This window comes from Monodelphis domestica, chromosome 1 (assembly GCF_027887165.1).
Source record: "Monodelphis domestica isolate mMonDom1 chromosome 1, mMonDom1.pri, whole genome shotgun sequence".
Lineage (NCBI taxonomy): Eukaryota > Metazoa > Chordata > Mammalia > Didelphimorphia > Didelphidae > Monodelphis > Monodelphis domestica.
This window is the reverse complement of record NC_077227.1, coordinates 568,865,144-568,937,232: the sequence shown is the minus strand read 5'-3', so window position 1 is coordinate 568,937,232 and position 72,089 is coordinate 568,865,144. Positions and strand designations below refer to the sequence as shown.

At 39.1% G+C, this 72,089-nt stretch overlaps 1 protein-coding gene across 1 annotated transcript; it reads left to right on the top strand.

The window, feature by feature from the left end:
• Positions 1–33,412: 33,412 nt before the first annotated feature.
• On the top strand, positions 33,413–71,235 carry BLK (BLK proto-oncogene, Src family tyrosine kinase). Its single transcript, XM_007476245.2, has 12 exons — positions 33,413–33,526; positions 37,087–37,138; positions 38,233–38,326; positions 40,233–40,331; positions 42,146–42,249; positions 43,723–43,869; positions 47,221–47,373; positions 48,888–49,067; positions 50,829–50,905; positions 60,868–61,018; positions 66,978–67,109; positions 69,863–71,235. The coding sequence occupies exons 1-12, from the start codon at positions 33,413–33,415 to the stop codon at positions 70,063–70,065; spliced, it is 1,506 nt and encodes a 501-aa protein (XP_007476307.1). The 3' UTR covers positions 70,066–71,235.
• The last annotated feature ends 854 nt before the right edge of the window (positions 71,236–72,089 follow it).

The window sequence follows — 72,089 nt, the reverse complement described above, 5'->3', positions numbered from 1 at the left end:
ACCCTTCCCACTCTTTTGCCTTGGAATTAATTACTTAGCATCTATTCTAAGACAAATGGTAAGGATTTTAGTTTTTATTTTTAGAATAATTTCTAAAAGCCTGCCTATTCTATTTTTTTTTTCATCAAGGATATCTTTGTTGTGTGTTTAGATCATTCTCGTAACATTTTATAGAGGTAAGAAAGTAGGCATACTAGATACTGATTTTCTTTTTTCCCTTTTGGGAGGTGAATCATTTGTAATTTTTTCCAATTGCTCAGTAACTTCTTCCTCTTTCAGATATTCTGAAAAAATTTTCACGATTGATTTCAAATTTGTGCCATGTCCACGGAGGATGGTTTTCTTGTCTTTGCTTTCCATTTGGTTTTGGCTTTATTTTATTAAGTCTTATTTTCCCCTCCTCACATTTCTCAAAGAAAACTGAGATGCTAGATTCTCAAAGTAGCATTTCCATTGTCATCAGTGATGAAGACAAATCTGGAACTCTGGCAGATTTATTCATTTGGGGATTGATTTTTTTCTCCTGTCAGTTTTAACTATAAATGGTCTTCGGATGATCATCTGTCTTAATTGAGCCTCACACTAAGCATTATATAAACTTATTTTCACCAATAGCATGAATGAATAAAGCATATATTTAATCCTTCTTCCCTCCCTCTCAGACAGAAAAGGAGAGAAAAAAAAAGGAAGAAAACAAATATTTATTGACTACTTTGTACCAGACTCTGTCCTAAGGGTTAAGACTACAACTAAAAACACAAAGAAAAACAGTCCCTGACCTCAAGGAGCTTACATTCTAATGGGGAAGATAACACACAGAAAAGATCTGAAAAGGGGAGGGAGAAGATGAAGACAAGATATAGTACTAAGTGTACTTTAAGGAAAAAAGAATCAAAGATCAAAAAAATAAGGGTGGGGATTTTAATTTTTTTTAATTAAAAAATAAAATTTTGCAAATTTAAAGTTCTCTCAGTTTGTTTTTGTAGAGGAATAGAGAGAAAAGGAAAATATTGTGGCCTTGTGACAAAATTACAATGTTGCTGGCTTCATAGTCTCCCAGAATCAGAATCTCAGAATAGGAAGGGACCTCAAAAACCCTCTAGTTTGACCCATATCTAAACAAAAATTACTTTTCAATATGCCTGGCAAGTGGTTATTCAGCCTCCACCTGAAGGCTTCCAGTGATAGGAAGGATCCACTTTCTAATGCATGGATTGCATTTTTGGACCATAGTAATTGTTGGGATGTCATTCTATAAAGACAAAATCTATTTTCCCACAAATTCTTTTCATTGCTCCTATTTCTATACTTTTGGAACTATACTGAGCATTACTTAGAGATCTCATCAGTGCTTTATGTCAATGGCTCCAAACTTTTTTGATGATATCTCCCATAAGTAAAAACTTTTTGATCCCCCATATATTTATATTCATTTATAAATGATATACATGAATAACTATATTAACATATTAGGTAGCTTATAAAACATGTGCAAAAACAAACATTTAAAAATATGAAAGACAAAAAAGATAATTTGTAACTTTTAACTTTTGTATTTATTAATGGCACAAAATTGTTTTGCTTCTGCTAAAATATTAATATAATCATAAGATAATATTTTAGTGAGAATGATACCTCATTTAAAAAAACCCAAGGCATCAGACAAACTTGTAAGTAATTATTTGTTCACAATTAATTATTCAGCTAATTTGATCAATCTAGATAGCCAGATAAGTAAATTTCCTTTATAGGATAATTTTTTTAATGAAACACACACAATACATCATTCAAATAATGGGACATGGCAATCAGTTTTCATAACAGTTTTTCACTGGGAGTCATGTCTATGCTGGTATTCACCACACACAATGAAAAAAACATCAGTTAAAAAGGAATTGTTTTTTAATTCAATTCAGCAAAAAAAAATTTTTTATAATAAATCCATTTCTACTTTTTTACATGGCTTGCGTAAAAAAATCTAACATCAGACATTTACTAGCTGTGTGACTATAGGTAAGTCACACAGTCTCTGTCAGCCTCAGTTTCCTCTAAAAGAAATTACAAATAAGTTTATATTCTAAACCAGTCTTATGAGTTTAACTGTTGTGGGATGGGTGAGAAGTGACCCATTTTCCCTCCCTCCTGTTGACTGATCATATACCCTATTGGGTTGAGAAATAACGCCCTCTTCCCCCAGGAGACTGGGGCTTGCCTTTAGAGGTCATAGCTTTTAGATAACATTATAGGACCACGGAGTGTCTCAGGCTCATTATCTGGAACATTGATTTGCATTATAATATCTAGCTTTTAGACCCAGATCATTCCAGTGGATCATTTCTGTAACTATAGTAGCCTTCTACTGGCTCCCCTTTTAGAAGGGTCCTTAATTTGGGGTCCAGGAACTTAAAATTTTAAATAACCATTTCAGTATAAACGCTTTCTTTGATAATGGTGTGTATTTTATTTTATTTAAATACTTTATTCTTAAAAAATGGTCTATAGGCTTCACCAATCTCCCAAAGAAGTTCATGGCACAACAAAAGTTAAGAACCATTGCTTTAGAATTTACAAAGGAAGTATCAATTTTCTGTAGTCATTGAATTTTATTGCATCTCTGCACTTGATTAGACTGATTATGTGCTGCTGGTCTGATACCAAGAAATGGGTAGGATCACTCAGTGGTCAATTTCCTGCAATCACTAAGAAAAGAACTCAGCCATGATTTGTCGCTTCCCTGATCTCATCCAGAGCTCAGAAATCAATGATAAAAGCTATTCAGAACACAGAAGAAACTGACCAGTTTGGGGTTGATTTATTCATATCTTAGAAACCCAAGTATAGTTAGAAAATTGTTCAGCATAGGTGGGAGCATCCCGGTATTCTACAACAAAAGCACTTGTCTGCCAAAAGCATTTGTTTTCTGTCTGGTGCCAGGACTGATGCACCTGTTGCCTTCCATTGTTAATTCTGAGATCCCGTCCTACCCCATCATGTTTCTGCTTGCAAACTTCCTATGAGGTTATAATTGGACCCACTGACACTGATGGCTCTTAAGTTTTTTGAGGAAGGGAAATGAATATATCAGAGGTAGGACTTCAGTCTATATATTCACTTGCCTCCACGACTCTCCATCTCCTTTTCTCCCTGACCCCAGCAGCTCTTCATCATAATCAAAGCCCAGTCTGAATTTCTTTGCCAAAGGACAATGCTATCCGGGCCTTCTCCCAAGACTGAAGTCAGAATGTGGTTCTTTGTTATGGCTGAGAAACAGAAATTAGAAGGCTGTTTGGAAGGGAGAGGGGAATAAATATTTATTAAGCAACGGTCATGTATCAGGGATTGTTCTAAGTACTTTACAAATATCTCATTTGATCCCCACAATAAATCTTCTGAGGTAGATCCTATTATTATCCCCATTTTATAGTTCAGGATACTGAGGTAGACAGGGATCTGCCCAGGGTCACACAGTTAGAAAGTACATAAAGTCACATTTGAACTCAGATCTCCAAGTACAGTTCTATCTACTGCACTACTTAGAGTGCCTCTAAAAAGGAAACAAACTATTACTTTATAATGGTTCTCTTTCATCTATTCTTAGAGGAAGGGAAAAACATTTTTAAAGTACCTAATATGTTTTAGGTGCTATGCTAAGTGCTTTATAAATATTATCTCATTTAATAATCATAAGAACCCTGGAGAGTAGGTGCTATTATTATCTCCATTTTATAGTTGGAAAAAAAAAACAAGGCAGACAAAAGCTAGCTGATTTGCCCACAGTTACACAGTTAGTAAGTGTTGAAGGACAAAATGGAATTCAGGTCTTTCATGACCAATCACTCTAACCATTGTGACAACTAGCTGTATGAGTCAATTGACATTCCAATACTGCAATGCTCAATGTGGGTGTTTTTTCCAATAGGTTGCAATCCCTTTAAGACTGCCCACCTCATCTGATTTTTATGTATATTCTCCCATAAATTTAATCCACTTTATTTTTTTTTGAAAATTTTATTTAGTCAATTTAGAGCATTATTCCTTGGTTGCAAAAATTTAATCCACTTTAAAAGGGAATGTCTTTGTGTGATGAAGGAAATGGGACAGAAATGCTACAAATCTGATTTTCTAGACTACCTATAAATATTAACATATCTCTTGTTACACTGTGAGATTCTTATCCAGTAACCAATGAGTGAGCATACATTCTAGAGGAGGCAACTGAAAAATTTGTCAATCCAAGAATTCTTCTTATAAATGAGACTTGAAGGCCAAGGGAAATTGAAACTAAATATAGGGGTGGCTCTCAGATTTTTCTATGGAGAGGCAAATAAAGAAATTGGTGATGTTGCTTTTCAAGATCTATCAAAGGCAGCAAGAAACATGATTTGGTAACCATATATTACAGTGCTCATGATAAGTATTTGTCAAAAGACCACCATGAAAATAATTGCAGTTTATGAATCAACATTGGTTGTAGGGGTACAGAGATAGAGAAGCTCTATAAACAGCTTGATAATTGACTCCAAATGAAATCGACATATATTTTGATAATCAGTGACCAATGAAAAGGAGGGCATAGGATAGTATAAATACATTGAGAAAATATGGTTTAGGAATGAAAGATGAGAGAGAGATGAGAGAAACCAAAGATTTATAGATTACACAGAAGTCTCACACCTATATGTTACAACTATTATCTTCAAGAAAAGAATTGATATCTCTCCAGGCATTATAAACATCAAATAACATGTAAAAAATAAAATTCACAAAAATAAAATGAATTCTATTTTAAGAACAGGAAAAAACTTGTTATTGGGAGTCATTCCTGAGTTGGATGTCTAGAGACAGTGAAACTCTTGACTTGTTCTAGCAAAGAAAAAAAACAATAAAAAAAACTAGGATAAATAATAAAAATGAGAAAAGATATGGTATGCCATCAAAGAAACCCCATCTTGAACTATTTAAATATTATTGATACCAATAAATGGGAAGTGAATGGAGGTATAAGCATCAACACTAATTACAATTCCATATAGAAGCTTAACAGATATAAACTAATTGCTGAGGAGACGAAAAGTGCCTGGAAAATTCTTCAGTCAGCAAACTCATAGGATACTTGTCAGCAGGGATACATGGCAGCCAAGAGCAACAGCAGTTTAGAATATCAACTTGTTTTTACATTTTTATGGAGAAAAGTTGGAAATTTTTGAATACCATTATCTAATAGAACAGCCAGAAATAGTGGAGGAAAAAGAATTAAAGACATCTTGGTGAAACTAAGCAAAGTCATCATGAGGAAATTTAAAGATGAAACTGAAAAATCACCAAATAGACAAAAAAAATGGAAAAGATCTAAAGAGATTTTTTTTTCTTCTTATAACGAGCTTTTTCCAGTGTGAACTAACTAGAGTAGAGATATCACATTTGGACTCTAATTTAGCTAACCTTAGTGTGTTGCTCAAAGGAGAAGAAATGTCATTGATGAAAATAAAGATGGGAAAAGCAACAAGACTAGATCAAATATAAATAGGAAAGTTCTGTGCTGCAGGGGATTTAATTTTGAAGGAATTGAGGGATTGATTTTTTTCTATATATATGAAAGAGATGATAATAAGAGGACATCTATAACTATGACTTTATATTGTATAAATGGAGATTTTGAACCTGCGGACAGGGGAGAGATTATAGGGAATTTTGGGAAATACTAAGGACTTCTGAGGAATTAAGTCAAAAGTTCAAAATCTCTATACATTATGCATATGCATATTTCCCCATCTACACTAAATAAAGTATTTATTAAGTACTTACTATGTGCTAGGCATTGTGCTAAATTATAAATTGTGCTATATTGATATGAAAATAATCTCTACATATATTAAGGGAATTCTTGATGAGGGTAACAGAAAAGGACAGGCAGGCTTTCCAAGCAACGTTTTACAATGGACCATATATTTATGACCACACAGATGATTGAAAGGTCATATAAGATCCCACCATGCTTATTATTTGTCGACGATCATAAATATATACATAAATATTTTAAAGTATTTGATTAATTAGAGCAAAATGGTAGCTTTCCTGCCAACAAGATTTCTCCCATATATAGATCAAAATCAGACAAGATATCATGAAAGATACAGACTGCTTGTTCAATGAAGGCTGTCCAGTTCAGGGTCCAAATTGAAAAAGAATTCCCTCTAGATGATGAAGCTCTTAAAAGCTTTGTCTTTCCAGAAGAGGAATGGCTAGGACTGAAGACCATTTTGTAATTTCTTTGTTTCGTGGATTGTTATTGTCAAAGATCTCCTCACTGAGAGCAGCCTGCTGGGCATTTGGCCTTCCCATACCTGGCAGGGTTGCCACTTAAAAAGCTGGCAGCATATGCTATAGGAACCTTACTCAAAGCCTTTCCAGGATGACAGGACCTGTCAGTCCTAGGGCTTAGACCTTGAGAAATTAAGTTGACTCCCATACTGCAATAAAGCAGTGTAGAAGGAGGAAAGAAAGAAGAAAAGAAAGTAGGATGGAAGAAAGGAAATGAACATTTATTGTGTCTACTATTTATCAGGCACTGTGCTGAATGCTTACCAGATATTGTTTCATTTTATCCTTACAACTCTGAGAAGTAGGAGCTATAATTATCTCTGTTTCACAGGTGTGGAAACTGATAGAATTTAAGTGACTTGCCCAGGGTTACACAGCTAGTTAGTAAGTAGCTGAGGCTGTATTTGAAATGAGTTTTTCCTTCTGGCTCCAGGCCCAGTTGGAGCCACATAGTTGCCTAAAGAAAGACAAGGAGTAGGAGTTTATGGAAGATCAACACAGTGAAAACTATTCGTAAGGAGAATAGAATTCCTGGCTTGGAAAGGTCACAATAGGATCATCTGCCTCATTCCCTATTGCTCTTGTTTTCTATACAGAAACCAAAATCATAACAACTCAATTTTATGTAGCACAAGTAGTCCTCTAGGTTTTACTTGAATATTTTCAATGGCTCTACCTCCTAATCTGTCTCATTATGTTTATGGATAACCCTAACTGTTAAGACTTTTTTTTTTTTTTAGTTCAGCAAAAATTTTTTAGCCCATGAAATTCAGCTCCTTTTTTGTTGTTGTTGAGACATTTTAGTCATGTCCAATTCTTCATTTCTCCACTTGGGGTTTTATTGGTGAGAATATTGGAATGATTTGAGGAAACTGAGGCAAACAGGGTTAAGTAACTTGCTCAGTCACACAGCTAGCAAATGTCTGAGGCTGCATTTGAACTCATGAAGATGAGTCTTTCTGATCCTAAGCTCAATGCTCTATCCACTGCACCATTTAGCCTCCCTAGCTCCTTTAACCAGACAGAAACATGTTAAAGAAACAATAGGAGTACTGGATTTGGAGTCAGAAAACCAGAGTTCAAATTCTAGCTCTACTACTTATAGATTTCTAGAAAAATTATTTCATCTCTTTAGGGATTCAATTTCCCCATGTCTAAAGTGAGGGATTTGAACTACATAAAGGCTTGAATTTCCTCAACCTAATATTGGTCCAGTAGCCTTAGTTTTATCTTTTGGGGTCTAGTAGAAAAAAATCTATGTATCTTCTATGTAGGATTAGACTTGTGGGATATCATTGATTTATAGAGAACTCCAGTAAATATTTTTATAGACTATAATCTAATAAAAATACTAATCAACTCAGGGAGCACAAGTAGAAGCCACAGACCTAAATAAAGACAACAACAAAATTCTAAATTATAAGTGGGTCAAAGGACAAGCATCTAAACAATTAATAATTATGTAAAAGAAAACTATAACAATGAAACAACATAGCAACATTTCTGGGCTATGGCTAAAGAGTTCATAGGAGAAAATTATATCCCTAAAAATTGTATATTAACAAAACAGAAAAGGAAATTTGTATTGTTTAATTTAATGCCTTAAAATTAGAAATCCAACAAATTAACAAACTTAAAATAAGCATAAAAGAGGAGCTATTAAAAAATTATAGGAGAAATAGACAAACTACAACCCTCTTTCATGCCCTCAAATAAAAACTCCAAACTATTGAAGTGGCGTATGAAATTTCACACGAAAAAAGTCCCTCTTTCACAGCTAATCTAACACCTCCTTGACGGTGTATGGTCTAGGTCTTTCTAGGTCTTTCTAACTCCACAAGACCAGAAATGATAACAGACCCAATGAGAATGATGTCACAAAAAATTACAAGCCTATACCTGGGGGAAGAGTATTACTAGCTTGAAAACCTGGAGTTCCAAATGCTAGTCCCACCTCTGACATTAATCACTTTCCTTTGTGAGCCTCCATTCTCCAATCTATAAAAATAAAGATAATATTTGCTCAACCTAATTCACGAGGTTGTTTTGAGGAAAAATGTTTCATATCTTACAAGCAAGGTTTAAAATAATATTAATAATTACTGGTCTTGTTTTTGTTCTTCTTTACCATTTTGAGTTAAGTTTCAGCACTTACAAAATGAGAATGGTTGGACTAGATATTATAGGCAGCATAGTGTCGTGGAGAGAACACAGCATTTAGAGGCAGAAGATCATAGGAAAATCCCTTGACTTCTTCCTCTGTAAAATTAGAGGATTAGACTAATTAAATAATGACATATATAAATTCCAAATATTTATTTATTTAATTTCTTCATTCAAATATTTATTATTTATTTAAATATTATTAAATATTTATTTAAATTAAATTTATTCAATGAGATAATATAAATAAATAGATTAATATATTAAATACACAAAATATATACATTTTATATATAAAATATTAAAAATAAAATCAGTAAATATCATATAGAAATAAATAATTAAAGCCCCATATTTAGCTCCTATCATTTCTTTTTTTTTTTTAACCCTTACCTTCTGTCTTGGAGTCAATACTGTGTATTGGCTCCAAGGCAGAAGAGTGGTAAGCTCCTATCATTTCTAAGATAACTTTCAGCTCTGATATTCTATAATCCTGTGGCTAGATAGGTGACTTATGATGGACCAATCATTCATAATTCACCTCTTGGGGGACCTTGACCTACTAGGTTTTCACTTATAATAATGATGCTAACCTCTTCCTATGTCCCAAACTTAGAATGCAATCCCCTTCAGGGAAAAGACTATTTCTTTTTTTTTTTCCTACTCCTAGGACCTAGAAGAATGATGGCAAATATAGGTGCTTAACACCTGTTTGTTGATTAATTATAATCCTGGGATCTTGAAGGTTATTGTAGGCTCCAACATATCCTATTAAGCTAGAAGGACTTTTAGTCCTGGTAGCAGACTATGTGCTTCTCTCCCAAGGACCAACCTAGAGAAATGCAGAAAAATGTTAATAAGAGTTTTGGCCACAGCAGTTCATAAAGACTGTTTACTAATGCGGGGATGGAATCGGAACAGCATCAGCAATAGTTGCACCAGTGCTGATGCAATTCAAATTATTTTGTAGCAAGATTCCATTCCATCACCTGGGATCATCTCTTTTCTGAGCTAAAATGTAATTGACAAATAGATTAAGCTTAAGTTTTCTGATCATTTTGTTGGGTTTCAAGGTCTCTGACCTTGATTGTTGTAGCTGATTTGTGGACACCGTCATTGAAGATGGTTTTCAGTTGGTTCTTAGCAATCTACTCCACTGGGCTAGGAAGGTTCTTTGATTATATTGGCATGTTGTAGTATCAAACATTGCTCATGGACATCAACATTAGCTAGACCTCAGAATATTTTTGCTATATGGAGATTTTTAATTATACTAGTCTTTGTTATAGTCAAATTTGGCCAAAATTAGTTAAAGCAATCTCTAATCAGGACAAAATTGCCAGGTAAGGGAGAAAGAGTTATAGGCATTGGCTGAAACCCTTCCCATATGAGAATGGTTGTCATAGTTATTGAAACTAAAATAGAAAATGCTGATTTGAAAATTTTAAAAATACTACTTTTAACAAAATGCGTAATAGACCCCGAGTTGTCTGTGGCAAAGCCTATCAAACTTTGCCTATATCAGAACATCTTGCTCTTGAGGTCTACTGATTGTTGGAGTGATAATTCTGAGAATTTCAATTGCAGCTTTCACTGTTGCCTCACCACCCACTCACCCATCTCCAAATGTATTGGCAAAAGCACTGATCTAGGGAGCAGGAGACTTGGGTTCTAGTCCTGAATCTGCCAGAAAAATCTTATGTGACTTTGTCAAAATAATTTGTCTTTGCCCAGCCTCAGTTTCCTCACCCACGAATTGAAGGCAATGGACAAGATACTCTCTTGTACTCTCAAAGTAGAGGAGAAGACTCTCTAAGGTCCCCTCCATGTCAAAAATTCTATGATCTGATGCAGCAACTCATTGGGGGCTACAGAGTGAGATTTGAATGAAAATTCTCAGTAAATCCTCCCTTTCCTCCCGGCCAGGGAAATTTGAGTTGTTTCTTTCTGAGGTATTTCAGAAGCCCACCAATGTGTTTGTTTCCACACCCACCCGGAAGGAAGCTACAGTGACCAAGAATGAAATGGGGGAGAGATTGTTTACAGGGTAGGGTTTTTTAGTTGCATGTACAACAAGCCACAGTTCTCTTATCCATCTTCCACAACCCTTGGCTCTCACACGCAGTCAGCTGCTTCTCTGAATCTTATGGGGGTCATGAACAATCTCTAACTCCCAGATCTGGCTTTAAGGAATGAAGAAGAATATTGTCCTTGTAGAATATAATTCATAGGATTTGAGACTTGAACTTCCATCTATTTTCCAAGATCAAGTGCAACTGGACTCAGCACGTCCGAGAGGTAGGAAAATGAGGGACTCTTTCTGAGACACTGGCTTATTATAAATATTCATATAAGGCATAGGGCCAGTTTAAGATTTTTGGCACTCCTGGTTCCTAGGGTCTTTGTTGTTGTTCAGTAATTCAGTTGTGTCCAATTCTTCATAGCTCCATGGACCAGAGATATCCATGTGATTTTCTTGCAAGGATATTGGAGTGGTTTGCCATTTCCTTTTCCATTTGGATCCTTTTGTCAGGCACTCAGAAATTAAGTAACTTGCCCAGAGTTATATAACTAGGAAGTGTCTGAGGATTTGAACTCAGATAATGCTGAATCCAGGCTGAGCATTCTATCCACTAAGCCACCTAGTTGCCTTTGGTGGTTGCCTTTTTATAAGTGTATCAGTTTCCATGGATAATCAGAATTATGTTGAATTTTTAAAAATTTCATTTTGAAAAAAGTATAAGTGGGAAATTTTAATAATAGTTAGCTTTCATATAATGCTTTAAGATTTGCCAAACACTTTATGACTATCTTCTTTGATCCTTGGGACAACCTTGGGAAGTAGGTGCTATTAGTATCCCCATTTTAGAGATGAAGAAACTGAGACTGAAAGGGGGTAAGTGAATTGCCCAAGATTGCGTAGCTAGTGAGTGTCTGAGGCAAGCTTTGAACACAGGTCTTCCTAGCCCTCTACTATTCCACCTAGCACATTTATCAACAAACACTATTATATGTTAGTCACTCACATGTTCAGTAATGATTTCATAGTCCAAGATCTACTGGAGGATAATATAGCCCCAGTGAGAGCCTTTTCCATTTCAGTTGTTTTCTAGCACTCATGTACAAGCCAGGACTCTCTTATCTGTCCTTTGCTGCCTTTTGCCTCTCACATCTCTTAAATTGTTTCCCTGAATCTTACAGGGTCAAAGATAATCTCTAAGCCTCAAAATTGGCTTTGAAGAATAAAGAATGTTTTCCTTTTACTACACTAATTAAGATTCTGGTTAAATATATCCTTTTTTCTCAAAAATGTTGGGAAATGCTGGGTTTCAGCATATTCAGTATATAATTAATTTTTTGAAACTTACCTATGACCTCCACACTGTCATCTGGGCGATCTTTCCATATGTCTACTGGTGTATTTGGTTTCTCTGTCATGCCTAAGAATGAAGTCTTCTATACTGGGAAGAAGAAGATGCCTCCAGGGTAAGAAATATCCAACCAAATAGTAATGACTTACCCAAAGGTGGCACTAAGATTGTATGAGGATGTGGTGTCTTCCAGGTCCCAGATAGAATGGTTCTGTTCTCTTACATAGAGTCTTCTAGCATTGAGGAACTCGGCACGTCAGCTAATACGAATCCATTAGAGCAAGAGACACAAGGACTTCAGGAGTCACTGACCTGACTAACTCAGATATCCAGGGAAATGTGCAAAGTTTAAATAAGACCTATCGTAACTCAAGCTCTTGGGTCCTGAACACAGGACTACATGTCTAGAAAATAGAACCTCGTTCCATCCCTCTCTATCCTCTAAAAGATGGTCTAAGCCTGATGGGCATTAGGAGTGGTACCAGGTGGTCTACAACATTCCAAGAGAGCGTCCATTCCAAGTCCATCATATACATATTTTCTTATTTGCTCTTTAGATTCACCCAGATTGGTACGGGTAAGGGCTGGAGGGGGGATCTGTTTTAACTTTGCAAGCAGTTATGTTGGGCTGTTTTTAGACTAGACCTAGATCTGTCTGATGATGGATCAACTTATAGAGTACTTTACTATTCCAAATTGTTTCATATCATCTCATTTGATTCTCACAAACATACTGCAAGATAGGGAGAAACGAGCATTTCTTCACCCACAATTCTTCATTTTTCTTCTTGCAAAAAATGAGGTAGGTATAGGTAAGGAAGGTGACTTGCCCAGGTGTAGGGGACTGTGGGAACCAAGGGGTTAATTCCTCCCAAATGCTTTCCCCTCTTCTGCTGACATTCTTGTAAAAGGGTCATGAAAAGGGCACAGCTGCGAGAAAGAGTAACCTTGAGTATAATGATGTGAAAGCAGAGAGAAATGTCCTCCCTAGCTCCAGAGGCCAGGCTCTAGTCAAAACTACGTTTGTTGACCGTTTGCTTCCCTTAATGAGCTACCTTGGTAGAGAGTAGATAAATATGCACATTGCTTCTAGCTGAGAGGCTGGAACAGCAGAAGTCTGGTAGAGGAACATGGTGGAATAAAGCTAGATTGTTAGGAGCATGCTGGTGACAAGTGTCATCCTTTTAACTCTTCATTAACCCTCAGCCCCGTCTTGTTCAGAAACCCCTTGCGACACTCCAGCCCACGAGATATTGTAATAAATAGAGACACTCAGGGAGGTACACATAGTAGCAGTATAGTCAATATTTTAATCTGAGCCTCCTAACTCTCAATTCGATTGACCCAAACTCCCAAATGGAATTGACCTTGAGAATTAGGATATTAGTAACTACTTCCCAAGTTTGTTCTTCAGCTAAATCTTGTGCCTCAAATGAAAATGATGGATATATTCAACTTAAATATGAGGGGAAAACCTGAAAGCGTTAAGTTTTCTGAACTGAAGAAGTTATCTTTATAACTTATAACATAGATCTTCCAAGTATAAACAATCTCTTCCTGTGTCCCTATGAAAAAATGAGGACAAATAAATTTCTAACCTCTGTCCTTTCAGCAGAGGTTCAAAAGAGCAAGATCTATATCTGCATTTATAGCAATCCAATTACCCCAGAAATGTCAGGGGTCTGTCAACTTTTTCCTTTTCTGTCTTTTCCACTTTAAAAAAACTTGATATGGTTCAAAAGGCAAAGTAGAGTTAATATTTTCAGCCTAAATTTCCATCTGGGTTCCTCTAACTTAATGTAGGTCACTAAATGTCTCAGAATCTGTCTTTCCTTTTATAAACTCTGCCTGTAGGATGTAGAGAATAATCAATGGATAGATAGTCTGAAGGCTCTCAAGAGATATGGCATATTTGGGAGGCATAAATTTGAGGCCCATTCAGGAATTTTATTTGCAGAGCAATGAGATGGTATTTATGATGATATTGTCACATATCCCCCACAATTGTATGCAGAAGAATATGCACATATAATGAATGCCTCACACAGTGCAAAGAAATGTCAGTTAATCCAGAGGAAGAAGAATCATAATCAAATCTGAAAGAATAATTTATCAGCTTTTCACATGAAGAGACACAAAAGGTGATTCACAGTTATACATTTTTAACTGCTTATAGGCTTAGAGAATTGCATTCATAGGAGACGTTGGCTCCAGGAAATCATAATGGCTCAGAGGGGTAAAGATTAGTAGCATTGTGTATGCAAATGATACAGAATGATCTTATTCCTGGGCATACACTCTCAAAGAAGGCAAAGACTTCATATAGATATATAAAAATATATATGTGTGTATTATATATATAGCATATATGGCAAAATACCCAGAGCAGCAAATTACTGGAAATAAAGTAGATGCCAAATGATTCAGTAGTAGCTGAATAAATGATGGCCCAACAGCATATTATGTTCCAGAAGATACAATAAATGAGGAATTCAGAGAAACATAAAAGATTTGTAAGAACCAATCTGAAGGCTCAGTGGCCTGGGAGCCAGACTCGGAACTGGGAGGTCCTGGATTCAAATCTGAGCTCAGATACTTCCTAACTGTGTGACTTTCAGCAAGTCACTTAATCCTATAAGGATGATATTAGAACTTGGGTTTTGTTATATTAGTTTAGAGATAAGAAGTAGAGAAGTTGGCTTGAGAGAAGAGTTTCAAACAGAGCTGAATAAGTGTCAGTTTTAAGTCTGATGGTATTTTCTGTGTGGCAGTTGGTCTCTGGCAGTGGGCAGAGTCACACAGAGACTCTTGCTCCGAGGGCTTTGAGGAGGTAATATATTTGCCTTTCTCTCTCTCTCTCTCTGTCTCTCTCTCTCTCTCTCTGTCTCTCTCTCTCTCTCTCTCTCTGTCTCTCTCTCTCTCTCTCCTCTCTCTCTCTCTCTCTCTCTCTGTCTCTCTCTCTCTCTGTCTCTCTGTCTCTCTGTCTCTGTCTCTGTCTCTGTCTCTGTCTCTGTCTCTCTCTTTCTCTCTCTCTCACTGTCTGAGGTAAAGACCTAAAGGAGTTAAGTGTTTTCTTTTTCCAACTTGGGAAATACTATTGACTATTTATTACTGTCTTTATAGATTGCTTAACTCTGAGAAGACAAAAGAAAGACCTGGTCTTTGGTTTGGACTCTGAGTCTGCTAAGGCTCAGAATCCTAACTTGATTCTTGCTGAGAATCAGCCAGCTAGTCTTTGCTATTTTTAAAACTTGGAGACAACGTTAAGAATTATAAGGATAAGAGTGTTTAGTTTATTGTAGAATAGTGAAAATTTGGGTTAGTCAGATCAGGAAGGATCAGTGTAGCCTGTGAAAACAGGAGAAGTGGTTCCTTGCAGAAGTAGGGAGTTTTATTTGGATAGAGTTAGAATCTCTTAGAGTTAGACTTTTTTTATCCTTATATTTTCAATAAATAGTTTCTTTTTATATAACAAGTGTCTCCTTAGCATCCTTGAGTCTGGCCCTGAAGAGAAGTTCACTTATGAGCTTCATTTCATTAATATAAATTGAAGATACTTTGTAAGCACAGCAAGCAGAGTATCTAATCAGTTTATAATCAACAATCAAATCCATTGTTTTATTGGTTTTTGTAGTCTCCCTTTTATTTTTACAATCCCCTTTGCTTAGCCCTTATAGAAATTCTGCCTTGGAACCAATACACAGTATTGATTCTAAGACAGAAATTAAGAGTTTAAAAAAAAATAAAAACTGTGAAGTGAAGCAATCAAAATTATAATAATATATGCAATGACTACAAGAATGGCAAATGGAAGCCAATGTTTCAGTAACTAATAATTAATCTTGATCTCAGAGAATAGTTGATAAAATTCACCTTTCCTTTCAGTGGAGAGGTGGAGGACCCAGGGTAGAGAGTTGATTGTTAAACATTTACCAACATACCCCTGACCTTCACTGTGCTTTTTTGCCAAAAACAACTTTTTCCAAATAAAATTCTAATTCATTGTGATTTTCCAGATATTATAAAATTTAAATATCCACAGAGGTCCTGCTCTAGGAACATTTCATCTATCATGGAGGTAACTTGAACTTTGAAAGGCTTTGTCGGTGGAATGATGTTTCTCAACAGATTCTATCATGCATGCAGGAATAGTTTTGAGTACATCTCATGCAACAGACTATCTACTTTCTAAGCGCCAGCCTAATTAAGTATAAAGAGTCTCATGACTCTTGTTTCTTCTATAGTGCCTGATGATCATGAGATATTTTTAAAACCTATTTGCTTGTCCACCATCAAGAAGGAACACTGTGGTAGATTCACCAGTGGACACAAAGTCAGAAGATATTGTGTCTGATTTCTGACCAACTTTCAAAAATTGCATTGAATTCATCGAACCTGATTCTGAAATAGCCAATGCTGGTATAAAACTTGAAATCCATTTTCAGAAAATGTGATACTGCTACCCATTATTTTTACAAAAGGCATGTAACTTGACATTATAAGTTGATAATATCAAATATTCTTGGATACTAACTAGTGGGATAGAAATACCTTATTGTCTGACCTATAACATTGTGATTATGTTTTTGGCCATAGAAATATCCTCCAAACAGTAAAATTACAAAATGACAATTGGGACTATACAGAAATCATTTCACTTCTGCAATGAAAGTGTGAGATAATTGAGACAGGAGAGAAGATACTAAAGACCATCATTTTTTTAGACATGGTATACATTATTAACTTAATGAATAAAATTTTAAGCAAGATATTTGTCCAGTGATAACTGTCTATATTAGGCAAAGGCACCGCCAGGTTTTTTTTTCTAGACTCCCAGGATAATAACCTAGGCTTGGGGTTCAAACTCAACTTGTTACTGACTCACTTACCATATTTAATCATTTGCCAGATCTTGCTCATTTTTACTCCCCAGAATCTTTTGAATCCATCTGCTTCTCTCCACAACAAACTAATGTAGGAACTTAAAATATGTGACATTCTTACAATAAATGAAAGCAGGAGCTTTAAGGAAGCTATAACTAAATGGAAAAGATGAAATACAAACTCTCCTTGGAAAGGAAAACAAAGAAGTTTGTGGACTGGTTTTTCTTGGGTTTCCAAAGGCAATAAGAAACTTTTTTTCATGGAACACCTAGTCTTCTTGGCTTGTCGTATTCATGATAAACACGAAAAAAAAAGGTCACCATGATCATAATTGTGGCTCAAGCATGTGCATTTTTTGCAAAAGATGAAGATACAGGGAAATTCTATGAAGCATCAGAAAAGATCATCTAAATTAGAGCAACCTATATTTTAATAACAGAAAATTTCAGCCCAAAGAGGACAGTGAAAAATATTTTTGAAAGTGTGGTTCAATAAATAATCAACAAGTAATGGGAACCAAAGGCTCATAGACTCCCTAGATACTTCATGCCTGTGTATTAAGAATTCTTTCTTTTAAAAGATTGAGAGGCGATTGTAAACCATAAAGACCAGTTATCAATGTGGAAACCATTTCCAAATTAGCCATCTGTATGAAGACAGACCACCAATTTATTAAAGAAAAAGCACAACACCAAATTAGAACAAACAAAAATCACATACATTTCAAACCATTCCAAACAAGCTGATTAAACAAGCTATTGATGCTAGGGGGAAAAAAAGAAATGGATAAAGGAACAGACAGCAACACGAACAATCACAGTTTCTAATTGAAAATTAACTGATTTAAGAAAATCCAATAATTAAGGAGTAGAAGAGTCTAGAAAATATCTCATAGAATAAAGACTTAATATATTTGCCAAACAGAGAGATATGGCAGCCAAGAAGGAAAGAAGCATTTGTTAAGTGACTATTATGTGTCATACACTGTGCTAAGCACTTTATAAATGTAATATAACTGGATCCTCATAATAACTCTAGAGTGTAGGGTACTACTATTATTATTATCCTCATTTTATAGCTGATGAAAATGAGGCAGACAGCCGTTAAGTGACCATGTCCAGAGTCACATAGCTAATACATGTCTGGGCCATAGATCTTTTTAACTCCAGGTCCAGCATACTATCTGCTGTGCCATCCAGTTGCTAAAGTATTAACTATAAACTATTTATACTATCCACTCACTGAAAAGTCTGATAGAAGACGGTGAAAATTATGAATGGTATAATCTTATAAAAGAGCAAAAAGTGATGTGGGAAAAACAAGTTTATAGAAAGTTGTGGATAAAACTAGAAACAAGACAGCAAACAGATGAAAAGTAGAAGAGATTTTCAAAGATTTCTATAACACTTTTTTCCCCCACGGTCATTGTGGTCACTAACTTCACAGTAACTGGACCAACATACCATATGAAGTAAATATGGCACTAAGAAGTATTGTAAGGAAAGTGGTGACATTTTTTAGAGAAGTGGCATGAGACCTTCAGGAAGATTCTAGAACTTTGGAAGGGGTTTAGCCTGGGAGAAAGACAGTTGACGTCTCTGGATCATCTCTGGAGGTGTCAGCTGCAGTTTTCTTGGTGTCTATCCTTTTCCTAATTTCCTATTTTCTGTTTATCATTGAGTCTATCCCTGGTGAACCTGATCCAGCTACCAAGTCTATGAGATCAAGTCTGGATCCTTTTGGATCTAAGACCTTCCTTGGCCTTAGCAAATCCTTATATGGACCCTTTCCTTAATTCTAACAAAGGGGGCTACAGTTGAGGGTTTAGTTAAGATTAGGGATTGTAGATTTGGGTTAGGGAGAAGTAGAGTAGAAGTTCTCTAAGAAGAAATCCCTTTGCGGAGATTATTAGATCTGGTGGGGATTGATAGATTAAAATTATATTAGATAATCCCAAATCCCCTTTCCACCTTTCCCTTATGTATTAAATCCAAACTGTCCAGTGTTTATATATTTTTTCTGTGTTTATTAGCTCAGGGTCTGGCTCTGCTGGCCCAGGGCTTGGATACCATTCCCAAACCAGATTACTGGACCTAAATATCATAACTAAAACTAAAAGTTAACTCAGTTAGATCAGATAATATATATACAAAAACACATCTATATCTATATCTATATAAGTATAGAAGTAGTTATATGAGAAGACAAAGATGGAAAATAGATGGATTAGATCAAATTTATTTTTAGAGTATTTCACTGAAAGCAATATACTTTTAAAGATATTGAGGGATTGATTCTCAAGATATCTAAAAAAGGGGAAATATACTGAATGATTTGAGAAAATCATTGATATTATCACTACCAGAAAATCAATAAACAAAAGGCCAATAACTACCTACATTTGAATCTTCAGGAATTCTTTGGACTTCCACATATACTTTATAATTATGCCAAGTTGCTTAATGGAGATAACACCAGAGATAGCTTTGCTTCTTGGCTCTCTGGCTATTAACCCCAAATGAGGTAAAGAACAGAGAGACATATGCCTTCTTAAGTGGTTTGTCACTGACATGAAGAATGTCCAGCATAGTCCCAGTGATGGAGCGATTCCCTCTAAGTGGTCTTATTTGTGAATGTGAGAAATAGTGTGACTCTTATCCTATTTGAGGAGACATCTGCCCAACCTAAATCACTGATTTTATCTCTATGTTAATTTCCAATCAGGATTATTCAGTTTAATGTGATTCCATACAATTATGAGTGATTGTCTTGTATTAACAGACCTTGTTATACATCTAGTGAGTTAAGGATAGACAACTTACTTTAATTTCACAATACAATTATGAGTAATTAGATTAGGTTAAACAGCTAAATAAATTCTCTTCATGTTAGATAATGGAGCTTCTTAGGACATGCCTCTGCTTGACTGCAGTTAAAGGTTCCCACCCTAGTTCTGACCATACAAATTCCACGTAGCACAAGATGTCAAGTTTTTCCTTATGGTACAGGAGGTTATTAGGTTTGGTGGAAAGTCCCTGGCTAATTGGGGGAGGCCTCTAGCCCTAGACCCTCAACCTGATTATCTAACCTTAGGAAGAAAATGACCTCTCAACTCTTTGACAAGGGTCTTTTGCTACAAATTTCAACCCAGAGAATGTTTCCAGAGAAATGAGCTGATAGCAGTCACTCCTGCTCCTGTCTAATTTTAATCCACCAATGAAAATATATATTTTGAGTTATAACAATCCAGAAATGACTGCACTAGTGGGCTATTGTTTGAACTTAAAGAATCTAAATATTATACCTTTGAATGAGGTGGAAGGGTCTCAGACAGCAAGGGAGGGTCTCAGACAACAAATCCTATTTGTTGAAAGGGACTAGTTCCTTTAATAAATAGTTATTATCTCAGAGACTTCATTTTTAGATTTGAGAATTTGAGGATTACATGAAAGACATTATACTTTTAGCATTACTGAGCTTTCTAAATGAGATTTACTAATGAGAGTTTGGCTATCGAGGCCAAAAACCAAGGGGTCAAAGAATGCCTATTATCAGGATGACAATGTGGAGTTATATGAACGTGCCATAGATTTGGTCTATCAAATCAAGGATCTAAGACAAACATTGCTGATGGGCAATGAACTGGGTCCAGAACTGAAAAGGAGGAAGAAAGCAGACTTGTTTGCATTCATGTCAGATTTTCAGTGACGCCAAGATTCTTCTGGAAAGTTTTTAACCTGAACATACTTCTTAAGATATAATATGGCTACAAATCATCACTATCATGAACCAAAACCAACCAACTTGGAACCAGAAATTTAGGTTACCCAAAGAGCAGCATAGAAATTGTAGACATAAATAAACTGCAGCAATGATGATGACAATGCAAAAAAAAGTAACAAAAAAGATAACAGCAAAGAGATGTTTGACCAGAAAAAGAAGTGTTTTGGTTATGAAGCAAAATCAAGGATTAATATTAGATTAATACCACCAGGCTACTATCTTTCCTAAGACCCTGAACCAAAGAGCTCTAGAAATAATAGTGTCCCCAGATCACTGGCCAATGTAGCCCCTGAAGCTATCTTCCAAAGAAATTAAATTTGTGAGCTGATAATTTTCAGAGGAAGAAATCCAAGCTACAAATAGTCATGATAAAAATAATGCTCCAAATTACTAATAATCAAAGAAGTATAAACTAAAGCAACTCCAAGTTTCTGCCTTGTACTCATCAGATTAATAATTACAAAAAGGAAAATGATAAATGTAGGGGCACATGAAAGTATTGTTGATTGAACTGTGAAATGATCCAACCATGTTGGTGACCAATTTTGAACTATGCCTAAAAAGTGACTAAACAGTTCATATCTTTTGACCAGTAATATTATACTGCAAAGAGATCAAAAGCAGGGGGGAAACACTCATATGTACGAAATACCATCAGCAGCTTTTTGGAGTAGCAAAGAAGTATAAACTAAGGGTTTGGCCATCATTCAGGTATTGACTGAAGAAATTATACTAATGGAATACTATCATGTCACATGTGTTGATGAAACAGGTGGTTTCAGTGAAACCCAGGAAGACTTTCATGAAGTGATGTAGAAATGAGCAGAGCCAGAACAGTTTCTACAATAGCAAAAAATCTTATAGAGACAAACGAATTTGAGACATTTCAGAATTCTGATCAAGGCAATGACCAACTGCTATCCCATAAGCTCAGTGCTGAAGAATAGTATCCACTTTCTGATAGAGTTAATTATTGAGCCATGATGTAGAATGAAATCTATATTGTAAAACATGGGTAATGTGGGAATTGTTTTGCTTGACTATTTTTTTTAAACCCTTATTAGTTCCAAGGCAAAAAAGCAGTAAGGTCTAGGCAATGAGGATTAAGTAACTTGCCCAGGGTCACACAGCTAGGAAGTGTCTGAAGTCAAATTTGAACCCACAACCTCCCATCTCTAGACCTGGCTCTCAATCCACAGAGGCACCTAGCTGCCCACAACTATAAATTTGTTACAAGAGTTTCTTTCTTTTTTTTTCTTTTGTCTCCCAATGAGGTGGGGAGGGAGAAGAAAGTAAGTACATGTTAGTTGAATAGAATATACATTTTTTTTTTATTAAAAGAAGAAGACAGACAAAAAGGGACCAGAGAGGAAGTCTCCTGGCAATCTATAGAATCAAATTTGCATTTGATATACTCCAGCTGTGTCAAATTCAAATAGAAAAAACAGGGCCTCTAATCCATACATAAGGATCCCGTATGGGCTCCATAGTGACTTCATTTTAATGTTATCCATGTTTCATTTTTAAAATTTATTTTGTTAATGTTTCTCAATTAAATTTTTTGTTGATGTTTTAGTGTCTCCTGTATGGCTGTCCCTCTCCCCCCCACCCCAAGAGACATTCTAATTATATTTTAATCTGATTTGGCCTCAGAGTATTGTGGAAGCATATGACCCAAGGACTGGGTGTTTTGACAGCTCTGAAAATAGTCACATAAGCAGAGCACTTTGATACAAACCTCATTATGAAAATTAATGACTGCTTGCAGAATGAGGTGCGAATTCACAAGAATAAGTTGATTCAATTCAATTCCATAGGCACTGATTAAGCATGGTAGTAGGCAGGGACGGTCCTGTAGTAGGCAATGGGGAAAATGGAGTTCACCGTCTAACAGGGAGTGAGGCATTCTTACAGTTCTTCAGCTAGTCATGGCGCTAATTCTCACCTGCGGTGACAGCAAGGAATCCAGTCTGTATGGACCGTCGTAGAGTAGATAGTGGAAAGGAAAAGGGATATCATATCCTGGGAGGTTCCTTAGTCAGGTAATAACCAATTTTCTGGCTTTATTGATGACTTCTATTCAAACCCTCATTTGATTATTCTTTAGTCCTAGTGCTTTGGACCAATTTTAAATTTCTCTGACAAGTAGCCTTTTGCTAGGACGAGATCTAGAATAATCATGATGGAGGCCACTTGCCTGTGGAACGAGAGGGAAACTGAACAAATCAAGAATTTCTTCCTCCCTTCTAATTTAGAAGAGTTTGACTTATCTTAATGCAACATAATTCCTCAGGGAACGAAATTCACTAATTTCCTGTACAACTTGGGAACTCCTTTTCAGTTTCAATTTCCTCTTCTATAAAAAGAGGTTATCATAGATTAGAACTAAAAGTTATATTAGAGGCCATCTAATGCCCTCACTTTATTTTACATATGAGAACAGTGAAATCTCCTGAGGTTAAGTGGCTTGTCCAAGGCAGGATTTGGACCAGGTCCTTTTGCTCCTAAACCAGTGACCTTCCCACTCTGTCATACTGTTTCTACTAGACTTTGAACTCAATGAACTCTGGGGTCCCTTCCAGTTCTAAAACACCACTACAGGGACAGGTTTCAAAATACACACACATTGCCTACGTGCCTAATAGGGCATCCAAAGAACAACCCACTAATACTTTGGTTACTGTGCTTTCATTTAACCAAGCGTAATGTTTTCCAAGGGGCCCCAAGCTACTGATTGACTTTTCTGTTGTCTGAGAGAACCGGAACCTCTCAGGTTTAAGAGTAGTCTTGGCACATGGTCAGTAATCTTTCACTGTCTTTCCTGCATCTCTCCCAGTGGAGAGGGTGGAACCAGGAGCAGCAGGTAAAAAAGGAAAAATACAAGTTTATGCTTGATTTAAAAAAATACAATTGAGAGTATTCAAAAGAAAATGAGCTACCTCAAGTGGTGGGACGTTCCCTATCCTTGGAGGTCTCCAAGCAGGAGCTAGATGATCTTTGGTGAGGTATATAATCATAGAGATTTTTGTGAGTTAGACTGAGGTCCCTGAACAGTTTGTGATTCTGCAGTCAGTACAAAAAAGAATGCTAATTTAACCGGGTTCCCAAGGTGCTCAGTTGTATTGTAGATAATATTGCAAGTACCGAGTCCCATTCTGATTCACATTTTAGGCTAAACCCCATGCATACTCTCCATTATACCTGGTTCCGACCCATTTAAAACTTGTCATTAAACAGAGAGAATAAGAACAGAGCTAGAAATTACATTTCCAAAATGAACAAAAATTGGGGTTCATAAAACTGTATCTCTTGCCATACTATATCTTCTCCCACCATTAACACTCTTCGTGAAAAATATAAGATGTTCAGAATTTCTTTCCTCTAGACACAGAAAGAATGGTAGTATGATGAGGGAGAGGGTACAGTCGTATAATAGGATCATAGATTTATAGGGACTTTGTTCAGTTGTTTTTCGGTCTAGTCAAACTCTCCACAATGCCATTTGGGATTTTCTTGAAAGAGATACTTTAATGATTTGCCATTTCCTTCTCCAGATCATTTTACAGATGGGGAAACTGAGGCAAAAAGAATTAAGTGAGTTATTTAGGGTCTTAAGTATTTGAGGTCAGATTTGAACTCAGGTGAGATGAATCTTCCTGATTCCAAGTTCAGTGCTCTATCCATTGGGCCACCTAGCTGCCCCAATATAGGGATAGCATAGGAACCTTAGAGGTCATAAAATCCAATATCTTCATTTTATAAGTGAGGAAATTGAGGCTCAGAGACTTTAAGTGACTTTCAAGGGTCACAGAGCTAATAAGTATTTGAGGAGAACATGACCAATGAACATTTTAGCATGTCTTTTTATAAATATACTTTTCTTTTTTTTTAAACCCTTACCTTCCATCTTGGAATCAATATTGGTATTGGTTCCAAAGCAGAAGAGTGGTAAGGACTAGGCAATGGGGGTTAAGTGACTTGCCCAGGGTCACACAGCTGGGAAGTGTCTGAGGCTAGATTTGAACCCAGGACCTCCCATCTCTACCTGGCTCTCAATACACTGAGCTACCCAGCTGCCCTCTATAAATGTACTTTTTAAAAAGTTTAATGATGCTTTTGGTTTTCCTATCATGGTTATTCCTGAATATAACACAGCCCTTGCCTTCTAGTTTTCTGTAGCCACTATATCTGACTGTATATGGTGTTCTATGCCCATATTTCCTGACTTTTCCAAGGAAAGGCAGAGGAAAGAACATTTTTAAAATATTAAAACTTCTATTCTTTATAATCCATAGTACTTTGTTTTGGTTAATAATCCAAGTCTTTTCTGATACAATGAAAGCAATGGGAAGGTGACTGGGACCTGTATTTCTAAACCTTGTCTAAAGCAAAGGTTCGAGCAAGACTGACTCTGACGAGGTCTGACCCAACTTCTTTCTCCACTTCAGGAGATAGTCCTCAGGTCCCCTTCCTTTCTTAGCCTAGAACTAGCTTCCTTACCCTCTTGGGCAACATAGAATTGCGACAAGAATGCTTGCCTGGGAGTTCGGAAACAAAGGTTCTAGTCCCGGGTCTGCCATGTTGGTCGCATATCATTGGGCAAGTCATTAAATCTTTTTAAGGTCTTGGTTTTCTCTTCTGGTAAATGAGAGAGTTGAACTAGATTTTCCATAAGTCCTATGTTAGTACTAACATTCTTTGAATCTCGAAGACTGTTTTTTTTTCTCTTGGGGCCTTCCCAGGGTCATAAACAACATTCTCCTCCCTCTCAAATATCTCTCCACTTTCCCCCTTCACTTTTACCTACATTCTCCTTCTTCGTCCTTCATTTTGCACCATGTAGTTGATGACTCTAGAAGCATTTTTTGGTTCTTACTATTAAAAAGGATATAAATGGGAGACTGAGACTAAAGCAGATTGACCAGAGATTTCTAGTCAGGCTAAAGAGAGATTATCCAAATTATTCCTGCCTTCTTCCTCTGCTTCCTTCCACCTGTGCCATACCCACTCTGCTCATCTTTTCTACTATTTTCTTTCCAGTGGCTCTTGTTGAATTTATTCTCGAAATGAAGTTTTACTTACGGGATAAGAATGAGGACCATGTGAGAAAATGCTTTCTTTTTTCCAAACCTAGAATGGCCTCCCACTCTCCTCATCTCTACCTATTGAAATTGTACCCATCATTTAATAGAAGCTCCATCTTCTTGCCGCCTTCCATGATTCCCCACCCCATCCAGAGATCTGACCTTGTGGTCTGTGGTACAGCTTAATCCTTAGTTAGTATAGACCAAGACGGGCATCTGTAAACACATCCTTTGGATGTCATCTTTTCTTCCTTAGGTTTGTGGGAATATGCATGGGGGAAGATGCAATCTTATATCAGAATAATGCATATCTGAGTCTTGTCTCTACTAAATTGTAAAGTGCTCGAAGACAGGATGCTGCCGGGTACTTCTGCTCAAATGCAGGGAGCTTGGAGTCTGCTTGGCCCTTCTTAATAAGATGGATATCTCTAGGCTGAGACTGACCATAGCTTTATCATGACTTATTTCCCTACTAGTGCACAGCATATCTCAGCTCTGGGCCCAACACAGACACTTGTGGATTCTCTCCATTCATCAGGAAAGGAGAGGAAGGTCCCCAGCTACACTTACATCCCCTCATCACTGGGCTTTTTCTGACTACATTTAAGCCATATTATCACATTACAGGCTCTACTCTGCTATTTTTGCACTGGCCTATGTCACAGCACCCTACCCCTACTGCTTGGCACCCCTAAACACTGTAGTGAAAGTTTCAGAGCCATTGTTTTCCATTCTGTGTCCTCCAGAGCCCCAGAGGAAACTCCTATGGACTCTCCCAGCTATCTCTGGCACCCTTTTCCACTTCTGCACTCCATTCTTTCAACTATACTGGCATGGGTCATTGCTACTTATCTCTGTTTCTCCCTCAGTTCTCAGCCCCGTAATAAAAATTCTGTCCCTGAAGGTGCCTGATTTAAGGAGAGGGCTCATCAATGGATATGGGATTAGATTTCAAGTTAGAAAACCTGGGTTTGAATCTGCTCCTGTCTCCTACTAGTTGCAGAATTCACCCAACTTTTTTCACCTAACTTCTTTTTTTTTTAAACCCTTACCTTCCACTTTAGAATCAATACTATATATTGGTTCCCAGACAGAAGAGCAGTAAGGACTCAGCAATGAGAATTAAGTGATTTACCCAGGGTCACACAGCTAGGAAGTGTCTGAGTCCAGATTTGAGCCTAGGACCTCCTGTCTTTAGACATGGCTCTCAATTCACTGAGCCACCTAGTTGCTGCTACACCTGATGTCTTAATGTAGATGCCAAAGCACCCATTTTACAGATGAATCATGAGGGTACAATCTTTTTAAACGAGGTTGAAGTGGCAGTCAAGTAAGATACAGCAAAGCAATTTATAAACCACAAAGTGTTACAGAAATAAGTTGTTTTTAAAAAGGGCTGCAGAGCTTTGAGAAACATCCAGGCTGGTGACTTACATGTTTCTTAGTAGCTCGAATTTGAATCCCCCACAACCCCATCCTCATCCCATATACCTTGCTTTTATTAGCAACTTTTCAATCTGGGTCTTCTTCTGGTACCCTGGACAAATAGTAATCATACTTTCCCAGGGCAGGCCAGGATGGGGGCTCCACGTAACTGTCTCTCATATTCTCCATTACGTCACACTAAGCAGATACTAATTATATGTCTTGAAATTAAGGATAGAAGAGCAGCTGAGTGTTTTGTGGGGGTAGTGCTATGGGATAGTGCACATGATGGAGGGGAATACTGTGGAGAGAACGAAGACAGACAGAGAGAACAAGAGAGAGACAGAGACAGAGAGAGATAGACAGAAAGAGACACAGAGAGAGAGAGACAGAGACAGAGAGACAGAGAGAGACAGAGACAGAGAGAGACAGAGAGAGATAGAAAGAGAGACAGAGACAGAGAGAGACAGAGACAGAGACAGAGAGACAGAGAGAGACAGAGACAGAGAGACAGAGAGAGACAGAGACAGAGAGAGACAGAGAGACAGAGAGAGACAGAGACAGAGAGAGACAGAGAGACAGAGAGAGACAGAGACAGAGAGAGACAGAGACAGAGAGAGACAGAGAGAGAGAGACAGAGAGAGAGGCTGGGGGTGGATAGGAAGTGAAGAGGAAGATAATTAGACATGTGGAAGTTGATGAACTAATCTAGTGAAATTGTATAAAGAGAAGAACAGGGTCCAGAACAGAGCCTTGGGGGACATTCACAGTGATTGGGACCAAATGAGCTATAATGCATATAAAATGTGATAATTATCGTGAGACGTTATTATTAACTTCTGGGTGCAGTCTCGGTTAAAACCATGAACATCTAAAAAATTGGGAGGCAACCTTGTTATTGTTGTTGTTTCCATCTATTTTTGTGCTTCCTGGCACCACCCTATCTGAAACTGATCAAAAATTATAAAGAAGGAGAAATTGGTCTAAGTGCTCCGGAATTGCTTTCTTCACCACAGGACATCATGCTCAGAAAAAAAAAAATATATATATATATATATACATACATATATATATATACATACATATATATATTCTCTGTGAATCAGAGGACCAAAGAGACATTGTACACTCGACAAACAACTGCCCATTGGATGCAGAGCACTGTGCATGGTGAAGGGAATATAAAACTGTGTCCTCACAGAACTTCCAGTCATAAGCAAGTTTATGAGGATCCTGGTGTGAGAATGCAAATTTTCTTAAGAGTTAAGAATTCTTTGTATTTGTATCCTCATCACCTAGCACAGTGCCTGGCACACAATAGGTGTTTAATAAATGCTTTTTTGATCTAAATGATTTTTCTCATTTTATTCTTTTATTTTTTAAGCCTTATCTTCTGTCTTGGAATTGATAATAAATATTGAAGAATGGTAAGGATTAGGTATTTGGAGTTAAATGACTTGGCCAGGGTCACATGACTAGGAGGTATCTGAGGCCATATTTTAACCCAGGAGTCCTGTCTCTAGGCCTGGCTCTCTACCCATTGAGCCACCCAGCTCTCCCCTTACTTTATTCTGAACTCAAACACAAAAAAGACATTTCTATACACACATAAGGACTCAAGAAGGATTTTATATGAAACCATGAATCTCTATTTCATCCCACTTGCTATTAGGCTGATCATTGATTTACCAGTCAATAGTATTGATGGTTAAGGTGGCTAGGCGGTACATTGGATAGAGTGATGGGCTTGGAGTGGAAAACTTGTCATTCTGGGTTCAAATCTGGCTTTGAACACTTATTAGCTGGGTGACTCTGAGCAAGTCACTTAACCCTGTTTACCTGAGTTTCCTCATCTGTATAATGAGTTTAAAAAGGAAATATCCATTATAATATAATATATTGATATAATGATACTCCAGTCCAGTATCTTTGCCAAGAAAATCCCAAATGGGGTCACAATGAGTTAGACATGACCAAATAACAATAACCTTATTTTAAAAAATTAATGAAAAGAAATCTGTTTTTTCTCCCTACTGCCTCCTACTATACAAATGAGAACCAATAACAAAAGTATTCATGGCAGCACCATAGATGAAGAAGATGGTGATCTACATTCCAAGGACCTATCTGTCTCCTCTCACTATTCCCGACTATCTCTTCTGGGAATTCTTTGTAGCTACCATCTGGTGAAACAGACTTTCTACTGATCCTTCTGAACTGCTTTTGGGTTCAAGGAATCTTCCTATCCTTGGTGGTAGCATGAAATGACCACAGGGCTGGGAATGATGAGTGCTCAATCCTCAATCTAGTATTCACTGTACTTATAACTCAGCATGACCCTGGACACATCCTTCTCAGAATCTTTATGCTCTTCTTCCTCCTTGAAATTTGACCTATTTTCTCTTCCTTTCAGAATCCTCCTCCTCATTTTGAGGGACCTTCTTCATGACCTCCATCTTTGGCCAGGGGAGAAAGGGGAGGATAGATTCCCTGACTATCCCAGTCTTCAGGGACTATTTTCTTCTTAGAACTTCAATATCACTTACAGACAAGGACAGTAAAATACGTTTATCTGTACTATATAATATTAGCTCTTTCCTTCATCATCCATGCAATGAAACAATTCCGTTATAGGCTCATCTCCTTTTAAAGTCTGGAAGCATGGCATGGAGAGCTGATAAGAGTTCACTGTCTATAAGATTTTATGGTTACAAAGTTCCTTCCTCGTTGGGCAGATTATCTTCATCTTCGCATACAGGTAATGTACAAAGACACTGTAGTTTCATAACTATTTTGAAGCAGAGGGCTGAATTTGGAATTAAAAAGCTTCTGTTTACCCACATTGCTACAGTATTCTTTATATCAAGTATCTAAGGCTTCAATGGAAAGAACAGAATTTTAAGTCAAAAGGTCAAATCCCAACTCTGACAATTGACTACTTATGTGACCTTGGGCAAGTCACTTAATTTCTCTAGACTTTATTATCCTCATCTATAAAGTGAAAGTATTGGACTAGATTTGAGGTTCCTTTCTGGTTCTAAATCTATGAGCTAGTGAATTATGAACTAGGAATTCAGGAGAGAAGACAGAATGAAAAAGAAATGGATAATGAAGAAATGACTATTTACAGCCTCAGCGATTTGATTGCTTATCTGAAGTTCCATACCAAAGCTTCCTCTTATCAAAAATCATGGCCACTTCAGAACACTTGGTTTGTCAAATTAAAGTGGACTGTTTTTGTAAAGAAGAGAGTATCCTGGGCATCAGAGGCAGCCAAACATGAATGCAAAGAATACTAGTCCTGGAGTTGAGAGAGACCTGAGTTAAAATTCTGCCTCTGACATATTCTAACAGTGACCTTGAATAACTCATTCAATGCATTTCAAACTTAGTTTCCTCATCTGTAAAATGGGTATCATAATATAGCACTTATCTTCTGGGGTTGTTGTGAAAATGAAACATGCTTTAAAAAAAACTTAAAGTGCTATATAAATTAGGGATAATAGTTATACTAAGAGATAATAGTGAATTAACAGCTTATGTTTAAAAGGCAGCTGGTGGTAGAGTGGACAGTGTGTTGGGTCCAGAGTGAGGAGGTTCAAATCTGGCCTCAGATACCGGCTAGCTTTGTGATGCTGTGTAAGAAGAGTAAAAGCCTTTTGCAAAGGGGAAAAAAAAAATTAAATATGGCCCTTTAAGAGCTGCCTCCTCCCTTCAGAATGAGTGCTTTCTTATTGGCTGTGGTGTTGCTAGGCAGATTAGCTGTACTGACTGGAACACTGCTCTCAAAATGACTACTTTCCACAGTCACACAGGCTTTTGAAATGTATGTGGGTCCAATCTCTCTGAAACTCCCCTGACACCTCCAACTGCCTTCTTCCCAAATTTTTGGTAAAATAGGCTGGAAAACCTAGCTGGTTTTACCAAAACTGTAAAAAATACTCTTCTTACAAATATTGACTACGGTTGAAAGGGGGGAGAGGCATGTATGGGCACCTCAAGATTTGGGGTACTTGAGGTTACAGAGAACCTTCTCCCCTAAAAAACCCTTCTCCTTTCAGAGTCCCCTCACCCTTACAAAGATATCTGACTGTGTTTATTTAACTAAAGCTGAATTTAATAACAAGTTCAAACTGGGAAGAGTATCAGGGTAGAGGGAATAGGGATTTCCCTATACTTTTCCACAGATTGGGTTTGAGTCTCTCTCAGTTTTTGAGCTAAGACCAGGCCTCGCAGACCTGTGGAGAGTTTCTTTTATTCCTGTCTATGTTATATTTATGTTAACTTTCTTAAGTTCAAAGTCTTTAGCAGTAGATAGCAAGAAGAAGAAAAGGTTCTGATTTTCAGAGCTGGTTGGGCCTGTCTCTTCAGGCTAATGCCCTAAAAACCAGCCTTACAGTTCAAAACGCTCCCCTTAAATCCTTTTGTTTGATGACACGATCACAAGAATCCAGGTAGAGCACACAGTTGTGAAAAATCCAGGAATAGAGGTACTTCTATCCAGAGACAGGGAGAGAGCACTCCTTTTAGTCCAAGGGCCAGGAAAGGGTCCTCCTAGAGAGCAACTGTCACTGTCCAACTTTCCTCTCTCCCCTCCAACTGTCTTTGTTGTTCATCAACCTTCACACCAACAATTCAACTGCTGCCTGCCCACCTCAGTGGCAGAAATGCCAAAGCTTGATTCAGTTTTCCTTTCCACTGCTGGACAAGTCACTTAACTTCTATTTTCATTAGTTTCCTCAACTATGAAATGGAGATAATAATAGTAGCTACCTCCCAAAGTTGTTTGTTGTGAGGATCAAATGAGATAATATTTGTAAGGTACATAGCATGGTGCCTACAGTATAGTAGCCACTTAATAAATGCTTGGGTTTTTCCTTCCTTATTGCTCAAGCAGAGACTGTGCAACCTCTCTCTCAATGATTTTGCAGTGGAAATCTCTACAGGGTGTGGATTAGACATAGAGGGTCTCTGAGGCCTCTACTGGCTCTGAGACCCTGTGATCCAAATACTACAGAATGACAGAAAATCTCCTGTCTAAGAATCCATACAAATGAACTCTGAGAGTCATGAAATGTCATACAAATGTAAAGTAGTAGTAGTAGTATAGTAGTGGTGGTAGTAGTAGTAGTAGTAGTAGTAGTAGTAGTAGTACTGGTGGTGGTGGTGGTAGTAATAGTGATGATAGAAGTGGTAGTAGTAGTGGTGGTAGTAGTAGTTAGTAGTAGTGGTGATGGTGGTGGTGGTAGTAGTAGTGGTAGTGATAGTGGTGGTGTGGTGGTAGTAGTAGTAATAGTAGTCATAGAAGTAGTAGTAGTGGTGGTGGTGGTAGTAGTATTAACAGATGCAAGAAATACAAATTATATTCCCCTTGACATAGTATGCTCAGCTGGTGCTTGTTGACTCTTTGCACCCCCATTGCTCCCTCTGGGAAGTGAGGATAATAGTCCTTGGCCTTTTGATCCAACTTCCAGGTCATGGTTTGGGGGTAGGTGATGTTATATTGTATATTTATTCCAAAGCTCTCAACGAGCAAGTATCCATTCAAAGGGATCTGTTACTGACCACATTATTCTCTCCAATATACACAATTATCCTAATTCTTTTTTTAAAAATCCTAATTCTTAAGTGAATATATAGATATAATCCTGGTGACGAATGCATATCCTTGTCCTTTAAAAAAAAAAAGGCAGGAGCATCTAGTTAACAGAGTGGACAAAGTGTCAGGCCTGGAGTTGGGAGGTCCTGGGTTCAAATCTGGCCTTAGACTCTTTCTAGCTGTGTGGCCCTGGGCAAGTCATTTAACCCTTATTGCCTAGCCCTCAGAATCGATTCTGAGACAGAAGGTGAGTGTTAAAAAGAAGCTGGGGTGGAGTACCTTGAACATACTGAGAAGCATGAGTGATAAAATGGTGGTGACTTGTCTAGTGTTTCATAGGCAATCAGTGGAAGAATCAAGGATGAAAACCCACTTCTCCTGATGCCTAGTTCAGTATTAAATACTCTTCTCATAAGTTTTGAAGTCTCCTTTTTATAGGGAAGAATTGCTTTTTCTTTCCATCTTGGTCACCAGGTAACTTCCAAGTGATTTCCCAGTGGATTTCTGAGAATTCTTTCTAGCTCTGCCCCAGATTTTCTTTGTGATGTCAGACAAGTGGTTTCCCTCTCTGGGTCTCAGTTCTCCTTGCTCTTGAAAGAGATGGAGCCAGCATTTAAGTCTTGGGCTACAGAATCCCCCTCAGGTCATGGCTGTGGCTGTGAGCCTCAATCCTATATCTGAAATGGATAATCCTTGGAGGGAGGTTAGCACATGCAGACAGAAATTCTGCGTCCCAGCCCAGTAGACTAACAGTCCTGTTATCTATCCTTTCCCCAAACAGCATGGGAGTAGTGAGCAGCAAGAAACTGGCTAAGGAGAAAGGGAAGAATCAGTGGAATTTTAAGGAGCCTCATATCGTCTTCCCAAAGACGCCTCCCCCACCTCTGCCTCCACTGGTGAGTGAGCTCGTTATCCCAATTTCCGAGCTGAAGTCAGAAGTTAAGGGATGGAGGGAGAGCTGCTCTCTCCAACCCTGTGGTGATGTTTATTGTGAATATCTTGGTAAGACCAAGGATCTTTCTCCCTCCTTTTAGGGGCATCCCTGGGAGCAGGGGGAGCCTCGATTCGCCCAAACCATTCTGCACTTCTACATATGCCCAAACACATACCAACATGCATGTATACTCATGTATTCCATGTCTTGTGTGTCCAGGTACAACCAGGTTTCGAAGGACAAAAGGGCCATCAGAAAGGGAGTCAGAGAGGCTTGTCTGCCATGAGACGAGCCTCAAGAGAGCAGCATTGCCTCAGTGGCTTTAGTTGAGAGGATAAGGGGGAGTGGTTGGTATCGGGTTTTGGGGGAGAGAGAGTGAGGAATCAGAACCATTCAGGATGCTTTCAGCTCCGCCTTAGTTAGCAAAGACACCCTCCTCTCCTCCTCCCAGGGCATTCCCTGAATAGTCCTAGCCATCCTGACTCAGAGCCCTGAATTTCCTGGACCCCAGTTCAGGTCTCCTCTCCCTTCTTCCCTTGCTCCCATTTCTGCAAGGGGCCACTCAGGACATCGTGTTCTAGCGGTGCTCTTGCCTTCACTTCTTGTTGGCATATGGTTTCAAAGTGGCAGACTGCAGAGACACATGACCACGTCAGTCTTGGGATCGAGTCTCCCCCACCCCCCAGGCATGGCTCATGGTGTCATATGAGTTCCTGGAAGCCAGAGGTATGAACTCCTTCTGTCCAATTGGCCTCAGTGCTCCAAGAGGCATCGCATCTCCTTGATACTGTCAGATGAATCCAAGGTGGAAGGTTATATCTAACACTTTTTGTTGTGTTGATTTCCAGAGTTACAGATTTTGTTTATGAGTGGCATATATATATATTTTTGGAGGGTCGGGGCAGTCTCTACTACACCCCTTCCATGACCAATTTAGATAAGAGGCACCAAAGTATTCATGGCAAGTACTTATTCAGCATCTACTGAAGGGCATTATGCTAATCACTGGACATACAAAGAATGGCAAAAATAGCCCACCCTCAGGGAGCTCACAGTCTAATAGGTCTAGTAGAAATCAGTAGCCCTACCCACTAACCAAATGTCTGGATCTCTCTGAGGCTCAGTTTCCTCATCTGTGCAATGGGAATAACTTTTTCTACCTACCTAATGGAATAGCATATGGAAAAGCAGCACGGTAGAGTGAAAAGAACCCTGGCTCCAGTCAGAGAAACTGAGTTCAATTTATGCCTCGGACACTTACTGCCTGTATGACCTTAGGTAAATCACCCAACTTCTTCTGGGCCTCCATTTCCTTACCTTTACAGGTCAGACTCCTTTGCTTCTGAGGTCCCTTCTAACTCTGGAAATATGCTCCTATAAGCCTATGTGCACACACACACACACACACACACACACACAGTATATACAGCATTTGTGAATGTGTGTGGTATATCATGTGTGTGTATACATGTGGGTGTGATACAGGGGGGCAGCAAATGATGGGGTGAATAGAGAGCCAGGCCTGCAGTCATACAGATGTTTTTATTGAATATTTCTTGTGGTGTTATTTTGACAGGCTTCACCATTATAAGGGCAGTTGGGTGGCACAATGGCTAGAATGCCAGGCCTGGAGTCAAGAAGCTTCATCTTCCTGAGTTCAAGTCTACCTTCAGATATTTACCAGCTGTGTGATTCTGGGCAAGTCACTTAACCCTGCTTGCCTCAATTTCCTCATCTATAAAATGAGCTGGAGAAGGAAATGGCAAACCATTCTAATATCTTTGCCAAGAAAATACCAGATGGGGCACAATGACACAACTGAAATGGCTGCATAGCATCAATACAGGATAGTCACATGTGTATATATATATATATGCATATATATATGGTGTGTTTATTTGTGGATCTTTGGAATGCAAGCAATGCCATATATGTACATATTTTATATATGCACAAACATATATATGGATCTTTGGAAGTATAATATGGAAGTGATAGCAGATATATAATATATACATATCTGCCATTACATGCATTTATATATAGACCTGTATCTGCCATTACTTCCATACCATGCTTCTAACAATCCATAAATATGTGTACACACATGTAACTCTCTCTGTGTGCATGCATGCATGCATACATACATACATACATTCATCTCTGCTGTTTCTTCTATATTCTGCTTTGAAAGAGCCATGATTGCTTTGGTATGGTTTTTCCCTCCACTGATGCAGAACAATACCCTTCTGTGCCTTAAAAGGCAGTCTGCATGAATTTCTATAGCCAAAAATTTCATCCCCTTGCATAGCAGGAAACCTTTGCACACTGAGCTAGCACGATCTTTGGATGACAGCCATAGAAGGTGCCACCCCTTCCTTACTTAATCCTTCCTAGCTTAGGACTACCTGCCAGAGCCTGTGAAGAACAGAGTCTTAGGGAGCCCAGGGCCATCTCCCTCTGACCATGAGGATTAATGGATAGTATCAGGGTAGGAGATGCAATCGAAATGCCGACTATTATTTTCCTTGTTTGCAATTCCACGTCTTTCATTTCCACTCGTGTGGTATCATAAATTGATGACTGGAAGGGATATCAAGGCCATCTTGTCCAGCTATTTATTCTCAAAAACAGACTCAGGTAGGCTGTGATTTGCCCAGGGTCACAGAAGTAGTAAATGTTAGAGGCAAGATTTAATCCCAGTTGAGTTTGTCTTCATTCTCCTGTACTATGGCTGTTGTGTCCTGATTCATATATCTCTGTGAAGTGTGTCACTCACTCCTAGAATATAACTGAGGCATAGAGAAAATCTAACTCAATAGTCATTGGATTTATCTACTGCTATTTTACACTCTCTCTCTCTCTCTCTCTCTCTCTCTCTCTCTCTCTCTCTCTCTCTCTCTCTCTCTCTCTCGGTCTCTAGCCTCCATGCCTTTGTATTCACTACCTCTTCCTTCCTCACCTTTCCTACCTCTTAGATTCTGTGGCTTCTTGCAAGACTCAGCTTAGATCCCAGCTTCTAAAGGAGTCTTTTGCTGGTTTTCCAGTAGCTAGTGTTTTCCCCCTCTTGGATCGTTGTCTATTCTTTTGTTTTAATTTTAAATCTTTACCTTCTATCTAAAAATAATACCAAGTATCAGTTCTAAGGCAGAAGAGTGGTAAGATCTGGGCAATGGGGGTTAAGTGACTTGACCAGATCACACAGCTAGAAGGGTCTGAGATCAAATTTGAACCCAGGACCTCCAGTCTCCATACCTGGCTTTCTATCCACTGAGCCACCTAGCTGCCCCTCCATCTACTTTTTATATATCTTGCATGCAACTTGCTATTTACATGTTGTCTTACCCATCAGAATGTGAGCTCCTTGAAGGATGGAAATGTTTTGGGCTCTTTGTATCTTCAGTGCTTAGCACCATGCCTGAAACATAGTAAGCACTTTATAAATGCTTGCAGGTTGATTAACTAGGTCAGTTGAGATACTGCACAGTGAATTAACCACTGGGGTTTTTGTTTCTGTCAAAGGTTGTCTTCAATCACCTTACTACACCAACTCCTGTTCTAAAACCTGATCAAGGTAAGAATCTTGGGTTTGGTAGGTGGTTGTTATATTGCAGTGTTGCTATATCCTCTTTCTTTGGCGGTTAGCAAAGAGGAAGATATCAGTCTGAGCCTCCTTGTTTGACTCAACCCAAATCCCCCACATTTCCTAAAGTTCCTGTCATAACCCCAGCACTCAACACAAAGTCTAATTGTGGAATGTCTGATTTATTCTATGAAGAGACACTATTCTGAGGGAAAGGAAATCCATTTCTCCTGAACTTTCTGGGGCATGTAGAGGCAGATTAGAGTGGGTAACCCAGATCCTACAATGGGAAATTCCAGAGGGAGTTGGATTTTTGCAGAAGAGGGCAGTACATAACACAAGGGAGAAGACATTAAGGGAAAGCATGAATCAAGCGCCAACAAGCATGGAGTTAACCAAATTTGTGTCAGCCAAAATCAGAGACCAGGCAGAAGTCAGGTGCAGAACTTCTTAATATGGTTGGTAGAATTGGTAGCACCAAACAGGAAGTAAAGTATAGTTTTTGCACTTGGGGATGAGACAAGCTAGCAGGTTCAATGAGCAGAGAGCCCTTGGACATAATAATGCCAATTCTGGTGGAGGGGACAAAGGAGGAGGCAAGGTGAGGCCGCGCCAGAGAGGAGCTCAGCTTAGGTGACTTGTGTGTGTGTGTGTGTGTGTGTGTGTGTGTGTGTGTGTGTGTGTGTGTGTGTGTGTGTGTGTGGTGGGGGGAGGTTTGTTACTTTCTGTTTTAGATTGGGGAAGGGTTACCTTTTTCTTTTTCTTTTCTTTTCTTTTCTTTCTTTTATTTTTTGACTAGCTAGATGTGTAACTATAATTTTATTTACTTTTGAAAGAATGCTAGTGATTTCATCACCCTCTAAATTCAGCACCCTGGGAAAAGCTTTAGTCACCCCAGCCTCCTTGCAGGCTTTCTGCAATCTTATCACAAGAAATCTGAAAGAGTTGTCCTGGAGCCTAATCCTGGCTATGACTGCTTAGAAGCCTCTTTTCCTGATTTCTCCCATATCAGCTGGCTCACTTTCTCTTCCTGCCATAGCTCCAGAAACCCCAGAAAGCTGCCATATTTTTCTTTTTCATTACAGAAGAGCACTATGCAGTTGCCTTGTGGGATTATGAAGCCACGAATGACCGGGACCTGAAGGTGGTGAAGGGAGAGAAGCTGCAAATCTTGATGAAGTATGTTTCTCAGAGTGCCATTCCACACAGGAAGGCTCCTCCTAGTTTACTTTGCCTTTGAAAAGGGAAACATTCTTTCAATATTATCCAGATCTTCTATTATTGGGTGCTTGCTTTCCATTCATTCATTTCTACTTCCTATAGTTTGAAATTTTTCCTTGTTCCACACATACTTCAGGTGAGAATAAATAGACAACCTGGATGTAGAGAGGAAACATCCATGTAACCTTAGAGCCAGCTCCAGGGTCCTCTGTCATTTCCCATTGTAATACATTCTCCAAGGCTTACCCAGCCTGGAATGCTTGTGTATAGTAAGCTCTTCTTATCCAGATTTCCCCCATTCCTTGTGGTTTTGCTCTTATTATCTGAAAGTTATCTAATTATCTGGCCAGAAGTTTCTGATACATATATTCATGAATGAGCATACACACACACACAAATGTGTCTATAAGAGTCACATACATGTTTGGTTCATACAAAGTCTCTCTTGCTTTTTAAAACAGTTTGACCTCTTTGCTCATTTATCTTTTTCAAATTTTACTTTTCTTTTAAACCCTTATCTTCTGTCTTAGAATTGATACTAAATATCCATTTCAAGGCAGATGAGTAGTAAGGGCTAGGCAATTGGAGTTAAGTGACTTGCACAGGGTCACAGAGCTATTTAGTATCTGAGGTCACATTTGAATCCAAGACCTTCCATCTCTATGCCTGAATGTCTATCCATTGAGTCACCTAGCTGTCCCTAAATTTTATTCTTTTACTTTTTGCCAATACAAAAGATAGTCAACTTCTTTAGTAAAGCATGGGACCAGGGGCAGCTGGGTATCTCAGTGGATTGAGAGCCAGGCATAGAGACGGGAGTTCCAACCTCAGACACTTCCCAGCTGTGTGTCCCTGGGCAAGTCACTTGACCCCCATTGTCTAGCCCTTACCACTCTTCTGCCTTGGAACCAATACACAGTATTGATTCCAAGATGGAAGGTAAGGGTTTAAAAAAATAATAATAATAAAGCATGGGACCAAAGATTTAGGGTGAGAAGGAACCTCAGAGATCATTTAGTCTAATCTCAGCATTTCCTAAATGAGGAAACTGAAGGTAAAAGACAGTTCAATGACCTACTCCAAATCCCATAGATAGCGAGAGGCAAGGTGAGCATTCAAACCCAAATTCTGACTCCAAATCCAGCACCTTCCCCTGTACTCTGCTGCTGCTACTTCATGTATAGAGTCACCAGACTGATCATGTCACGTTCACTGAGTTTCTAAGAATCTTTCACAACATTTGAACCTTGGGATCATAGATCTAGAGCCAGAAGGGAGCAGATATCAAGTCCAAATCCTTCCCATCCCTGCTTTACTACTGAGGAACTAATGCCAGGGGACCCTGAAGTGTTACCCAAAGTCACAAAGCTAACGAAAGACAGAGACGAGATTAGAATCCACATCCTTCCTCTGACTCAGATCCAGCACACTTTCCACTAAGTCACATTGCTTGCTTCCTCTTCATATCTTATTCTGAAGACCAAATGGTATCTGATCAATGTTCAGGAATTTTGGCCTTCAAGTTCTAATCTTGTGACAGAGCAGTTCTTATACATGGGGCTGGCCAGCTCCTCCTCAATTCTGCCCCATTAATAGGGTGCAAGTTTTCTGGGAGTATTGCTCATTAACAAGTGAGACATGTGTCAGTTCACCCCCACCACCTTTTGCCTGATGTACCCCTCAGTCAATTAGAAATAATAAGGATCTTCAAAGTCAAATCATGATTCAGGCTCATTTCTCTTCTATTTCTCACTGTCCTTCAGGGTTGAGATCATATTTATAAAATACTTTGAGCCCCCCTCAGAGGAATACCCTGAACACAGGATTTTTATTATGTTTGCATTTTTCCTTTTTCTCCCCTTAGAACTGGAGACTGGTGGTTGGCCAGATCGCTTGTCACTAAAAGGGAAGGCTATGTCCCTAGCAACTTTGTTACTCAAGTAGAGACTCTGGAAGTTGAAAAGTAGGTGTACTTTAATACAAATACTAGCACAATCTCACATTTGTTGGGGGCAGGGGGAAGGGGAAGGGAGGACAGGGATGCTGGATGTGGGAAGTGGGAACCATTGCTTAACCATTTGGATTTGGGATTTCTCTTTCACCATCTGGCAATACCGTGATCTTCAGATAGTCACTTTGGTCTGCCCAGCCATTGAGGATGAGAATTGTCCCTGTCCCTCCCTTTCTGAATACAAATGGATTTTATAAAACTTAGGATATAATCGGGTGTATGAAACTATGGTGCAGACTGTCTGGTCATAGTAAGCCTTCCCTGTGGCTTCATGAGACCATTCCTTATCAGAACAGTCATTTCCATGGAATAGGAACTCATGCTGCTCTTTTATCATCTCAGTCATGTTTAACTCTTCATGACCCCATTTGAGGTTTTCTTAGCAAAGACTCTAGACTGGTTTGCCACTTATTTCTCCAGCTCATTTTACAGATGATGAGATTAAGGCGAACAGGATTAAGCAACTTGTCTAGAAAACCACAGCTAATGTCCGAGACCAAAATTGAACTTGGGTCTGAAACTCTATTCTCTGAACCACTTGGAGCCACTGTCAGTTGGAACTTATATCCCTGCCTAGAGAAATAGTTGGATGTAGTAGATAGATGACCAGATTTGAAGTTAGGAAGACTGGGGCTCAAGCCTGGGCCTCAATTTTCTAGATTAGTTTATCTCTACAGCCTTTGCTAGTTCAAAATTCTACTGAATTGACTGAATATTCTATGGTGAATGACTTAAATAGTATCATCAATGCAAATATCCAAGGCAACTCCAAGAAACTCATGACAAAAATGGGTATCCATCATCTTGGAAGGAATTGATAAGAGTCTGAATGCAGATCAAAGCAAACTGTTTTTCATTTTATTTCCTTCCCAGTTTTTTTTTCTTATACAAGCAATATATGTCTTCTTTTACACTATGATGAACATGGAAATATGTATTTCATGATAGATGTCTATAACCTATATCAAATTACCTGCCATCTTGGGGAAGAAGGAAGGGAGAGAGAGAAGGAAAAAACATGGGTCACAAAATATCAGAAAACAGTGATTAAAACTATATTAACTAGTAATTGGTGGAAAAGGTAATAAATAAATGGGACGAAAGCTGACTGGATTAGTATCGCAGACACTAGAATGTTCAGTTAGCACATTTGCAGATGTGGTAGAAGCCAAATCAGTGAGCATAAATTAAGTACTTACTTTACAGTAATAAGTGCTGATATCGGCAGAGCTTGGAATATTGGCAATCAGGCTTTGGTTCAATTCAACTCAACATTTTTTTTAAATTGAACACCTGATATGTGATGTTGTGTAGTCAAGAAGATCTAGGTTCAAGTCCATCTAGCTTTTGGCAATACTGGTCATGTGACCCTGGGTAAACACCTAGCATCTCAATGTCCCAGGTGACCTTCTAAGACCAGAATTCCTACATGTGGAATATCTGTTCTAAAATAAGTTGTGACTATATTTTAGCTAGTTTCAAGAACTGATATTATTCTAGGAGGCAGCAAAGTATTACATAGACTGGAGTTGTAGGGTGCGTGTTTGTGTGTGTGTGTGTATGTGTGTGTGTGTATGAGTGTGTGTGTGTGTGTGTGTGTGTGTGTGTGTGTGTGTGTGTGGTTTTCCCCCCTTTGCCTTTGGGTATATAAAACATGGCTGTGGGAGAAGCCCCAAAGCACATGGTGCAATGAGAAGAGATCATTAGCTGAGTCCTTGGAAAACTTTGACGGGTTTTCCTCCTCTCCCTTCTTCATCTCTTTCCAGGTGGTTCTTCAAAACAATCAGTCGGAGAGAAGCTGAAAGGGAACTCCTGGCTCCTGTCAACAAGACTGGTGCATTCCTAATCAGAGAGAGTGAAACAATTAAAGGTAAGGATAAAGGCAACCCTTTTGAATAGGGCAGGACAAAGAGCATGGCACTGGGGAGCTAGAGATCTATACATGGATCCTAGCCTTGGCTCAGTCCTTAACACCATCATTTCTCTATGTCTCCTTCTGTGAAAAACAGTGGGAGGGGGCAGCTAGCTGACTCACTCAGTGGATTAAGAGCTAAACCTAGAGCCTGAAAGTCCTGGGTTCAAATTTGACTCAGATACTTCCTAGCTGTGTGATCCTGGGAAAGTCACTTAAGCCTCATTGCATCACCCTTACCAGTCTTCTGTCTTGGAACCAATACATAGCATTGCTTCCAAGATGGAAGATAAGAGTTTTTTGAAAAAGAAAAACAGGAGAGTTGAACTAGATGATTTTAAGGTCTCTCCCAGCTCTGGCCCCTGATTATCCCAAATGTCATTTGTCAGTTTGGAAGCACAAGAAGGCAGGGAAAGGTTTGGGTCTCAGCAAGGGACATGTGTCTGCCCTTTAAAATGATCTTTCATTTGGGTGTGTATATGTGTATATATAAACCTATACATGTTGGCAGAACATAGATAGTCCATACTTGTTTCTATATTGATACTCCTTTTATAGAGACCATGATTTTGCCTTTTTCTATATACCAGCACTAGTAGGCACTTACATGCTTCTTGACAGACTCTTATTGTGTCTGTCATTGGCATTGTCAAATGAGAGAGCAAGAGAAAGACAGAGAGAGAGTGAGAGAGAGTGAGTGAGAGAGCAAGCAGTTGTGACAATGTCTTGAGTAACAGGCTTTGAAGCCTAGGCATCCCTTTCCACACAGCCCCTTTCCCTACACCCACAAACATCCCAGGGTGTATACGATACTTCGAACAACTCTTTACAAGTAGATCCTGTGTACTATAATAGGGAGACCTGGGTTCAAATCCCAGCTCTGACACTATTTATGTGAATTTGGGCAAGGCATTTGCCCTCTCTGGGCTTCTGTTTCCTACTCAGTTAAGGGAGTAAAGTTAAGACTAGATGACTTTTAATGTCCCTTCTGGACAGCTAGATGGGGCAGTAGATACAGCCCCTGGAAGACCTGAGTTCAAATATGCCCACAGACAATTACTAGTTGTGTCACCCAGGTCAAGTTACTTAACCTCGTTTGCCTCAGTTTTCTCATCTGTAAAATATGAGTTTGAGAATGAAATGGTAGATCATGCTAGCATTTTGCCAAGAAAACTCCAAAGAGTTGGACTGAATGATGGAACAGCAATGCCTCTTCCTGTTCTAAATGGATAATCATTCTATGTATTAGAATGGGTCCCTTAGACCTGAAAATCTTCCTTTTCAGAAATAGGTGAAAATGTAGGTAGACGCTAAATAGGCACTACATAATTTAAAGGAAACCCTAATCCCACTTCATTTACCTGGACATTTGATTCTCTTGAGTTGATTACTTATTTCTTCCATATGTGTGTTTGTGAATTAATTCTCCAGGTGCCTATTCCCTGACTGTGAAGGACACCACCTCTGCGGGAAATGTTATCAAACACTACAAGATCCGGGCCCTAGATGATGGAGGATATTATATTTCTCCCAGGGTCACCTTCCCTTCACTAAGAGAACTGGTCCAACATTATTCTAGTAAGTGCCAGCTGTCAAATTTGATTGCAGGGAAATCACACGGAAGGATATGTTTAACAAGATTGGGCTTCATAATTGGTGGCTGTGGGACATAGTGCAAATGACCCTCTGCTGGGTGCAAGGAAAATTGGATTCTAGTCCCAGTTCTGTCCCTCACTTGAAGCAGCTGATCTCTCCTCTCTCTGGATTCGCTACATGGGCTTTGCTTATGTCTGTCAGAAGCAAACTTGTTATCTATATCCAAGTAACTTAGAGAAAGAGAAATAAAAAGTGCAATGTTACCCTTCCCACCATATCCTCACTAATTGCACATTTGTTACAACCATTCCTACGTAACAATTTTATGCTAATCAAGGTCCCTAGATGAAGGAGGATATTATATTTCTCCCAGAATTACCCTCTCTTTGCTATAAGAGCAAGTCCAACTTTATTATAGTAAGAGCTGGGCAGCAAATTTGGTTCTAGAAAAATCACTCGAGGATACAAAGCTTAAGGTAGAGCTTCCTATCTGTTAAAACAGAATAATAACTTTAATGTCAATGTGACCTGAAGAATAATTTTCCTAAAACTATTAAATAAAAAATGGCCAAAGGTAGAAAAAGAAATACTGCTCTTAATTAGACACATCAAAAGAGGTTCCTATTATAACTGTGGTTACCATATAATTCATTTTCCTGGAGTGTAGAAACTGTGATTTAGTTTCTGATTAGAAACTAATAACCCTGGACAAGTCACTTGACCTCAATTGCTTAGTCCTTAGTGCTCTTTTGCCTTAGAATCAATATTTAATATCAATTCAAAAATAGAAGATAAGGATAAAAAAGAAACTTAAATTCTTAAATTTAATTCTTAATTAAAAGAAACCTTTCATAGAGATAAAATAAAGAATTTTAGACTAAGGAAGTCTCCTTGGGCTGTGATTAAGAACTGACAAGATTACAGGCAGCTAGGTAGCAAAGTGGATGAGTACTGGATCTGGACTCTGGAAGACTCATCTTCTTGAGTTCAAGTCTGGACTTAGACACTTACTGGCTCTGTGATCCTGGCTAAGTCACTTTACCCTGTTTGCTTCAGTTTCCTTTTCTGTACAATGAGCTGCAGAAGCCAATGGCAAATCACTCCTGCCAAGAAAATTCAAAAGAGGTTATAAAGAGTAGGACACAGCTGAAAATAACTGAATAACAACACTGACAAGATTTTTATCATTCAGATAATTCCCAAAGGACCAGCTAGAAATAATTTTTATTCATATTTTCCTTAAAGAATTGGGCTGGGAAGAAGAAGGTCCTTAATGTGCTTTTACAGTTGTATCATATTATCTGGAAGATGATAGGGTTAGATTGGATGATCTTTGAGGTCTTTCCAGATCTTTGAGATACTTTCCAGATCTGATATTGTGTAGTTCTTTAGTTCTATAGCTTTATAGTTAATAATATAGCTTTGTAGTTTTATAGTTAATAATATAGCAGAGGGGCAGCTATGTGGCTAAGTGGATAGAGCACCAGGCCTGGAAACAGGAGGTCCTGGGTTCAAATATGGCCTCAGACAATTCCTAGCTTTGTGACCCTCTTCTGCCTTGGAACCAGTACTCAGGATTGATTCTAGGACAGAAGGTAAGGGTGTAAAATATATATTATTACATAAATGGGAACATAGGTATTGCCTGATTTGACACTGTGCCCAAGCAATATTTAGATACTTGAATAGATGTATAATCTCTCCTATACTGGTACATGTACATCAAAGTCTCTATCCCCATTTTTCTCTAAATCCCCATTTTCCTCGAGGTCAGAGATTTTTAACTTTTTTTTGGTGCTATTGATGCCCTTGACAAAACCAAATCCTGATGTGGTTAAGCCTATAGATCTCTTCTCAGAATAATATTTTTAATACATGGAATTATAAAAGAAACTCATTATATTAAAATACAATGATCAAAAAACAAGTTCATAATCGTGTAACCATGGAAAAATATTCTTCATTAATTAATTTTTTAAAAAGTTCATGGGCACTGATAACCAGCTCTTATGCCTGCCTACCTTTTAATATTTCGTGGGTACCAGTACAAAATTAGAGTTTCCCATCTGCCCATCCCTCACTATTACTGCATAACTGGCCCACCTCTTCTCTCCATCGTTTAGTCACTGTAGATGCCATTTCTTCCCTATAATCATTGCTGCTAATAGGCTGAAGGCTTCCTTGTACCTACTATGTGTCTATTCACAGTCCTTTAGCAGGCCCTCTCTGACTGTGTGACAGTTGTTTCATAATAGCACCAGTAATACAGCACAACTGAATCTCAGAGTTCTATTTAGGGATGTGCTGGTAAATGTTTAACCATGGCTCTCCAGAAGGAAAAAAAAAGTGCACAGGACTCAGTTTTAAGTTTAATCTAGATTAATAACATTTTCTTCATTACTTTCTTTAGTCTAAACAATCAACAAAGCAATAACTCAATCCCTGATTTGATGCTTTTGTGGATTTGACTTATAAATGGGGACACTGAAAACTTAACAATTAGCTCTTGTGAGCCAGTACGATCTGGCTCCAGCACACCCCTGCAAAGTCCTGTCTGGAGATGTTTGGGCTGATTATCCATTTGCCATACTGTTTCCATGGAATCTTCCATTTCCATAGAAATGACCAATTCGCCAAAATATTTCCCCATGGCTATTAATGACATTAGGTGGCCAGATGCCTTTACTTATTCCAAGGCTGCCATCTACAGGCTCACTACATGACAGCTTTGAAAGGAGCCAATTTTATTTTTTTATTTTATTTTAGGAGCCAATTTTAAATCTAAATGCACTTGAAGAAAACAGATTAATGTACACCTGATGCTGGTCTAATTCAGTCAACAATCATTCATTCACAAATGGCCAAAGTGGTAGAGTAGGTAGATTTTCCAGGCTTGGAGTCAGAATGACTCTGGAACATACTGGCTATGGGACAAGTCGCCAACCTCTCAGTGTCCTGGGCAACTATTTCAATTTGAATTTCAGACTATCTGATTATCTGTATTAGTAGAGGGCACAAGCTTTCTACCCCACAAAACTGCAATAAAAAGTGTGTTAAGCAGCTACTACATGGAAGACAAGTCATTAGATACTTTATTCAAAGAAAATACAAATAAAAGTAAAAGGAGAATTAAAGAAGGGAACATAGCAAATGCCAATCCCCGCCACCCCCACCCCCCTAGACTTTCATTTCTTTATCTTTCTGGCAAGTTAATGAGCAAAGATAAATAATCTCAAGTAAAGGGACTAGAATATTCCAAATAGAAGGGAGAGGCACAGTTCCTTTGCTGCCCCAGTAACCACCCATTCACATCTTTTTGTCACTATAATACAGAGAAAGGGGACGGTTTATGCCAGAAGCTGACTATGCCCTGTATGATTCTGGCTCCTCAGACCCAATGGGCCCAGGATGAATGGGAAGTACCCCGGCATTCTCTGAAACTGGTGAGGAAACTTGGTGCTGGACAGTTTGGAGAAGTCTGGATGGGTAAGAACATGCTGTTCAGGGTTGTCATGGAGGTGAAGGGGTCGAGCTGTGAGGAGAGGGCAGTGAAGCAGGGACAGAGAAGAAGGGGCCTCTCTAGGGGTAAATCCCTTGTGATTATCTAAATACTATTATACATGCTTTCTTTGGGGACTCAAAACAATCCTTTGAGGCAAAAAGGGCAGAATTTTTAAACTCTTTCAGATCAGGGACTGCCTTTTGCCTCCTTTCCTATCACCAGCACAGTGCCTGGCACACAGTAAATGCTTGATAAATGTTTATTGATTAAAGTGAAGATAACAGAGAGGAAAGTGATGTGGCTAAAGGCATAAAAGGAGGCTAACCAAGGATTCTGATTCCTAAGCTGGTACTTTCTCCCTTAAGTTATAGAGATGCTTTCCTTCTGAACCTTTTTGGATCATCTCTGGGCTGGTACTTTCTCCCTTGAATTATTTGGAAGTCTACTTTCTGAACTTTTTTGAATAGGTTCTTGAAGAGAGAGACAATTTCCTTTGTGACTTTGTATTTCCAGTGCCTAAGCCTAGTGCTTTGCACATAATAGCTCCATAATAAGGACTTAATGAACCTTCTCCCCCTTTTTACCTTCCTTTATAATGATTGTCTATCACCATTAGAATGTAAGTTCCTTAAGGACTTTTTGTCTTTTTTTGCCTTAATTTTTGTTCCCAGTACTAAGCACAATGCCTAGAATACAGTAAGCATGTAAAAAAATGCTGAGTTAGCTAGGTGGCTCAGGGAATAAACAGCCAGGTTTGGAGCCTGAGAGGCCCTGGATTTAAATACAGTCTCAGACATTTCCTATGTAACCCTGGGCAAATCACTTCACCCCCATCTCCTAGCCCTTACAACTCTTCTGCCTTACAACCAATATAGAATATTGGAAGTTAAGGTTTTTTAAAATGCTTTTTGATTTGACCCAAATGGATAAAGTAATGAATAAATAAATTTGCTTAACAAATACTTATTGCTGGTTTATTGATTGACAACAAAACTCTTCTGGATTCTTGGCTTTGTGTCTGAAATGAGTCAAAGAATTTAAGAATCTGAAGGAACTTCAGGGACCCTCTAGTACAATCCATACCTCAAAAAGGATCTGTACTACGACATACCCAACCAGAAGCCTTCTATCTTCTGCTTAAAGATTTCCTTAGAGAGAGAGCCTGTTCCCCCTTTGGACAGCTCCATATGTTGGGAAGTATTTCCTGAGACCAAGTTTAAATTTGTTTCTTTTTAACTTCCATCTGTTGCTTCTGGTTCTGCTGACTGAAACCAAAGGAGGCAATTCTAATCTCTCTTCCACAAACAAACTTTCAAATAATTAAATTTCTGAATCTCAGTTTACTCATATGTAAAATAGGATTAGTGACAGTTAGGAGTAACAAACAAGTCTTCTGATTCCTATCCATCTATTGTCTCCACTACATCATATTGCTTCAAAGTGAACAGGCAGAACATCTGCATTTTTAATGGAATCTTTGATCCTCTCTTTGGTGTAGGTTATTATAAAAACAACATAAAGGTGGCCATCAAGACCCTGAAGGAGGGCAGCATGTCTCCTGAAGCCTTCCTTGCTGAGGCCAATCTAATGAAAACCCTCCAGCATGACAAATTGGTCCGTCTCTATGCAGTGGTAACCCAGGAACCCATCTATATTGTCACAGAGTACATGGCCAAAGGTGACAGGGCTTAGATCATGTGAACGAGGCTGGGGGTGGGAAAGGGCTGCTGGTGGTATAGCTATGGTGTAAGTAAGAGCTATAGACTGGTAAAGGGTTTAGATTCAGTGAACTTCACTCAATACTGATTGAGTACTTGCTACATAGATCTCTAAGAGACAAAGCCTAAACCATGAGTTGAAAGAAATGGTTAGTCCTCTGCCTCCGTGGTAATAAAAAATTATACTTTATGAGGTTTATTAAGGATCATTAGAAATCAAGGAATAAAGAGGATACAAAAAAAAAAAAAACCACCAGCCCATGGCTGATTAGCCCATTTAAAATCCCTGCACTTAGCTTACCACTATACTTGCTGCCTCATTGCAAAGGAAGAGTTCGTGGGAAGCGTTACTGCCAGTTAAATACCAATAATGTGATCTCGCCAATGTGGAGACTCAGGAGAGATTATAGGGAATTCTGGGAAATACCAAGGACTTCTGGGGAATGAAGTCTAGGGTTCAAAATCTCCATTTAGACAGTGGTGGATAAAAAGGGGTGGCAGGGAAGGAATAAATGCTATTCATTAAGGCTACCTTCCCTATGAATCTCAAAAGACTTGGGCTTTAAAGCCCATTGGTCCTCACAGGAAGAAGAGGGGAGAAAAAAGGAGAAGAAAAAGGGGGATGGAAAGGTAGGAAAGGAAGGGGGAAATGAGGAAAGAGCAGAGAAGGAAGCTAGAGAGAATCAGGCAAGGGAGAGAATAGGAGAAAAATATGGAAGAGGAAATAAGAGTGGAGGGAAGTAGAGAAGAAAAAAGAAAGTGAGGGATGGAGGTGAGAAAGGAAGGGATAAATAAGAGGATAAGAAAGGAAGGAAGGGGAAAGAGAAGAAAGAAGGGAAGAGAAATGGAGAGAAAAAAGATGAAAGAAGAGGCAAGGTTGGAAAGAACGGGAAAAGGAGAGGTGGGATAGGTGAGAGAAGAGGAGAATAAAGAGAGGAAGAGGAGGAAAGAGAAATAGAACATATAGAAGTAGGGAGGACAGAGAGAAGAGGGGAGAGGAACATTCTTGTCTTCATTGTACACCTGCCCCAGGGATGCTTCTCTCCACTATACCTCATGAGACATCAGCATACCATGGACCCTGTGCTGAAGCATTAGACCATTAGAAAGGTAGGGTCCTTGGGTACTTCCTAGATGTGTGACCCTGGGCAACTCACTTAACTCCAATTGCCTAGCTCTTACTGCTCATCTGTATTGGATTTAGTATATATTCTAAGACAAAATGTAAGGGAGAAAAGGAAAGAAGGAAGGATGGAAGGAAGGAAGGAAGGAAGGAAGGAAGGAAGGAAGGAAGGAAGGAAGGAAGGAAGGAGGAATGGAAGGAGGGAGGGAGGGAGGAAGGGAAGGAGGGAGGGAGGAAGGGAGGGAGAGAGGGAGGGAGGGAGGAAGGGAGGGAGGGAAGGTCTAGGTTAGGAGAACCTGAGTAAGGAAAGAGGACTAACAAAGAGTTTTTTAAAAATTGATTTCCTGACTGCTTCTAGACAAATCTTAAGAGTAAGAAGCAATTCTTTGGCCATAAAACATACCGCCAGGGCATGTCAGATATGTTGGGAAGCTACATTGATTATCACTTAACAAAATACTATCTCATTGCCCTGAATGATCTAGTTTGGCTGGTTTATTCCAGGAACAGCTAGCTTCCTCTAAGAGAATCTAGTTCAGCAAAGTTGCCAAAGAAGGTAATTTTTTCTGAAACAATACTTTAATTTCTTTCTTATTAGGGTCCTTATTGGATTTCCTAAAGTCAGAAGAAGGTTGCAAGCTGCCATTCTCAAGACTGATTGACATAATGGCCCAGGTGTGTGATCCAGGAATCAATGCAATAACAATGATTCCATTTGTCATGTGTTTGGCATTTTACCATTCAAAGAAAAATTTATTTTAAAAAAAACTACCCTTATATTCTGTATTAGAATCAATACCAAGTATCAGTTCCAGTGAAGAGATGTGGTAAAGGCTAGGCAGTTTGGGTTAAGTGACTTGTTCAGGGTCACAGAGCTAGGAAGTATTTGAGTCAAGATTTGAACCCAGGTCTTCCTGTCTCCAGGCCTGGCTCTCTATCCATTGAGCAACATAACTGCCTCCACAGAATACTTTAACATGCATGCTCTCATTTGATCTTGACTTCAGAAAGGGCAAATGACCCCTTACTTAGGACCCATAGTTAGTTCTAGCACTGAAATCAATATGGACCACTCAGTAGAAGGGGCATTAGAACAATGATTTTGAGGATTAGAGAGAATTCTATAATTCAACAAGTATGCTCTACTGGCATTGCTTTCTTGTATTAGAATGCTGTTGTATATCCATGAATCTGTCATTAAGTCTTTCCTAACAATCTACTTTGGAGGCAGCTAGGTGGCTTAGTGGATAGAACCAGACTTAGCAATGGGAGGTCCTGGATTCAAATTTGACATCAGATAATTCCTACCTGTGTGATTCTAGACAAAACACTCAACCCCAATTGCTTAGTCCTTACCTCTCTTCTGCCTTGGAACCAGTACTTAGTATCAATTCCAAGACACAAGATAAGGGTTAAAAAAAAAAAAGTTTACGATGTATCAGGAACTGTGCTAGGTGCTAGGGATACAAAGACAAAACAGCGAATAGCTTCTGACCTCAAAGGGCTTCCATTTTGCTAAGGGGATACAACAGGTTCACCTATATGCAAATAAACAAGACAGACACAATAAGTACACAGCGAATTGACAAGAGGCAGGGTAGTACCAGCTAAAGAAATCAAAAAAAGGCATTGCATAGGAGGTAGCACTTGAATTGAGTTTTTAAGGAGTCTGGGGCTTCTCTGAAGTAGCATTCAGGAGGGAGAGAATTCCAGGCATCTGTAAAAGAGGGAAATGGAATTTCAAATACAGGAAACAGTAAACAAGCCAGAGCAGCCTGAAGTTAAACAAGACAACTTGGCCTTCTTGCTATTCCTCATGCAGGACACTCCTGTCCCCATGGCTTTGTGCTAGCTGTCTCTCGTGCCTGGAATGGATTTCCACCACTTAGAATCCCTTGTTTCCTTTAAAACAGTTCAAGTATCACTTCTTCCTACATGAAGCCTTTCTTGTTCCCCCAATGGCTAGTCCTCCCCCATTACCTTATATTTTCTCAGAATACATTTTTATGTTTACTTATGTACATGTTGTCTCCTTAGTAGAGTATATTCTTCCTGAAGTCAGAGACTATGGCAGTTTTGTCTGTCTCCAGCTTCTAGCACTGGTGCCAGACACATAGTGTTTAGTGTACTTATTACACACAGTAATATTACAATTAGTGTACTTATTAATCGATTGAATAATGCATAATCGGTTTGGAAGAATCAGCTGAACTCTGATTGTGAAAAGCTTTAAATACCAAACTGGAGAGATTTGCATTTTAACCTGAAGGTAACAGGGAGCCATAGTATTTTCTTGATCAGAAGAGAGAGATGGTTGGACCTGTGCACTAGGAAAACAGAGTATAATAGCTTCTGTATAAGGTAATTCTTCTTCAATAAGTCTGTAATCTAATCAAGACAGTCATTCTCTTCATCAGTGTCTCATAACCCACCTACAACCCTCTTATTCATTGTGACTTGTTTTTGAACTCCTCTGAGCCCTCCACAGGAGGGTTGGTCCACTCAATGTGCTGTGGGCATACATGGATACCATTCTAACATTCAATCTATCCATGTCATGCTTCCTCACCCTACATGGCCAGCCCACCTTTTTTCCAGTCACAAATCTTTCTGATGATATCTTTAGGCATTTTCAACCAGGGAGTTCTTTTTCTTAACCCTTATCTTCCATCTTAGGATCAATACTGTGTATTGGTTTCAAGGAAGAAGAATGATAAGGGGTAAACAGTAGGGGTTAGGTGACTTACCCAGAGTCACTCAGCTAGGAAGTTTCTGAAGCAGATTTGAATCCAGGACCTCCCTTTTCCAGGCTTTCTCCCTTTCTCAATCCACTAAGTCACCTAGCTGCCCCTCAGGAAGTTCTTCACAGTAATATATCTTGCTCAGTTCACATCCTCCATGAATCTTTCCGTAAGATAGGTGCTATGGTTACAAAGACCTTTCCCCCCTTCATATAGAGACTAAGATAAAATTTAAAAAATAAAACAAACAAATAAATAAACAAAAGGGGAAAAAAATAAAAGCTCCTGCTACCAATACAGGTCAACCCCTGCTCTGCAATATGTAGTCTTACAGTCTTCCTGGGGCACTGAAAGGTTGTGTCACTTCCCCAATATATGCAATCAATGCATCAAATGCAATCCTGGTTCTTTTTGTACTGGAGGCCAAATCTCTCCATTAAGTCACTATTTCATGATAGTTTCTAAAAAGAAAAAGAATTATTCAATATCCAAGAATCCCAAAGGTGATTCTTGTTAGTTAGTTAGGGCAAACCCTCAAAATATTAGATCAGAAATGAATTTTAACACTCATGAATATGCTCAAGACTCCATAGTCAGTCAGATAATAATCTAACTTTAACTATCTCTATATAATGTGAGGAGGTCAAGCCTACTTTGCCCTAAGCATTGCAATACCAAAGCTAAGAGAGGCAGAAATTGATGTTCTTTTTTATTCAGAATTTGCTCATCTCAGGGTCAGGTAGGTAGTTCAGTGAATAGAGTGCCAGACCTGGAGACAGGAGATCCTAGGTTCAAATCTGGCCTCAGCCACTTCCTAACTACGTGACACTGAGCAAGTCACTTAACTCCCACTACCTACTACTTTTGCTGCTCTTCTGTCTTAGAATTGATACTAAGGCAGAAGGTAAGGGTTTAAAAAATGAATTTACCCATCTCAGAGAGGGGGAGAGAGTCAGATTAAGAGAGCAAAACTTCTTTCAATGGGGCTATTAGATGGGGACACAATGAAAACTTGATAGACCAAATCTCCTCCCTGTGACTGGTAGGAAAGCACACTTGAAAGCCATGAAGTGTGGGTGTTTGGTCTGTGGTCAGTCTGTGATATGCACAAAAACACAAATACATCCATTTTTGGAAGGGACACCACCTCCCTTTCATTTTGCCTCCCCTCCCCCCACCTCACCACATTACCCCTACCCCTACTTTCATGGCATGGAATCTTATCTGTTATTAGTATCAGGACAGGAACTGATGTCATGTCTTCTCTTTTTTTCCACTGAAGTGAGCACAGAACTCAGTAGTGTTCAAGCTGATAAACTAATTTCCGAAAATTAATGCTAGGGTCAAATTACATTGGTTATAAGCCTGTCTGAACCATACACTGGAAAATTGTGGGGGCACCATAGAAGCAACAAGAATGAAAATGCACTCATGCTCAAAACATATCAAGATCGAGTTGGGGGGGCGGGGTTCAAAACATGTGGTAGTCTAACATAGTTGCTGAATGAATGAACCAAAAGATTAGAAAAGGAAACAAATTGCAAAAAAAAAATGCTCCAACAAGTTAATTGAATGGAGGTAATGTGTACCAGTGTTATGACCACTGATTCTAATTCTGGCTTATTGATGAAACAGTTTTGGTAGTGACGTCTTGCTTCCCTCAATTTCTCGAATCAGTAATTTTGTACATAAAATAGAAAATCTAAAATTCTGTGAGTTGAAAAGGATTCCAAATGCCATATAATGCAGCTTTGAACACTGGATTAAAAGAAAATGTCAGAGCAGGGACACAATTGAGAGACTTTTAGGCACTTGTGTGGTGTTAAAAAAAAAAACTTACTTTCTCTCTCTGGACCTCAATTTCCTTATCAGTAAGACAAGGGAGCTGGACTAAATTATCTCCAAGATGTGTTTAAGCTCTGACATTCTTTGATAAAAGAGCCTGTACTTGATGTCTCTACAGCCCATTTATTCTTCAACCCTTTGCTATGTGACATTTGAACCAGACCACCACTATCACAAAGGTCACCACTTAATTGTCAGGTTATAGAGAATCAGAATCATCAATAGGTTTTTCCACTGTCCCCATCCTTTTCAACCTTTCCATAGTATTTGACCTTCATCTTTTTGAAACTCTTTTCCACTCATTTTTATGAAATTATACTCTCTTTATATTTCTGTGATTACTCATCAAAAATTTTCCTTTCTTGATTCTGTGGATCATCCCACTCACCAAATTTAGCCTTTTCCTAAAGCTCTATCCTCAAGATATGAGCCAAATCAACACAACAAATATTAATTGGCAAGACCTACTATGATCAAAACCTACTATGCTCAGGGTCAAGGGAGAGAAATGACAAAAAATAATTTCTATCCTCAAGGAATTTATACACTAATAGGGCACATAGAATCATTAAAAAAAATCCTGATAGTCTATCTCCTATCATAAAATGCTCTAGGACAGCACTGATGAACCTTTTAGAGATCATGTGCCCAAACTGCCTTTCAAGCCACCTGTGAGCCCCCTGCATTATTCCAGAGAGTGGAAGGAGGAAGTGCTTGGATTGGGCTTCTGGACAGAGGGGCAAGACTTGCAAAAAATGTCCTTGGTTGCAGTGGAGAGGGGAACAGGACAGCCCCCTCCAGCATGCTGGGGCACTTATCCCATGCCTATCATCATGGCTCTAGGAGAACTTAAGTACCATAGCCACAGTTTGTGTAGTCTAATCAAGGATTTATCCTCTTGAGAACTAAAATTTTGAGACCTGAATTCTTCAGAAATAACTAAGCCAACACCTGGATAGGAAAATTAGGGGACAGGAGCAGTATCTCTGATTTCATTGGTGTGGGAAACTTTCAGAGGAAGATATTGCCTCTAGCAATGCAGCCAGGACCTCTGGCATCATCTTCTTGATCCTATAAGGAAAGTAGTCTAGAACACTGAAAGATCAAGACTTTGCCAAGGATTACACAGTCAGGTGGTTTGAGAAGCACGACTTGACACTATGTCTTCAAGTCCACCTCACTAATTACTATGCTAAATGATTAGGCGATACAGGAATTTCTCAATATGGCAATGCTTTCTTTCCCTATGGCCATGCTCCAGATGGCTTGAGTTCTTCCAGACCATACTTGTACTCCTTGGTTAAAGGATGTAAAGGCAATAACAAGCAGATTTTGTAGTCCCAGTTTTAGAAGTTAGGTGGGGGAACAGAAACAGTGCCATTCTGGTTTTCCTCTTTTCCTTTCCCTTCTAAGAAAGTCTCATCTTTACCATGTACTCTTTTTCCTTTCTCTCTTCTTCCCTTCCTCTATCCTTTCCCCTCTCTCTCCCCTCCTCTTTATCCCTCTTTCTCAAGGTTTTTTCCTTCTCACTTTCTTTGCTTTCTCTTCTTTTCCCTCTCTTTCTTTCCCTTTCCTTCTTCCTTTCTCTTTCACTCTTTTCCTGCCTTTTTGTTTCTCTCTTTCCTTCTCTTCCTCTCTCCCTCTCTGTCTCTCATTCTTTCTCTACTCCATTCTTTTCCTTTCATTCTTCCTCTTCCTCCTCTGAAAGCCCCAGAGAACATATTTAGAGAAAAGCATGAAAGAAGAAGGAAAGAGATGGAAACATTAAGTTCTAAAGAGATGTACATAGAGAAACACTGTTATTTTGCTTGTTTATCAAAGTACATAAATCTGCATTCTATGCATTATTATTTATCAATTAATAATGTATTATGATTTTAAATAAGTATATAATCATCATTTTATAATTAATTCCATTTTTGTTTTCCTGCAGGAAAATAGCCTTAATTCTCAATTGTGTTCACATTATAAAAAATTTAAAATAATATTTATTTATCAGGACCATTATTGAAATGGCCATATCTTTTTTAGTTTTTAATTTATTCCTACTATATGCCAGGCACTGTTCTAGGCACTTAAGCCCTTTTAAAAATAGGATAAGACCTTTCTTTTAATAGAATAATCATTATAAAATAAAAATACATATAATTATAAAAATATGTCCCTACCAATAACAAATTTATGAATGACATTCACAGTATTTCACACCCATATTTCCTTGTCTCTTTATCATGTTTATTCTCTATTCTATGAGGCCAAAATTTTGTCGATACTCTTTGGAAAAATATAAATAACTCTGTTTAGATAAAACTTTCTAGAGCTTAGCAAAGTTCCTAAGTCATTTATCTGACGATCTAAACATAATTTTTCTATAAAAATAGGTAGTCAGTGAACAATAACTCTTCCAGTGGTCAGAATAAAAACATACTCAAAACATACCCAAGACAAGAAGTTAGAGGGTCAGGAAGACCTCAGACACTGGGAAGATATCCTGTGGTAAAATGAGATTGCAGGAGACTGAAGAATAAACTGGGTAGTTGAGACAAATGGGAAGTAGAAAAATCAAATGCTTTTTCAAGAATTTGAGCAGCATAAGAGAAGAGGAGATGAAATATGAGAAAGAAATGGCTTTAACTTCATCACCTCTTCGCTCCACATGAATGCTTTATCTTTGTCTTTCTTCTGTCTCAGAGCCAAGATTGGAGGAGAAATGTTTCTCTCCCTAGTCAAAGCTAACTCCTCCACCTTTGTGCATCATTCCTGTCCCATCCAGCAGCCATCCCCTCTCTCCCATATATTTTTAACCTCTCATTCACTGTTTTTTTTTCTTTTTGCCTAAAAATATGGTCAAATCTTCCCAGTTGTGAGAAAAAGTCCTTGTCTATTCCCTTCAGCTACTCTTTTACTTTTCTCTTTTACTGCCCAAATTCTTGAAAAAGCACTTGATGTTTCTACTTCCCATTTTCCTCTTTACTATACTAAGGGAAATACAAGAAAAGAAAAAAAAGACAATCCTTCATCTCAAGGAGTTCAAAATCTGATTGAAGAGACAACATGCAAACAATTATGTTCAAATGTACATACAGGATAAATTAGATAAAATCAAAAGACAGACAGCACTAGCACAAAGAGAGATCAGGAAAGGCTTTTTCATTTAGAAGGTAAGTTTTTAACTAGTACTTCAAGGAAGCCAAGTATGATGGGTTTGATGAAATGTCTGAGGAAACAAAGATTTAAGCTTCTGAGCACAGTGGTTTATTAAGCAATGCATGCCAATTGCCTAATAAATTTATGCCAGGGTTCTTCAGCTTTGCCACTGGACCCCAAATACAGGGGGGATAGATTTTTATGCATGAAAAACAATCAAATCAAATAAAATAATTAATTAAAATAAAATAATTAGGATACAAAAAAATTAGGTAACATGTTTTCTAATTGGAGGAAAGATTTACGACTTTCCAAGTTGGGAGAGGGAAGGTGAATAGGTGCAATTCCTTGAAATCCAAAAAAAAAAAGAGGTGTCCCACTCCCCTCAAGTTTATATATTCAATCAAAGAAACATCAAAACAAAAACTGATTAACCAGCTCAAGGTCAGTTTCCAAATAAGATATATGAGTTGCTTGAGACGTATAATTGTGAGAAAACTTAGATTAATCTTTGGATCTGACTGGGTTTCTGGCCAGCATAATTTAGGTCCTTGTTAAGGGTCTTTAAGCAGGGGCAGCTAGGCAACTCAGTGGATAGAAAGCCAGGCCTGGAGAAAGGAGGTCTTAGATTCAAATGTAGCCTCAGACATTTCCTAACTGTGTCACCCTAGACAAGACACTTAACCCCAATTGCTTAGCCCTAACTACTCTTGTGCTTAGGAACTCATACTTCATATTGATTCTAAGACAGAAGGCAAGGGTTTGGGGTTTTTTTTTTTTATTAAGAACCTCTAAGCAGCAGGTAGAGGCAGTACAGCTTCCCAGTCATGCAAGGCTAGGTTCAAAGAATGCAATAAGATTTTCCCTCAATTCCCACATCTGAATAGAGTTGTTTTTTTCACAAGACAGAAATTGGACTAGACCCATAATAGAATAGAAAGGGAAGTGAGCTAGCTCCAGAATTGAGTCACAAGACAAGTGGAACATAGGGAAGAGGAAGGTATAAGGAGACCAGAAAGTTAAGAAGGGGCCAGGTGGTCATAAATAGCTATGGGGGAGTTTAAAAAATCATATCTACCTGACTATTTGAAGACTATCTGACCAATGAGTGAAGGATCACCAGAGTGGGGAGAGAGATGATGTGTCCTGTACCAGGGTGGTGACAGGTAAGAGGAGAGAAGAAGATGCTCACAAGAGATGCTACGAAGGTAAAAACTGACAAGACTCAGCAACAGATTGGATGTGTGGGGTGAGAGATAGTGGGGAGTCAAGGATGATATCTAGGTGGTAAGTCTAAATGGATAGAAAAATGGTGAGATTCTAAATGGTATTCTGGAAGTTGTTTATGAAGTCATTCCTAAATTGAGTATTTTTAAGTAAGGTGTTGTTTATATTCCATTCTTTTTTTCCTCCCCATCATCAAATTTTCTATAGGCCTATGGAGGGTGAGTCATATATCAAACTATTGTAAAAATCTGGATATTCAGCTCTTCAGCAAACCATTCCATGAAATTTGGCTGGTAAAGTTTAATTCCCATAAGGCACTCAGCAGAGCAGAGAGGTTACTCCAGAGGTGGCATAAAATAGTGGTAAGAGTGTGAGACTTAGGCAGACTTGGGTTTCAATCCTGCTTCAGATACTGACCTTTAGGGAAATCATATAATGACACAGTTTCCATCCACATCTGTAAAGAGAACAGTCCTAACTTCATAGGGTTATTGAAGGGACCAAATTTTTAAAAAATGCAAAAGTATGCTATGAATCTTAAAGAGCTATAAAATGTTAACCATTTATTAAAATGATGTAATGGAGGGGGACAGCTAGGTGACTCAGGAGAGGCAGGCCTAAAGAGGGGAGGTCCTGGATTATCTGAGCCTGGGAAAGTCACTTAACCCCTATTACTACTCTTCTGCCTTGAAACTAGTACAGTTTTGATTCTAAGATGAAATTTTTCTTAATGAGATAGTAGGATCCAAAAAGAGTTCTCCCTCCATGTCTGAGAGCTTTACAAAAAACCTGGTCATCCTTGTTGCTGAACTTGAGGAATTATTTTGTGCCAGGAAGTTTCTTGAGCCATAAGAAAAACATGTGGAGAGAGAGAGGGAGAGACAGAGAGGGGGGAGAGGGAGAGGAAGAGAGAGATGGAGAGGGAGAAGGAGAGAGAGATGGAGAGGAAGAGAGAGTGTTAGACAGGAATAGAGACAGAAAGAGAAGAATCAATAGAGACAGACAGACACAGAGAGAGACAGGAATAAACAGAGACAGAAAGAGAAGGACCAGTAGAAACAGAAAATCAGAAACAGATAGAAAAATAGAGAGAGAAACACACACACACACACACACACACACACAGACACACAGAAGAGAGAAAGAGAGAGACAGAGACAGAGAGATAGAGACAGAAAGACAGAGAGAGAAAGAAGGAAAGAGACAGAGAGAGTGTTGGGAATAAACAGAGACAGACAATTAGAAACAGAAAAACAGAGAGAGAAACAAAGACACAGGCACAGAGAGAGAGACACAGAGGAGAGAGGAGAGAGATACACACACAGACAGAGAAACAAAGACAGAGAGAGACACAGAGAGAAGAGACACAGACACAGACAGAGGAGAGAGAGAGAGAGAGAGAGAGAGAGAGAGAGAGAGAGAGAGAGAGAGAGAGAGAGAGGAAACACACACACAGACAGAAAGAGGACCAATAGAGACAATCAAAAACAGACAAAAACAGAGAGAAAAACAGAGATACAGAGATACAGAGAGAGCTGGAGAGGACTACAGATGGAAAATTGCTGCCAGTTTCCCTTGAGGGTGAGACTCAGACATGCACTAGAAGCTCTGAGCCACTGATGGATGTGGCAGAGGGAGAGGCCTAGAGCTAACAACTGTCCTCTCCTGTCCTCTTAGATTGCTGAAGGGATGGCCTACATCGAGCAAAGAAATTCAATCCATCGAGACTTGAGAGCAGCCAATGTCCTGGTGTCTGAGAGTCTGGGCTGCAAGATTGCTGACTTTGGCTTGGCAAGAATTGTAGACAGTGAATATACAGCCCATGAAGGTGAGTTGAACTAATATCTCAAGGTACAAGGAAGGTGAGCATAACCAAGACGTGGATAACTTTAAATTGCCTTTGCCTCCTGCCCCTTCCCTATGCATAGCCACTTTCATTTCTCATGGGCACTGAATGACAGAACTCTAAGTCAGAAGACAAAGGACACATCCAGAACTCTGCCCTGGCCTCCTTCTGGTATACAGCCAGCAGTGATAGGGTGGGTGGTGAGGAGGCTCATTCAACCATACCTAATTTGCCCTACTCTCACCCTACTACCAACTCATTGCTTAGATGGACTTCCTAGTGCAAATACTCTGCTGCCTTGGAAAGCTGTAATTCTCAATCAGTCAATCAATCAATAAGCTTTTAAGAGAATTAGATCTGAAAGCAAAATAAAACAAAATGCTTCTAGCCAGGAACAACACTCTGGAAAACCATCTCAGTGTTTGGTCCCTCTCCTTCCTCAATTGCCTCCTCTCAACATTCCCAATAAGGATGGCCAGACTAACGAAGGGCTACCATGAATACTATTTATAAAGACAAAACAAACATATTTTTTTTACAAAGTCAAACTCATTAGCAACCAAGCAACTGTTCTAACACTCCTCACACCCAACACGCGGTCTCAGAGTTCTGGCCCCTTTCTTTGCAGCAGCTGCTTCTCACTTGGCTTCTGTATACTAGCTGGTTTCCCCTTATCCAACTCTGTGGGTTGTCTACAAGTCTTGTCCTCATCCCTCTGAACCTAATTTTGGCCTGGACTGACTGATGACTTTTTAAAAAAAGGCCATTACCTTCCATCTTAGAATCAATACTATGTGTGGGTTTCCAGACAGAAGAGCAGAAAGGGCTAGGCAATGGGGGGCAAGTGATTTGCCCCAGATTATAGGGATAGAAAGTGTCTGTGGCTAGGCTCTCCCATCTCTAGATCTGGCTCTCTATCCACTGAGCCACCTCGCTGACCCCTTAACTGATTTTTTTTCTTAAACCCTTCGATTCCATCTTAGAATCAATACTATGTATTGGTTCCAAGTGTGACAAGGAAATCACTTTAAAAGACTGATTTATATTAATTTAAGGTCGCCAAGGAATTCAGCTATGTAATTCCTAAATGAAAACTCAAGTCAGCAGTCAACCTTTTATGGAGTTTAATTACAAACAGGATGAAGAAAGGTATTAGGGATAGAGAGAGAAAGGGGAGAGAAAGGAATAGGGCTTAAATACCCCCCTTCTGTTTAGGCTGGGCCAAAAGGCCCAAGCCCTTAGATAGCTGGGGCAAAGAAAGGAGATCAGTCCCTATTACTCACGTGACCAAAATGGAGAAACAGTCTCAGGGGCCTCCACCTCCAGCTTCCTTCAGAGCAAGCTTCTCAGAGCACCTCTCCAACCACTCAGAGCCAAAACTCTCCAACCAACCACCCCTCAGTCCTCAGACCCTTCTCTCTTTAAGCAAACCATCCAAGTTCCCTCCCCTCAGTTCTCACATCTACCAATCACTGTCCATGTCTTCCCTGTGACAATGGTGGCTCTAGCTTAACCCAGGACCGCCCAGAGGTCTGTGGCTTTGCACATGTCTGTTGAAGGTCATATTCTCAAATAATTAAATCTTGATCCTTTGCTACAGCCCTTCCTAAATCCTGTTACCCTGAGTAGGGTAGAGATTGGAATAATTAAATTTTGATCTATGCTGCAGGCCTTCCTAAATCCTGTTAGGACTGAGTAGGGTGGAGATTGTAATTTCCAAGACCTGGTTCTGTCATTCCAAGTATCTCTATTGTATCAATTCTAAAATCAATCATGACTCAAAGAAACTCCTGTTCTATGCTTAAGCATAGGTCAAAGCCCTTTCCATTGTTCAGCAAAAGGTTTCTGTCCTAAAGTAATCTTAAGAAGGGAGGAGGAGGAACCTCCCTTGCCAATGGGGTTCACATTCCAATGGTGTTCCCACTATCAATAGGAAATTTTTCAAGTATGAAATTTCCCAATGGTGAAATTTCCAACATTTATAAGTCTAAGAAATTTTAAGGTTTACACAAGGCAGAAGAGTGGTAAAGGCCAGGCAATGGGGGTTAAGTGACTTTCCCAGGGTCACAGAGCTAGGAAATGTCTGAGGTCAAATTTGAACCCAGGACCTCCCATCTCTGGGTCTGAATCTAAATCCACTGAGCCACACAGCTGCCCCACCCTTTAACTAACCTTTAAAAGTCACCCAGGGAATCATAGTCAAATCATTACTCTTCCTGTTATATTTTTCCCTTTGTAGTTCACTTAAAGGACTTTTCCTTACCTTATAAAGGGATTACCTGTCATGGCCACATTTATACAAATAGTTTATTACTACTATCAGAATGTCTTCTATAATTAGGTCCTGTATCCCATCCTTTCCCTTCCCTTCCCTTCCCTTCCCTTCCCTTCCCTTCCCTTCCCTTCCCTTCCCTTCCCTTCCCTTTCCTTCCCTTCCCTTCCCTTCCCTTCCCTTCCCTTCCCTTCCCTTCCCTTTTCCCTTCCCTTCCCTTCCCTTCCCTTCCCTTCCCTTCCCCCTTCCCTTCCCTTTTCCCTTCCCTTCCCTTCCCTTCCCTTTTCCCTTCCCTTCCCTTCCCTTTTCCCTTCCCTTCCCTTCCCTTCCCTTCCCTTCCCTTCCCTTCCCTTCCCTTCCCTTCCCTTCCCTTCCCTTCCCTTCCCTTCCCTTCCCTTTTTCCTTCCCTTCCCTTCCCTTCCCTTCCCTTCCCTTCCCTTCCCTTCCCTTCCCTTCCCTTCCCTTCCCTTCCCTTCCCTTCCCTTCCCTTCTTCCCTTCCCTTCCCTTCCCTTTCTCCCTCCATTCTGTCCTAGAATTGACACTAAGTATTGTTCCAAGGCAGAAGATCAGTCAGGACTAGGCAACGTGGCTTTCCAAGGGTCACATTGCTAGGAAGTGTCTGAGGTCAGATCTGAAACCAGAACCTCCTGTCATCTCTAGACCAGGACTCTCTCTCCAATGAGCCCCCTAGCTAGCTGCCTTGGTCTTGGACTTTTAAGGACTACCACTTTTCCCTTAGATATGCTGTCCCTAGCAAGCCAACCATCCATTTTTCAAATCATTGGGTATATCTGTCAACATTCCCAAATTCTTTATAGCTCTTCAGTAATTTCGGCTCTAAATTACATGTGGGTCATGCATGTCCATGAAAGAAAAAAATATGTAATCAGCAAAACAAAACAATACAATAATAACAGCAGTAATAACATCATATATAGACAACAGTTTATATTATATGCCAATAGAACCAAAATTACAGTAAAATTATGTGTGGCTAACAGGCAAATGTATCTCTGGTATACAAACATACAGTAATTACCAAGTGCAACAACAAACATATGTAATTACACAGAAGGCACATCTTACATTAGTTCTGCCATTTGGCTAGATTTGTAAGCACTTCTCCAGATCCCCTCTAACATAATAGGTTAGTCTGCTCTTCAGTTGAACCTGCTGACCTCTCTCCCACTGTAACTAAATAGTTGTCAGTAGGGCTTAATCATAGTGTTCTTCAGAACTATGATCTTCTATCCTATATGAGGCCAGGGGATGGGGTGTCCCAGTTGTAGGGCTACCGCATTGTGTGGAACCTCTTTTTACCCCAGGTTTTAGAGTTTCTAAAGTTCTAGGCAGGAATGGCACTAGCTCCAGTTCTAGGTCTCTCCCTTCCTTATGCTGCTATAACTATATACTATATACTTATACTGTTATATACTATAACAGCAGACTGTCTTCTTCACTTGAGTCATTTTCTGGCTCAGACAATCTTTACCCAAATGCTAGACCATCTCTTTTGTTTAGATTCTGAGGAGACAACTGTTCATCAAGAAATCCAACTAAGGGCTTAATAAACAATAAGAGGTTTTGATGAATTGTTTCCCACAAGTCTCTGAGGATATTCTGTAAAGGGGTAGGCACCACAAGTAAGTCATATGTAACCTTTCCCCCCATTTCCAAGCATTTTATTTAAGGTCATTTTGTGCCAAGAACTCCAATAGGCTGTTTGTCTTTTGCTCGTGTTTTTCATTTTTATGTATACATAATGTTTATATTTTTTGAGAATTACAAATTTAATTTAGACAAGTTTCTGATGAAAGATAATCAGACTGTGAGATGAGCTTCTCCCCATCTTTATATCCACCCATTTAAAAAGTCACAGCTAGTGAAACTGGTTGCTACATGGAATATGGCATCAATCTGCTAACATAGTTCATGAAGATCAATATTTCTTAGCTAAAGTCTTTCTCCTTATTTGAGGTCTAGACAAATAATTTAGGCATCATATTATTATTTGTTTCTGTAAGTACTTTCCTAAACTGAAGTTGTAGCTATGTAGTAAACTTCTTTTAGTTTTTCTCTTGGTCAAGAGAAGTATTGGTTATCAATGTCCACAATCTCTCCATCTTCAGAGACTCCAAAACACTTCAATTGGTAGGTAGTCCTTGACTGAACACCAACAGACATGGTATAAAGCCTGTGGGGTCATTCCTGGTCCTTTCTTGATTCCTAGGTCCAAAATGAACATGTAAAATTTTCATGAACACAGCAAGATTTTGTCTTAGTAGCACTAACAGTTTCCCAATGCCAGATGCAAGTTCAATGACAATTGTATACAGTACTTCGATGTTCAAATCCAATTTCCAATATTGCCTTTGCAGGGCTGGAAACTGAGTGCTCTAAAGAAAAAAAAAGAAAATGAGCATGTATGAAGTGCCTCCTATCAGCCAGGCACTGTTAAGTGCTTTACAAATATTATTTCATTCAAATATTATTTCCTTATTTCATCTCAGCTGTTCCTCATGACAACTCTAGAGGGTTATTATTTTCATTTTTTAAATGTGGAAACTGAGACAGACCATGGATTTACCCAGGGTCTCACATCCAGGAAGTTTGTATAACTGAATTTGAACTCAGGTTTTCTTGAGCCCAGGTCCTGCATTCTATCTACTGTGCCACCCAGCTCTAGTATCACTGACTTGTATTACTTTTCACAGTCACTTATTATGCATCTTCTCTCCCTTCCTTTCATTTCATTCTTTTCTTAACCCTGTAGTCTGGTTTCTAATCTCTTCATTCAACTGAAGCTGCTCTTTCCAAAGTTACCAAAGGTCTCTTAATCAATCAAAACTAATGATCTTTTCTCAATCCACATCCTTTGAAGCTTTTGGCATTGTCTTCTCCTTGATATTCTCTTCTCTCTTGGGTTTTCATTTATTCTTCTCTCATAGTTCTCTTCCTACTTATCTGGCCACTTTTCAGTCTTCTTTACTAGATCTTCATTCAGTTCATTCCTACTAATCATGGATGTCTCTGATGTCTGTTCTTGGACCTCTTCTCTTCCCCTTCTAGGCTTTGAATTCAATTATCTCTATCCTGATGATTCCCAAATCTACTTAACTAGCCTTCATCTTTTTCCTAATTCCCACTCACATCTCCAGCTGCCCATTGGAATTTCATAGATATCTCAAACTTTTACCGTCCAGGACACCACATTCTTCCAGTCATCCTGCCTCACAACCTAGATATCAAGCTTGTCTCCTTACACTCTCATGGTCACCCCATGCTCCATATCCAATTAGTTCCAAATTTGTCCTTTATACCTTTGAGGTCCTAGACTATTTCAGTAATCTTCTGGTTGGTCTCCTCTTGTCAATTCCTACACCAGACCTTTTCCCACTCAAGTCATCAAATTAATCATCTCAAAGTCCAGGTCAGACCATGTCATCCTTCCCTTGTCACTTCCAGGATCAGATATAAAATCCTCTATATGGCATTCCATTTCAGCTCTAAAACTATAATTCTATAACCCTCTGTTCAGTGGCCCTGGCTACTGACCACTTTCAAGAATGTGAGCTGCTCTTCTGGAAGAAGATAGAAAAGAATAAACAGGTTGAAACTGTTTGATATTTTGCTTCATAGAGCTTGTATGTGCTTTTTTTCTCTCACAGGTGCCAAGTTCCCCATCAAGTGGACAGCCCCAGAAGCCATTAATTTTGGCGTGTTCTCCATCAAATCTGATGTTTGGTCCTTCGGAATTCTCCTGATGGAAATTGTTACCTATGGGCGGATTCCTTACCCAGGTACTAAAGTCAAATCCTACAGCTCAGGCCAACAGCATAGGATGGCACAGGCTCCCATGTCTCCTGGCTAGAGTTTCACTCTCTAGAAAGTTCAGACAGCTAGCATATCTTCCTTTCTTAATCTCCCCAGATAAATATTTTGAAGGAGAAATCCAACTGTGTCTTAATTGAAAAATCCCTAATGTGGCCAACAGGGTCAAATCAGGGTCAGGATTAGAAATATGATAAAGACCAACTGGATCTCCCTTGTCATTTGATGAAGATCCAAGATAGGATAAGGCTAATCTCATCCTTAGCAAGACAGGAAACCCTTTACATTTACAACCTTTTACCCTACACACTCAGTGATTCCAAACTCCTATAGGTTATTGTCCAAACTCTATTTCCCATCCCCCAATCTGATTCTTAACCCTCCTTCCCCAAAGTCCCAATCAAACTTAATCCTTCTCTCCCCACCATCATTCAACTTTTCTTCTTGAAGCTCCTTGAGAATGCCATCTACCATAGGTGGCTCCACTTCTTTAACTCTCTCTTTTTTTTTTTAACTCTCTTCTTAACCTCCTAAGATCTGTCTTTTGACCCCATCGTTCCCTCTCTAAAGTTTCCAGCAATCTCTTAATTGACAAAAATGGCCTTTTCCCAACTCCCATTCTTGACCATCCCCTTTTGTTTGGTCCTTACTTTTTCCTGATTCTTCTGCTTTATATCTAACCACTCCTTTCCATGGAGCCTCATCCAGTTCATGTCCACTAACAACAGAGTTGTTCTGAGAGCCTCTTTTCTTCCTCTAAATGACTTCACTCGGTCATCTCATCAGCTCCCATGGATTTTTTTTACCTTACCTTTCATCTAAGGCAGAAGAGCAATAAAGGCTAGGCAATGGGGGTTAAGAGACTTGCCCAGGGTCACTCAGTTAGGAAGTGTCTTGAGGTTAGATTTAAACCCAGGACCTCCTATCTTTGGGGCTGGCTCTCTATCTTCTGAGCCACTTGGCTATTCCCTCTCATAGATTCTATTATGATCTTTATGCTGATGATTCTTGAATCTACCTATCGATCAGTACTCTCTGTGCAGTCCCCCAGTCTCTCATCTCCAACAGAACATCTAATAGACATCTGAAATTCAACATGTCTAAAACAAAACTCATTATTTCCCCTCTCTAAAATTTCTCCCTTTCCTAACTTCCTATTACAGCTGAGGAGGTACCATCCTCCCAGCTAGGTATCATTCTCAATTCTTTACTATGTCACCCCCTCCCCAACACACACACACACACACACTCATATCTAATCTGTTGTTAAGACCACTCAATTTCACCTTTCTGACATCTCTCAAATATGCCCCCATCTTCATACCCTGGGGTCCAAGACTGGATCACCTTATTCCAGGACTATTGAAAAAACATGCTGATGGGGGCAGCTGGGTGGCTCAGTGGATTGAGAGCCAGGTCCAGAGATGAGAGGTCCTGGGTTCAAATCTAGCCTCAGATACTTCCTTACTGTGTGACCCTGGGCAAGTCACTTAACCCCTATTGCCTAGCCCTTACCACATTTCTTTCTGCCTTGGAACCAGCACACAGTATCGATCCTAAGGTGGAAGGTAAGGGTTTAAAAAAAAAACTCTTGCAATCCATTTTTAAAACCTGCAGTTGATATTTTAGCCACTAGATGGCAATTTGTCATCACCCTCAAAACCCATTGGCTCTGAACTGCATTTTAAGGCTTTTGCCTGGAACTTGATAGAAGAGTAGATTCCAGCAACGAAGAGTTGATTTAGGGGCAGTTAGGTGGCTCAGTGGATGGAGTGCCAGATCCAAAGATGGGAGGACCTGGGTTCAAACATGGCCTCAGTCACTTTGTAGCTGTGTGACCCTGGGCAAGTCACTTAACCCCCATTGCCTCGCCCTTACTGCTCTTTTCTATCTTGGAATCAATACACAGTGTTGATTCTAAGATGTCAATAGACAGTGTTGATTCTAAGATGTAAGGTAAGGATTAAAAAAAAAAGAAGTTAACTCAAATCTTGTTCAGAAGAGTCAGATGAAAGGAATAGCAAAAGACAAAGGAGCAGATTTAGTTGTTTTTGTTTGTTTGTTCTTGGTACTCTTAGTTCCAATACAGAAATGCAGACCTGAATTTAATCCTCAAGTCCACCATTTGCAACCTATGTGACCTTGGACAAATCATTCGACTTCTCTAGACTCACTTCCTTCATTTGGGAAATGAGGGGCTTGAATTCGATGCACCCTGAAGTCCCTTCCAGTTCTAGATTTAGGATTGCTATGAACCTTTGCTTATTGGTTTTAAACAGAGGGGACCACCTGATCTTAGTGCCCCATCCCAACAAAGAAATTTGTCCTCTTCTTCAGGATGCTTTTCAGTGGCTTAGTAGTTTTCTTTGACACTATCCTAAATTCAGCAAGTAAGATATGGGAAAAGATTTGGAAGAAAATAAAATATGACTCTTGCCTTCTAAAGGCAAATATTTTTGTTGGGGATATGAGAAACATATCTGAAATAAGTAATGACTTGTATAAGAGAGTATGTAGTCAGGTGTTGAATTGCATGCTAGGAAGAGAAGGGAGTGAGTTGGAAAGAAGACTGGATTAGAAATCAAAGATCTAGGTTCTAGTTTCTGATCTAAGTCTGCTGTGACTCTGACTTAGTAGTTGTATGACTTTCAGCATAAACTCATTTGGGCTTTTCTCTCTTTCCATAACTTCTCCGCCACCATCCTGAATCCTATCCCCAAAGGCATGACCAACCCAGAGGTCATTCGGAATCTAGAACGAGGCTATCGAATGCCTTGCCCTGAAATGTGCCCAGCGGAGCTCTACAGCATCATCAGCAAGTGTTGGCGCAACCGGCCAGAGGAGCGGCCCACCTTTGAATACTTACAGTCTGTACTGGAGGACTTCTACATAGCCACAGAGCAACAGTATGAACTGCAGCCCTAGAAGATGGCACTGCCCTCGACCTCAATTCTAGCCTTTTAGCAGAGCCAAAGAGGTTCCTCAATTGAGTCCCAAGCATTTCTTTTGTTGTTCAGTAATTTTTCATGCCTGTTCTTCAAGACCCCATTTGGTACCTTAGCAGAGATCCTGGAGTGGTTTTTCATTTCCTTCTCCAGCTCATTATTACAGATGAGGAAACTGAAGTAAGCAGAGTTAAGTGGCTTGCCCAGGGTCATTCAGCTAGTAAGTGTCTGAGGACAGACAAATTCAAAAAGATGAATCTTTCTGACTCTAGATCCAGCACTCTATCCATTATCCTCTTGACCAACAGGATAGAGGGACTGGGATAAAAGACATTTATAGAGAAAAAATTGTTCCTCAGATAAATAACTTTGCCCAACAGGGTAGTAGGTAAGTAAAAGGAGATGATAATCTAAATGGTAGTTACTGAGCCTGAATCAATGATTAGAAAGTCATCATTGATGAGGGACCAATCCCAAGCCATCTGAGAATTCCAGAACTGAAAAGCAGAATTAGCTGTCTCTGTTGTCTTTGAAAAAACCCAGGCAGAATGGAGATTCTCTTGGTTTTCAGATGAGGACCCCATAGTCTGGCATGACTCGAGAATTTTGAAATGTTTTATCCAACAAATGCCATATCTTCATATGTGTAATATGATCTTTTGGTGGGAAATATAATATATGTTACCTTTTTATAGTCTGTAATATCTGAGAAAAGAAAAGATTTGAATCTTGTGAATTGGCTTGTTTTCCATAATTGGAAACCCAAAGGCATCATGGCATTTCGGTGGAAGGGCCAGTGACTAAGAGGCATTCACGAAGTCCTGAGCTCTTGCTCTTTACTGCTTAGGGGATTGGAGGGAAGTCATTTTACTTTTCTGAGCCTGTTTCCTTTACTAAAAAAAGGAAGTAGCCAGTCTTGATGTCTTATGCTTCTTCTGTCCCCCATGAGTGCTTGAAGTGGATTATTTCTCAAATTCCTTGAGATTAGGGACCATCCTTTATCTTTTTATCTCAACCATCAACATACACTGAATATATAGGATATATTTAATTATTTGTTGTACGTAGCAGAGTGCCTGACAAATAGTAAGCACTTTATTAATGCTTATTGATTGAATGCTAGATAAATAAATGAATGAATACTCCCTTTAAGGTTGCTTCCATTTATCATTGTTCACACCTTTCACATTACTTTCAGCAACTCAAAGAGAACGCCAGATGGCAGTCTCACCTCAAGAATCTTTAGTGGAGACTCCTTCATGTTTTATGGTCTTTGAATCATGAACAGATCTCTCAGGCTAAAAATACAAAATGTCAGAGCTGGAAGGGACCTCGGAGATGGTCTAGTCTAGGCATTCTTAGCTTTGCGTGTGTGTGAGAAAACCCTTACAGGCTCTGATGAAGTCTATAGACTTGGTGCATTCAGAATTAAAATCAGGTGTGAAGACTCCAAATACAAGTCTTTTCCAACTACAACTGGTTATTATAATAATGATCACTGATGCAAAATGTACTACTTGATCTATTGGTCACATCTAGACTGGCTGGCGGAAAAGTTTGTGGTCTTACCTAATAAGAGGATCAGGTAATCATTATGATACCAGGTTAGAAAATCCAGAGCAGAATCAGGATAGGGCTTCCTTCTAGTTCCTCCTGCCATTTCTCCAGTTGTCACAAGTTCTATGGGGGTACACATGCTTGGATCTGTGACTCAGGAGGGGTTTTGTTTAAATTAAAAAGCTGTTTGACTCAACTCCTTTGACTCAGCTCCTCCTCCCTGGCTGGTTGGGGAGCTGGGGGGGCGGGGGGGCAGAGGTAGAATTAGCCTTTAGATCCGTGAGACCTAGCATTGTGTTAGGAAATGTCTTCATTCCCTTATCTCCTCATTACCTCTTAAATCAGCTCTTTGAGGTTGAACAGAAAGACCCTAGACAACATGAGAATTTCTCTGCCCCTTTTCACTACTCCTGAGCTCTGATATCAGAACCTGGTAAAAAAAAAAAA

Excerpts from the sequence above, each read along its gene's own strand:
- BLK (XM_007476245.2), top strand. The coding sequence starts at position 33,413 with ATGGGAGTAGTGAGCAGCAAGAAACTGGCTAAGGAGAAAGGGAAGAAT. Across the intron at positions 61,019-66,977 it reads TGAATATACAGCCCATGAAG|GTGCCAAGTTCCCCATCAAG; the intron begins GTGAGTTGAACT and ends TTTCTCTCACAG. Across the intron at positions 67,110-69,862 it reads TGGGCGGATTCCTTACCCAG|GCATGACCAACCCAGAGGTC; the intron begins GTACTAAAGTCA and ends CTATCCCCAAAG.